We start from the raw sequence: 58,799 nt of genomic DNA, 5'->3' as shown, positions 1-58,799 counted from the left end.
CAAGAAGGTTTGAATGTCCGACCATAGTTGGTAAAAAGTGGGTATGAAAAGGTTCGAATGCCCAAGTTCGGCTGAAAATAACTGTGTTCGGCTGCAAAAAGGTGTGAATGTTTGACTAAAGTTTGTAAGACAAGGTTCGAATGCCTGACAATGTATGATCAAAAGCGGGAGCGGAGGTGTTCAGCTGCAAGAAGGTCTAAATGTCCATCATTAATTGCTAGAAAACATGAAAGAAAATTTTCGAAAATCAATCTGCACATGATCATAAGTGGGAGAGGAGGTGTTCAGCTGCAAGAAGGTGTGAATGTCCTACCATAATTGCTGAAAAATGTGTTAGAAACGGTAAGAATGCCGGACCATACATCATCAAAAGCTAGAGAGGTGGTGTTCGGCTGCAAGTAGGTGTGAATGTCTGACTAAAGTTCAAATATATTAACAAAAGCGGGAGGAGAGGTCTTCGGATGAGTGGTTGAGAATTTCAACCATAATCTATAAAATGCGGTGAAAAAAAAGGTGTGATAGAAACCTAAAAGGTGGAGCGGAAGTGTTCGGCTGCAAGAAGGTGTGAATGTCCGTCTATAGTTGGTGAAAAGCAGGAAAAGCAAGGTCTGAATGCCCAATCTTACATCATCAAAAGCGAGATCAGAGGTGTTTGGCGGCAAGAAAACGGGTAAGGTGTGAACGACCGACTAAATATCAACAAAAGTGGGGGCGGAGGTCTTCGGATGCAAGTGGGTGTGAATATCCCACCATACAAGTATGGTGGAGAGGAAGCTGTGAATGTCCGACCATGGTTTGTAAAACGCGGGTAAGACAAGGTGCGAATGTCCGACAATGTATGATCAAAAGAGGGAGCGGAGGTGTTCGGCTGCAAGGTCTGAATTTTCAACCATAATTTGTAAACACCGTTGAAGAAAAGCCTCGAAAGCCCGACTATACACCATCAAAAGCGGGAGCAGAGGTGTTCAGCTGCAAGAAGGTCTGAATGTCCACCAATAATTACTGAAAAATGGGTAAGAAGAGGTGTGAATGCCCAACTATACATCATCAAAAGCAGAAGTGGATGTGTTCGGCCACAAGAAGGTTTGAATGTCCGACCATAGTTTGTAAAAGGCGGGTAAGAAAAGGTTTGAATGCCCGAACATACACAATCAAAAGAGGGAGCTGAGGTGTTTCGCTGCAAGAAGGTGTGAATGTCCGAGCATAGTTTGTAAAAAGCGGGTAAGAAAAGGTTCGAATGCCCGAACATACACCATCAAAAGAGGGAGCGGAGGTGTTCCGCTGTAAGAAGGTGTGAATGTCCAACCATAGTTGGTAAAAAGCGGGTAAGAAAAGGTTAAAATACCCGACTCTACACAATCAATAGCGGGAGCGGAGTTGTTCGGCTAAAAGAAGGTGTGAAAGTCCGACCATGGTTTGTAAAAAGCGGGTAAGAAAAGGTTCGAATGCAAAAATATACACCATCAAAAGCGGAAGCCGAGGTGTTCGGCTGCAAGTAGGTCTGAATGTCCACCCATAATTAATGAAAAGCGGGCAACAAGTAGGTTCGAATGCCCAACCATACATCATCAAAAGAAGAAGTGGATGTGTTCTGCTACAAGAAGGTTTGAATGTCCGACCATAGCTTGTAAAAAGTGGGTAAGAAAAAGTTCGAATGCTCGAACATACACCATCAAAATTGGGAGCGGAGGTGTTCCGCTGTAAGACGGTGTGAATGTCCGACCATAATTGGTAAAAAGCGGGTAAGAAAAGGTTAAAATACCCGACTGTACACAATCAATAGCGGGAGCGGAGTTGTTCGGCTACAAGAAGGTGTGAAAGTCCGACCATGGTTTGTAAAACGCGGGTAAGACAAGGTGCGAATGCCCGACAATGTATGATCAAAACAGGGAGCGGAGGTGTTCGGCTGCAAGGTCTGAATTTCCAACCATAATTTGTAAACACCGTTGAAGAAAAGCCTCGAAAGCCCGACTATACACCATCAAAAGCGGGAGCAGAGGTGTTCAGCTGCAAGAAGGTCTGAATGTCCACCAATAATTACTGAGAAATGGGTAAGAAAAGGTGTGAATGCCCAACTATACATCATCACAAGCAGAAGTGGATGTGTGCGGCCACAAGAAGGTTTGAATGTCCGACCATAGTTTGTAAAAGGCGGGTAAGAAAAGGTTTAAATGCTCGAACATACACAATCAAAAGAGGGAGCGGAGGTTTTCCGCTGTAAGAAGGTGTGAATGTCCGACCATAGTTGGTAAAAAGCGGGTAAGAAAAGGTTCGAATGCCCGAATATATACCATCAAAAGCGGAAACGGCGGTGTTCGGCTGCAAGAAGGTGTGAACGTCCGACCAAAGTTTGTAAAAAGCAGTTAAGAAAAGATTTGAATATCCAACCAAACATAATCAAAAGTGGGAGCAGAGCTGTTCGACTGCAAGTAGGTGTGAATGTCCACCCATAATTCCTGAAAAATGGGTAAGAAAAGGTGCGAATGCCCAACCATACATCATCAAAAGAAGAAGTGGATGTGTTCTGCTACAAGAAGGTTTGAAGGTCCGACCATAGTTTGTAAAAAGTGGGTAAGAAAAAGTTTGAATGCCCGAACATACACCATCAAAAGAGGGAGCGGAGGTGTTCCGCTGTAAGACGGTGTGAAAGTCCGACCATAATTGGTAAAAAGCGGGTAAGAAAAGGTTAAAATACCCGACTCTACACAATCAATAGCGGGAGCGGAGTTGTTCGGCTACAAGAAGGTGTGAAAGTCCGACCATGGTTTGTAAAACGCGGGTAAGACAAGGTGCGAATGCCCGACAATGTATGATCAAAAGAGGGAGCGGAGGTGTTCGGCTGCAAGGTCTGAATTTCCAACCAATAATTACTGAAAAATGGGTAATAAAAGGTGTGAATGCCCAACTATACATCATAAAAAGCAGAAGTGGATGTGTTCGGCCACAAGAAGGTTTGAATGTCCGACCATAGTTTGTAAAAAGCGGGTAAGAAAAGGTTCGAATGCCCAAACATACACAATCAAAAGAGGGAGCGGAGGGGTTTCGCTGCAAGAAGGTGTGAATGTCCGAGCATAGTTTGTAAAAAGTGGGTAAGAAAAGGTTCGAATGCCAAAATATACACCATCAAAAACGGAAGCCGAGGTGTTCGGCTGCAAGTAGGTGTGAATGTCAGATCATAATTTGCAAAAAGCTGATGAGAAAGGTGTGAATGACCGACAATAATTACTGAAAAATGTGTTAGAAAAGGTAAGAATGCCGGACTATTCATCATCAAAAGCAGAGAAGAGGTGTTCGGATGCAAGAAGCTGTGAATGTCCAGCCATAATTACTCAAAAACGGGTAAGAAAAGGTAGTATTGCCAGACCACAAATGATCAAAACAGGGAGCGGAGGTGTTCCGCTGTAAGAAGGTGTGAATGTCCGACCATAATTGGTAAAAAGCGGGTAAGAAAAGGTTAAAATACCCGACTGTACACAATCAATAGCGGGAGCGGAGTTGTTTGGCTACTAAAAGGTGTGAAAGTCCGACCATACATCCTCAAAAGCAGAACTGGATGTGTTCGGCTACAAGAAGGTTTGAATGTCCGACCATAGTTTGTAAAAAGCGGGTAAGAAAAGGTTCGAATGCCCAAACATACACCATCAAAAGAGGGAGTGGAGGTGTTCCGCCATAAGAAGGTGTGAATGTCCGACCGTAGTTGGTAAAAAGTTGGTAAGAAAAGGTTAAAATACCCGACTGCACACAATCAATAGCGGGAGCGAATGTGTTCGGCTACAAGAAGGTGTGAAAGTCCGACCATGTTTTGTAAAAAGCGGGTAAGAAAAGGTGCGAATGCCCGACAATGTATGATCAAAAGAGGGAGCGGAAGTTTTCGGCTAAAAGAAGGTCTGAATGTCCAACCATAATTTGTAAAAACCGGGGAAGAAAAGGCTTGAAAGCCCGACTATACACCATCAAAAGCGGGAGCAGAGGTGTTCAGCTGCAAGAAGGTCTGAATGTCCATCAATAATTGCTAGAAAACATGAAAGAAAATTTTCGAATATCAAACCGCACATGATCATAAGTGGGAGCGGAGGTGTTTAGCTGCAAGAAGGTGTGAATGTCCACCCATAATTCCTCAAAAATGGGTAAAAAAAAAAGGTGCGAATGCCCAACCATACATCATCAAAAGCAGGTGTGAATGTCAGATCATAATTTGCAAAAACCTGATGAGAAATGGTGAGAATGCCCGACTATACACCATCAAATGCGGGAGCGGAGGTTTTCGGCTGTGAGTAGGTGTGAATGTCCGACCATACTTGCTGAAAAATATGACAAAGCAGTTTTCACTTGGTTTGAGTGAAGGATTTCATTTTATATCAAAATCCGAAATTGTGTAGAACTCGTGGAAATAAGTTTATTCTCGGATTCCTAAAGGTTTAGTGTTGTTCTTTGGTATACTGCAAAGTAATACTTTTTATTTTGTTGAAACCGATTCAGACATGGATAAATATCAAGGACAAAGCAGTTTTAACTTGGTTTCAGTGAAGGAATTCATTTTATATCAAAATCCGAAATTGTGTAGAACTCGTGGAAATAAGTTTATTCTCGGATTCCTAAAGGTTTAGTGTTGTTCTTTAGTATACTGCAAAGTAATACTTTCTATTTTGTTGAAACCGATTAAGTTAAAACTGCTTTGTCCTTCATATTTATCCATGTCATAATAGCTTTAAACAAAAAAGAACGTTGTACTTTGCAGGATAGGAAAGAACAACTCTAAACCTTTTCAGGAATCCGAGAATAAGCTTCTTATCACCAGTTCTACACAATTTCGGATTTTGATATAAAATGAATTCCTTCACTCAAACCAAGTTAAAACTGCTTTGTCCTTCATATTTATCCATGTCTGAATGGGTTTCAACAAAATAGAAAGTATTACTTTGCAGTATACCAAAGAACAACACTAAACCTTTAGGAATCCGAGAATAAACTTATTTCCACGAGTTCTACACAATTTCGGATTTTGATATAAAATGAATTCCTTCACTCAAACCAAGTGAAAACTGCTTTGTCATATTTTTCAGCAAGTATGGTCGGACATTCACACCTACTCACAGCCGAACACCTCCGCTCCCGCATTTGATGGTGTATAGTCGGGCATTCTCACCATTTCTCATCAGGTTTTTGCAAATTATGATGACATTCACACCTGCTTTTGATGTTGTATGGTTGGGCATTCGCACCTTTTTTTACCCATTTTTCAGGAATTATGGGTGGACATTCACACCATCTTACAGCTGAACACCTCCTCTCCCGCATATGATCATGTGCGGTTTGATATTCGAAAAATTTTCTTTCATGTTTTCTAGCAATTATTGATGGACATTGAGACCTTCTTGCAGCTGAACACCTCTGCTCCCGCTTTTGATGGTGTATAGTTGGGCTTTCGAGCCTTTTCTTCCCCGGTTTTTACAAATTATGGTTGGACATTCAGACCTTCTTGCAGCCGAAAACCTCCGCTCCCTCTTTTGATCATACATTGTCGGGCATTCGCACCTTTTCTTAACCACTTTTTACAAAACATGGTTGGACTTTCACACTTTCTTGTAGCCGAACACATCCCTTCCCGCTATTGATTGTGTACAGTCGGGTATTTTAACCTTTTCTTACCCGCTTTTTACCAACTACGGTCGGACATTCACACTTTCTTATGGCGGAACACCTCCGCTCCCTCTTTTGATGGTGTATGTTCGGGCATTCGAACCTTTTCTTACCCGCTTTTTACAAACTATGCTCGGACATTCAAACCTTCTTGTAGCCGAACACATCCAGTCCTGCTTTTGATGATGTATGGTTGGGCATTCGCACCTTTTTTTTTTACCCATTTTTGAGGAATTATGGGTGGACAATCACACCTTCTTGCAGCTGAACACCTCCTCTCCCACTTATGATCATGTGCGGTTGGATATTCGAACATTTTTTTTCATGTTTTCTAGCAATTATTGATGGACATTCAGACCTTCTTGCAGCTGAACACCTCCGCTCCCGCTTTTGATGGTGTATAGTCGGGCTTCCGAGCCTTTTCTTCCCCGGTTTTTACAAATTATGGTTGGACATTTAGACCTTCTTGCAGCTGAAAACCTCCGTTCCCTCTTTTGATCATACATTGTCGGGCATTCGCACCTTTTCCTACCCGCTTTTTACAAACCATGGTCGGACTTTCACACCTTCTTGCAGCCGAACACCTCCGCTTCCGCTTTTGATGGTATATATTCGGGCATTCGAACCTTTTCTTACCCACTTTTTACCAACTATGGTCGGACATTCACACCGTCTTTCAAGTGTAACACCTCCGCTCCCTCTTTTGATGGTGTATGTTCGGGCATTCGCACCTTTTCTTACCCGCTTTTTACAAACTATGCTCGGACATTCAAACCTTCTTGTAGCCAAACACATCCACTCCTGCTATTGATTGTGTACAGTCTGGTATTTTAACCTTTTCTTACCCGCTTTTTACCAATTATGGTGGGACATTCACACCTTCTTACAGCGGAACACCTCCGCTCCCTGTTTTGATCATTTATGGTCTGGCAATACTACCTTTTCTTACCCGTTTTTGAGTTATTATGGCTGGACATTCACAGCTTCTTGCAGCCGAACACCTCTTCTCCGGCTTTTGATGATGAATGGTCCGGCATTCGAACCTTTTCTAACACATTTTTCAGCAATTATTGTCGGTCATTCACACCTTTCTCATCAGCTTTTTACAAATTATGATCTGACATTCACAACTACTTGCAGCCGAACACCTCGGCTTCCGCTTTTGATGGTGTATATTTTGGCATTCGAACCTTTTCTTACCCGCTTTTTACAAACCATGGTCGGACTTTCATACCTTCTTTTAGCCGAACAACTCCGCTCCCGCTATTGATTGTGTAGAGTTGGGTATTTTAGCCTTTTCTTACCCGCTTTTTACCAACTATGGTCGGACATTCACACCTTCTTACAGCGGAACACCTCCGCTCCCTCTTTTGATGGTGTATGTTCTGGCATTCGAACCTTTTCTTACCCACTTTTTACAAACTATGCTCGGACATTCACACCTTCTTGCAGTGAAACACCTCCGCTCCCTCTTTTGATTGTGTATGTTCGGGCATTCGAACCTTTTCTTACCCGCCTTTTACAAACTATGGTCGGACATTTAAACCTTCTTGTGGCCGAACACATCCACTTCTGCTTGTGATGATGTATAGTTGGGCATTCACACCTTTTCTTACCCATTTTTCAGTAATTATTGGTGGACATTCAGACCTTCTTGCAGCTGAACACCTCCGCTCCCGCTTTTGATGGTGTATAGTCGGGCTTTCGAGCCTTTTCTTCGACGGTGTTTACAAATTATGGTTGGAAATTCAGACCTTGCAGCCGAACAACTCCGCTCCCTCTTTTGATCATACATTGTCGGGCATTCGCACCTTGTCTTACCCGCTTTTTACAAACCATGGTCGGACTTTCACACCTTCTTGTAGCCGAACAACTCCGCTCCCGCTATTGATTGTGTACAGTCCGGTTTTTTAACCTTTTCTTACCCGCTTTATACCAACTATGGTCGGACATTCGCAGCATCTTACAGCGGAACACCTCCGCTCCCTCTTTTGATGGTGTATGTTCGGGCATTCGAACTTTTTCTTACCCGCTTTTTACAAACTATGGTTGGACATTCAAACCTTCTTGTAGCAGAACACATCCACTTCTTCTTTTGATGATGTATGGTTGGGCATTCGCACCTTTTCTTACCCATTTTTCAGGAATTATGGGTGGATATTCACACCTACTTGCAGTCGAACAGCTCTGCTCCCACTTTTGATTATGTTTGGTTGGATATTCGAACCTTTTCTTAACTGCTTTTTACAAACTTTGGTCGGACGATCACACCTTCTTGCAGCCGAACACCTCCGCTTCCGCTTTTGATGGTATATATTCGGGCATTCGAACCTTTTCTTACCCACTTTTTACCAACTATGGTCGGACATTCACACCGTCTTTCAAGTGTAACACCTCCGCTCCCTCTTTTGATGGTGTATGTTCGGGCATTCGCACCTTTTCTTACCCGCTTTTTACAAACTATGGTCGTACATTCAAACCTTCTTGTAGCCGAAAACCTCTGTTCCCGCTTTTGATGGTGTATAGTCGGGCTTCCGAGCCTTTTCTTCCCCGGTTTTTACAAATTATGGTTGGACATTTAGACCTTCTTGCAGCCGAAAACCTCCGTTCCCTCTTTTGATCATACATTGTCGGGCATTCGCACCTTTTCTTACCCGCTTTTTACAAACCATGGTCGGACTTTCACACCTTCTTGCAGCCGAACACCTCCGCTTCCGCTTTTGATGGTATATATTCGGGCATTCGAACCTTTTCTTACCCACTTTTTACCAACTATGGTCGGACATTCACACCGTCTTTCAAGTGTAACACCTCCGCTCCCTCTTTTGATGGTGTATGTTCGGGCATTCGCACCTTTTCTTACCCGCTTTTTACAAACTATGCTCGGACATTCAAACCTTCTTGTAGCCAAACACATCCACTCCTGCTTTTGTTGATGTATGGTTGGGCATTCGAACCTACTTGTTGCCCGCTTTTCATTAATTATGGGTGGACATTCACACCTTGTCACAGCCAAACACCTCCGCTCCCTGTTTTGATCATGTATGGTTGGACATTCGCACCTTTTCTCACCCGCTTTTTGCAAACTATGGTCGGCCATTCACAGCTTCCTCTCCACCATACTTGTATGGTGGGATATTCACACCCACTTGCATCCGAAGACCTCCGCCCCCACTTTTGTTGATATTTAGTCGGTCATTCGCACCTTACCCGCTTTTGGCAAACTATGGCCTTCTTGCAGCCAAAAACCTCTGATCTCGCTTTTGATGATGTAAGGTTGGGCATTCAGACCTTGCTTCACCTGCTTTTCACCAAATATAGTCGGACATTCACACCTTCTTGCAGCCGAACACTTCCGCTCCACCTTTTAGTTTTCTATGGGGCATTCACACCTTTATTTTCACCGCATTTTATAAAAACACCACAGGAACACCGTATTGAGGCTTTGTTCTGACCGCTCATTCGGTGTCGCGTTTCTTTCAAGCATTTCTCCTGGTTAGCCCGCACTCGGCTCGCTCCCAGAGCCGTGTTAAAGTCTACTTCGCATTCACTCTCTTTTCTCAGCAGACTAAAAGAAACTTCCATCCTGCACCGCTGTTAGCTTTTTCACAAGAGCAGAGGAGAGCGCACCGTTCCCAGCGGCACTGCAGTACCGGGTCGATGCTTGGAGTGAACGGAGCAAGCTCCTTTTTCAACTCCTATTGATAAAAATCCATTTAATATGTAGTCCTTGCATAGACATATCACATATTAAACTGATAAGTACAGATGGATTATGTGCAATTAGTAAAGAGAGTAGAGGACGATCTCTCTCGTTGGAAGTCCTTACCTATATAACTTATGGGGAGAGTTACAACCATTAAAATGATGATACTACCAAAAGTTAACTATTTGTTCTCAATGATCCTCATAAAACCATCTGCTACTTGGTTTAAGTCACTAGATTCATGCATCTCCAAATTTCTGTGGAAAAACAAACCACCACGTATTAGTTTAAAAACCCTACAGAAGACCAAGGACAGTGGTGGATTAGATTTACCTCATTTTCAGCACTATTCCTTAGCCAATAGGTTACAATATATATCAAAATGGTTTAAACCTTGTTGTTGTCACAGTTCCCAGAGACGTTGTAATCGTTGAGGATTCTATATTCACCCCCTCATTAGAGGCACGTGTTGCAGATTGATGACACTGAATCTTCTTCTCTGTTCATTGCTGGCATCATTCCCAGCATCGTAAGTGTTCGTGGCATTGTTAGCCTCTTCTTCTGGATCTTGATATCGAGCATCCTTTTGTATTTCTGGTTTGTAAGTCCTCTCTCTTCGTTCACCGGAGTCTTCGTCTCTTTGTCCTTGAGTTTGGTGATTTTTTCTTCTTTTGATGCCTTGACACAGTGTGACAGGTGATACCACATGGGAGATCCTTTAACTTGGACTGCTGTCCCTGTGCTGCGAAATGGCTGTGCTGCTCAAATGGTCTCTCCTTCATCATATACACAGTTATTTATACATCACCTTCCACCATGAAGCGTTGTCCCTTTTTGTTTCTCTCTTTGTTCTTAAAATGCTGTTATGCATGTCTAAACCAATCCATTAAACTAGATCATTTTGGCAGTAAAGCGATCTACAATGTGCTTGGTCGCAAAGCTGCTCATCTGTGGTAAACAGCTCTTCAGAAAGGCATTCTTCAATTGATTTCACTCATTTTATGTAATAATTTTGTGATTTCCTACAAAACTACACTTCTTCTCCCATCTGTCTGAGTATTTAATATTGTCTGGGTCCCGTTAAAACATGTATTTTTCCCATCTAATTCCTTGTTTGCTTTAAAACAAGTATTCCCCATTTTCTATCCCTTCAGTAGCCAACCAGTTTGTATGGAGTACACTGGAGCAACTTGACTGATCAGTAAAACACTGCTTTTGTTGTCACCGCAAGGCTTCCCCCGTCGGTTGTTTCACTGAGACACTACTGAGTAACTACAACTCAACACAGTTTATACACATAACATTCATATACATACTAACAAACAAACAAACAATAATTTATCGCAATTTTCTCATCTCTGTTTGAACGTACACCCAGGTAAATATTCCTGTAGTCTTCTCATACCGACTATGGACCCATTCATTGTTTAACTTCACTGTTTTGCAAATCCTAATTGAATATTACACATTGACATTGAACTTTACTGGATAAGCAGGTCTTCATTGCATTCAGCAGCCTATATGTGAGCATTTATGCGTAAGCTGTTCTTCTTTGCATTTATCAGCAGCAAGCAATTCTTCACTGCACATGCATATGTAAATAGTAAAACAATTCCAATGTGTTAGCGAAACCTTCTATATCACAGTGGTTTCTAAGGTCTATGTTAAGTTCTTTGCCATCAGTGAGATGACATTGTTTACAAAGTGTGTCAAATTATCACTGAAGATCTTTTCAGGAATTTCAAATCTAGAAATGAGTTATTTTACGCGTGATTTTGCTACTGAGAGTGCATCTGCTTGTGCACATGGAAATATTTCAGACCATTTGGTAAAAACCTCTGTTGTCACTGAGCAGAATTGTTTCCCTTAACATTAATTTAGTTCAATGAAATCTACAAAATAATGAAATAATGAAATCCAAACAAATATGTTGAAAAAGATACACTGGCTTAGGGAATTATCTTCGTTTTGGTCTTAGATTGCCCTGTGGAATGTATTTTGCACATATTTGACCTGCTAGACAAAACTTTATTCATTTATTTATTCTAAAAAAATGTTTTTAATAATTAGTAAAACCATATGCTGTAAAAACCTGGTTCATTATTGCTTCCATCCCTCCTGTTGAGACATGACATGGTCCGTGGCTCAATACTGCAGCATATTTAAACAAATTCTTTGGCAGTATGGTTTTCCTTCCGGTCATTCATACGAGTCTATTGTAGATGGCAATTGAATAACATCTAATAATGCTAAAATATTTGTAGTTTATACATTTAGCTGTGGATGTCAACATACCTGTTTTTCCAATGCTGTGTTAACACATGTACAGTTGAGAAGGCATACTGACTGTCAGTGTAAACGTTAACAACCTTTTTGTTATTTAATTTACAAGCTTCAGTTAAAGCTACCAATTCGACTGCTTGAACAGAGTAATTTTTTGGTAGTGGTTGTTTTAAGAAAACTTCAGTTTCTGTTACTACTGCAAATCCTGTAGCATTTGTGCCATCAGGGTTTTTTTCCTTGATCTGTTGAATAAATATAGTTATTTCTGCATTTTCATAACGTATATCAGTTAAGTCTGGCCTGGGTAAAACACTGATGGTTATTTCTGGCTTTCCATCTGTGGGGTAGGTAGCAGTGTGGATGGATTAAGTGTAGCACATCTCTCGACAACAAGGTGTGGCTGTGAAGAACTGTTATGTAGGAGAGATGTCTGGTAAAGATATTTTGTTAAGTAACCATATCACAGCCACTGCATGAGGTACCTTAAGTGTTAATGGGTGAAATAACACCATTATTGTTGATGCCTGCACTGCCAATGGCTTCTGGCCATTGATTCAAAAGTACGATCTCGTCCCTTTTTCCCCCTTTCAGTGGACACTGGCCCCTAATTACCGCAATTCAGCAGGGGGTCTTTCATTAGGAGTACTGGACTCCCCCGTGCACGGTTTCAGCTCCGACCCTGGACAGCGGAAAAAACGTTGAGATCTGGTTTGAGGACCCAATTGTTGAGAAAAGTCTCTCAATGAGACTCAGAGTTGCTGGAGTCAGTTAATGCAAAGGTTTAATCTTGCAGCAAGTTCAAGAATGTGTGTGTGTGTGTATGGGTGTATGTGTGCGAACGTGTGTGAGTTTGTGTGTGTGAGAGTTTAAAGAACCTGTTATCCACAGGCAGGCCTTAACTAGTATGGCACGGGTCCAGCCTGTCTCATCTTTTTTGGAAGGTCCAGCGCTCGGCCGTAACCCTTCTGTCTGTTTGGACTCTCACATACATTCGGTTAATCATAGAAAAACGAGAACAAAACTTTTTAGCCCCTTAAATTCATAAAACAGACATGGTGCAGTTATTTCCATTCTAGAAAATAAGAGTAATCACCACCATTCCTATAAATTCTGGATATTCTAACAATCTGAATCTTTTTTAAATGTTCGATGAAGCCCTTTGCTGTTCTGTTTAGAGACTCAGCTGATCATAAACCAAGTTTTGCTCTTGAACCAAGCTTCTAAACTCTTCACCTTTTTCATTTCTCAGTTAGTATTCACTTTAAAACTGATTAAAAGAAAAATTAAATGAATGCCTATCAACAAATGTGGGATCTAAACTCTAGTGCTTCCTCTAAAATAATTTCCTTTCTCAATTCAGAAATGTGTGTGTGTAAGTCACAACACCCGTGACACCAAAACGGCTTTCTTTTCTCTCTTTTCTCTACACTCTGCACTGTGAGCACACACAACAAATCAGAAAGGCTTTTTTTCTCTCTTTTCTACATTATGGACTGTGGGGACACAAAACCGCTCTCTCTTTTTTTTTTTTTTGATTGTGTGCCAGGGCGTTGTCTCACGTAGTAGATTATGCTTAAGATACGAATGAGTTTATCAGTCACATCAGAATCCATACATACTGATCCTCCCGTAATAAAATGGTCGGATCTTATCAAACACACTTTGTTTCTTGTGACAAGTCAGCGAAACAGCGTATACACGTCAAGACACTGAATCAAGTTTGCCACAAGAACTCATAAGTTTGGCAGTATTGCTCTGCCGTCAGCAATCATACACCCATTTTATTTTCATGAGACATGTGCAGGCACCTGTTCATCTACTGTTCTATCACTATGAATTAGTTTATCTATTATCAATAAGGATACTTCTACAACTACTATCAAAGTATGTCCGGACTTCTTATGTTGTCAGTTGCTATATATCAATAAGTGGGTTGCTACTGAAAAGCATTAAGCATGTCACACAGCCCAAACATATAACATTTCAGGACACACCACACAGTTAACAACCACAGTGAAGCGTGTCAAAGCCCAAACATGTAACATTCAACAGGACACTTACACAACACATTCAAATCAAACAGTCAGACAACATACAAGAACCTATACCCCAGCCGGCATTGCTCCCTGCCTATTTTCCTACAACTCACTATGTGTGCGCACACCTTTATTCACAAACTCTTCAACTTATACTCTTTTACCGAAGCTGCTACAGCTCGATTGGCCAAATACCCTTAGATCCTATTTCGGTGAATTTGACATCTGCCTTGCATGTAACAGATTAGCGGTTTAGCAGTTTTAATTTAGTTTGAGTGAAGGAATTCATTTTATAGCAAAATCCGAAATCGTGAAGAACTCATGGAAGTAAGCTTATTCTCGGATTCCTGAATCTTTAGATTTGCTCTTTGTTTTACTGCAAAGTACAACGTTGAGCAGCACTAATGAGTTGTTTCTATTTTTGGCAGGCTTTACCTTTGCGGATGAAGCCCTTTCTGTCTGTGCAAAAGAAATCTTGTTACTGTGCAGAGTGACTTCTCTGAGTAGAGTCGCCTTACTTGTTGCGACTGTGCCAATGTTCGAAGCTGGAGTGCAAAGTTGTTGCTTGAATGGTGCTCGCTGGAGCGTGCGGTAGTGTAAAGTTATACCATTTAAAAGGGCTGAAGAGTGCTCAGTGCAGCGGGTGGGCCGAGGTGCAAAGTGACACTATGGCCATAAAAAGAACACCGCTACAAGTGCGCATTGTGCCAGGAAGGGCCCTCGGACGTGAACCAGTGGACAGTTATCGCTTCTCGGCCTTTTGGCTAAGATCAAGTGTAGTATCTGTTCTTATTAGTTTAATGTCTGATGTGTCCTCTATGCGAGGACTACATATTAAATGGATTTGTATCAATAGGAGTTGAAAAAGGAGCTTGCTCCGTTCACTCCAAGCATCGACCCGGTACTGTAGTGCCCCTGGGAACGGTGCGCTCTCCTCTGCTCTTGTGAAAAAGCAAACAGCGGTGCAGGATGGAAGTTTCAGGGAGCCCAAGATGAAACTTTCTTTTAGTCTGCTGAGAAAAGAGAGTGAATGCGAAGTAGACTTTAACACGGTTCTGGGAGCGAGCCGAGTGCGGGCTAACCAGGAGAATTGCTTGAAAGAAACGCGACACCGAATGAGCGGTCAGAACAAAGCCTCAATACGGTGTTCCTGTGGTGTTTTTATAAAATGCGGTGAAAAAAAAGGTGTGAATGCCCCATAGAAAACTAAAAGGTGGAGCGGAAGTGTTCGGCTGCAAGAAGGTGTGAATGTCCGACTATATTTGGTGAAAAGCAGGTGAAGCAAGGTCTGAATGCCCAACCTTACATCATCAAAAGCGAGATCAGAGGTTTTTGGCTGCAAGAAGGCCATAGTTTGCCAAAAGTGGGTAAGGTGCGAATGACCGACTAAATATCAACAAAAGTGGGGGCGGAGGTCTTCGGATGCAAGTGGGTGTGAATATCCTACCATAGAAGTATGGTGGAGAGGAAGCTGTGAATGGCCGACCATAGTTTGCAAAAAGCGGGTGAGAAAAGGTGCGAATGTCCAACCATACATGATCAAAACAGGGAGCGGAGGTGTTTGGCTGCGACAAGGTGTGAATGTCCACCCATAATTAATGAAAAGCGGGCAACAAGTAGGTTCGAATGCCCAACCATACATCATCAAAAGCAGGAGTGGATGTGTTCGGCTACAAGAAGGTTTGAATGTCCGAGCATAGTTTGTAAAAAGCTGGTAAGAAAAGGTTCGAATGCCTGAACATACATCATCAAAAGCAGGACTGGATGTGTTCGGCTACAAGAAGGTTTGAATGTCCGACCATAGTTGGTAAAAAGTGGGTATGAAAAGGTTCGAATGCCCAAGTTCGGCTGAAAAAAACTGTGTTCGGCTGCAAAAAGGTGTGAATGTTTGACTAAAGTTTGTAAGACAAGGTTCGAATGCCTGACAATGTATGATCAAAAGCGGGAGCGGAGGTGTTCAGCTGCAAGAAGGTCTAAATGTCCATCATTAATTGCTAGAAAACATGAAAGAAAATTTTCGAAAATCAATCTGCACATGATCATAAGTGGGAGAGGAGGTGTTCAGCTGCAAGAAGGTGTGAATGTCCTACCATAATTGCTGAAAAATGTGTTAGAAACGGTAAGAATGCCGGACCATACATCATCAAAAGCTAGAGAGGTGGTGTTCGGCTGCAAGTAGGTGTGAATGTCTGACTAAAGTTCAAATATATTAACAAAAGCGGGAGGAGAGGTCTTCGGATGAGTGGTTGAGAATTTCAACCATAATCTATAAAATGCGGTGAAAAAAAAGGTGTGATAGAAACCTAAAAGGTGGAGCGGAAGTGTTCGGCTGCAAGAAGGTGTGAATGTCCGTCTATAGTTGGTGAAAAGCAGGAAAAGCAAGGTCTGAATGCCCAATCTTACATCATCAAAAGCGAGATCAGAGGTGTTTGGCGGCAAGAAAACGGGTAAGGTGTGAACGACCGACTAAATATCAACAAAAGTGGGGGCGGAGGTCTTCGGATGCAAGTGGGTGTGAATATCCCACCATACAAGTATGGTGGAGAGGAAGCTGTGAATGTCCGACCATGGTTTGTAAAACGCGGGTAAGACAAGGTGCGAATGTCCGACAATGTATGATCAAAAGAGGGAGCGGAGGTGTTCGGCTGCAAGGTCTGAATTTTCAACCATAATTTGTAAACACCGTTGAAGAAAAGCCTCGAAAGCCCGACTATACACCATCAAAAGCGGGAGCAGAGGTGTTCAGCTGCAAGAAGGTCTGAATGTCCACCAATAATTACTGAAAAATGGGTAAGAAGAGGTGTGAATGCCCAACTATACATCATCAAAAGCAGAAGTGGATGTGTTCGGCCACAAGAAGGTTTGAATGTCCGACCATAGTTTGTAAAAGGCGGGTAAGAAAAGGTTTGAATGCCCGAACATACACAATCAAAAGAGGGAGCTGAGGTGTTTCGCTGCAAGAAGGTGTGAATGTCCGAGCATAGTTTGTAAAAAGCGGGTAAGAAAAGGTTCGAATGCCCGAACATACACCATCAAAAGAGGGAGCGGAGGTGTTCCGCTGTAAGAAGGTGTGAATGTCCAACCATAGTTGGTAAAAAGCGGGTAAGAAAAGGTTAAAATACCCGACTCTACACAATCAATAGCGGGAGCGGAGTTGTTCGGCTAAAAGAAGGTGTGAAAGTCCGACCATGGTTTGTAAAAAGCGGGTAAGAAAAGGTTCGAATGCAAAAATATACACCATCAAAAGCGGAAGCCGAGGTGTTCGGCTGCAAGTAGGTCTGAATGTCCACCCATAATTAATGAAAAGCGGGCAACAAGTAGGTTCGAATGCCCAACCATACATCATCAAAAGAAGAAGTGGATGTGTTCTGCTACAAGAAGGTTTGAATGTCCGACCATAGCTTGTAAAAAGTGGGTAAGAAAAAGTTCGAATGCTCGAACATACACCATCAAAATTGGGAGCGGAGGTGTTCCGCTGTAAGACGGTGTGAATGTCCGACCATAATTGGTAAAAAGCGGGTAAGAAAAGGTTAAAATACCAGACTGTACACAATCAATAGCGGGAGCGGAGTTGTTCGGCTACAAGAAGGTGTGAAAGTCCGACCATGGTTTGTAAAACGCGGGTAAGACAAGGTGCGAATGCCCGACAATGTATGATCAAAACAGGGAGCGGAGGTGTTCGGCTGCAAGGTCTGAATTTCCAACCATAATTTGTAAACACCGTTGAAGAAAAGCCTCGAAAGCCCGACTATACACCATCAAAAGCGGGAGCAGAGGTGTTCAGCTGCAAGAAGGTCTGAATGTCCACCAATAATTACTGAGAAATGGGTAAGAAAAGGTGTGAATGCCCAACTATACATCATCACAAGCAGAAGTGGATGTGTGCGGCCACAAGAAGGTTTGAATGTCCGACCATAGTTTGTAAAAGGCGGGTAAGAAAAGGTTTAAATGCTCGAACATACACAATCAAAAGAGGGAGCGGAGGTTTTCCGCTGTAAGAAGGTGTGAATGTCCGACCATAGTTGGTAAAAAGCGGGTAAGAAAAGGTTCGAATGCCCGAATATATACCATCAAAAGCGGAAACGGCGGTGTTCGGCTGCAAGAAGGTGTGAACGTCCGACCAAAGTTTGTAAAAAGCAGTTAAGAAAAGGTTTGAATATCCAACCAAACATAATCAAAAGTGGGAGCAGAGCTGTTCGACTGCAAGTAGGTGTGAATGTCCACCCATAATTCCTGAAAAATGGGTAAGAAAAGGTGCGAATGCCCAACCATACATCATCAAAAGAAGAAGTGGATGTGTTCTGCTACAAGAAGGTTTGAAGGTCCGACCATAGTTTGTAAAAAGTGGGTAAGAAAAAGTTTGAATGCCCGAACATACACCATCAAAAGAGGGAGCGGAGGTGTTCCGCTGTAAGACGGTGTGAAAGTCCGACCATAATTGGTAAAAAGCGGGTAAGAAAAGGTTAAAATACCCGACTCTACACAATCAATAGCGGGAGCGGAGTTGTTCGGCTACAAGAAGGTGTGAAAGTCCGACCATGGTTTGTAAAACGCGGGTAAGACAAGGTGCGAATGCCCGACAATGTATGATCAAAAGAGGGAGCGGAGGTGTTCGGCTGCAAGGTCTGAATTTCCAACCAATAATTACTGAAAAATGGGTAATAAAAGGTGTGAATGCCCAACTATACATCATAAAAAGCAGAAGTGGATGTGTTCGGCCACAAGAAGGTTTGAATGTCCGACCATAGTTTGTAAAAAGCGGGTAAGAAAAGGTTCGAATGCCCAAACATACACAATCAAAAGAGGGAGCGGAGGGGTTTCGCTGCAAGAAGGTGTGAATGTCCGAGCATAGTTTGTAAAAAGTGGGTAAGAAAAGGTTCGAATGCCAAAATATACACCATCAAAAACGGAAGCCGAGGTGTTCGGCTGCAAGTAGGTGTGAATGTCAGATCATAATTTGCAAAAAGCTGATGAGAAAGGTGTGAATGACCGACAATAATTACTGAAAAATGTGTTAGAAAAGGTAAGAATGCCGGACTATTCATCATCAAAAGCAGAGAAGAGGTGTTCGGATGCAAGAAGCTGTGAATGTCCAGCCATAATTACTCAAAAACGGGTAAGAAAAGGTAGTATTGCCAGACCACAAATGATCAAAACAGGGAGCGGAGGTGTTCCGCTGTAAGAAGGTGTGAATGTCCGACCATAATTGGTAAAAAGCGGGTAAGAAAAGGTTAAAATACCCGACTGTACACAATCAATAGCGGGAGCGGAGTTGTTTGGCTACTAAAAGGTGTGAAAGTCCGACCATACATCCTCAAAAGCAGAACTGGATGTGTTCGGCTACAAGAAGGTTTGAATGTCCGACCATAGTTTGTAAAAAGCGGGTAAGAAAAGGTTCGAATGCCCAAACATACACCATCAAAAGAGGGAGTGGAGGTGTTCCGCCATAAGAAGGTGTGAATGTCCGACCGTAGTTGGTAAAAAGTTGGTAAGAAAAGGTTAAAATACCCGACTGCACACAATCAATAGCGGGAGCGAATGTGTTCGGCTACAAGAAGGTGTGAAAGTCCGACCATGTTTTGTAAAAAGCGGGTAAGAAAAGGTGCGAATGCCCGACAATGTATGATCAAAAGAGGGAGCGGAAGTTTTCGGCTAAAAGAAGGTCTGAATGTCCAACCATAATTTGTAAAAACCGGGGAAGAAAAGGCTTGAAAGCCCGACTATACACCATCAAAAGCGGGAGCAGAGGTGTTCAGCTGCAAGAAGGTCTGAATGTCCATCAATAATTGCTAGAAAACATGAAAGAAAATTTTCGAATATCAAACCGCACATGATCATAAGTGGGAGCGGAGGTGTTTAGCTGCAAGAAGGTGTGAATGTCCACCCATAATTCCTCAAAAATGGGTAAAAAAAAAAGGTGCGAATGCCCAACCATACATCATCAAAAGCAGGTGTGAATGTCAGATCATAATTTGCAAAAACCTGATGAGAAATGGTGAGAATGCCCGACTATACACCATCAAATGCGGGAGCGGAGGTGTTCGGCTGTGAGTAGGTGTGAATGTCCGACCATACTTGCTGAAAAATATGACAAAGCAGTTTTCACTTGGTTTGAGTGAAGGATTTCATTTTATATCAAAATCCGAAATTGTGTAGAACTCGTGGAAATAAGTTTATTCTCGGATTCCTAAAGGTTTAGTGTTGTTCTTTGGTATACTGCAAAGTAATACTTTTTATTTTGTTGAAACCGATTCAGACATGGATAAATATCAAGGACAAAGCAGTTTTAACTTGGTTTGAGTGAAGGAATTCATTTTATATCAAAATCCGAAATTGTGTAGAACTCGTAGAAATAAGTTTATTCTCGGATTCCTAAAGGTTTAGTGTTGTTCTTTAGTATACTGCAAAGTAATACTTTCTATTTTGTTGAAACCGATTAAGTTAAAACTGCTTTGTCCTTCATATTTATCCATGTCATAATAGCTTTAAACAAAAAAGAACGTTGTACTTTGCAGGATAGGAAAGAACAACTCTAAACCTTTTCAGGAATCCGAGAATAAGCTTCTTATCACCAGTTCTACACAATTTCGGATTTTGATATAAAATGAATTCCTTCACTCAAACCAAGTTAAAACTGCTTTGTCCTTCATATTTATCCATGTCTGAATAGGTTTCAACAAAAAAGAAAGTATTAATTTGCAGTATACCAAAGAACAACACTAAACCTTTAGGAATCCGAGAATAAGCTTCTTATCACCAGTTCTACGCAATTTCGGATTTTGATATCAAATCAATTCCTTCACTCAAACCAAGTTAAAACTGCTTTGTCCTTAATATTTATCCATGTCTGAATAGGTTTCAACAAAAAAGAAAGTATTACTTTGCAGTATACCAAAGAACAACACTAAACCTTTAGGAATCCGAGAATAAGCTTCTTATCGCCAGTTCTACACAATTTCGGATTTTGATATAAAATGAATTCCTTCACTCAAACCAAGTTAAAACTGCTTTGTCCTTAATATTTATCCGTGTCTGAATAGGTTTCAACAAAAAAGAAAGTATTACTTTACAGTATACCAAAGAACAACACTAAACCTTTAGGAATCCGAGAATAAGCTTCTTATCACCAGTTCTACACAATTTCGGATTTTGATATAAAATGAATTCCTTCACTCAAACCAAGTTAAAACTGCTTTGTCCTTCATATTTATCCATGTCTGAATGGGTTTCAACAAAATAGAAAGTATTACTTTGCAGTATACCAAAGAACAACACTAAACCTTTAGGAATCCGAGAATAAACTTATTTCCACGAGTTCTACACAATTTCGGATTTTGATATAAAATGAATTCCTTCACTCAAACCAAGTGAAAACTGCTTTGTCATATTTTTCAGCAAGTATGGTCGGACATTCACACCTACTCACAGCCGAACACCTCCGCTCCCGCATTTGATGGTGTATAGTCGGGCATTCTCACCATTTCTCATCAGGTTTTTGCAAATTATGATGACATTCACACCTGCTTTTGATGTTGTATGGTTGGGCATTCGCACCTTTTTTTACCCATTTTTCAGGAATTATGGGTGGACATTCACACCATCTTACAGCTGAACACCTCCTCTCCCGCATATGATCATGTGCGGTTTGATATTCGAAAAATTTTCTTTCATGTTTTCTAGCAATTATTGATGGACATTGAGACCTTCTTGCAGCTGAACACCTCTGCTCCCGCTTTTGATGGTGTATAGTTGGGCTTTCGAGCCTTTTCTTCCCCGGTTTTTACAAATTATGGTTGGACATTCAGACCTTCTTGCAGCCGAAAACCTCCGCTCCCTCTTTTGATCATACATTGTCGGGCATTCGCACCTTTTCTTAACCACTTTTTACAAAACATGGTTGGACTTTCACACTTTCTTGTAGCCGAACACATCCCTTCCCGCTATTGATTGTGTACAGTCGGGTATTTTAACCTTTTCTTACCCGCTTTTTACCAACTACGGTCGGACATTCACACTTTCTTATGGCGGAACACCTCCGCTCCCTCTTTTGATGGTGTATGTTCGGGCATTCGAACCTTTTCTTACCCGCTTTTTACAAACTATGCTCGGACATTCAAACCTTCTTGTAGCCGAACACATCCAGTCCTGCTTTTGATGATGTATGGTTGGGCATTCGCACCTTTTTTTTTTACCCATTTTTGAGGAATTATGGGTGGACAATCACACCTTCTTGCAGCTGAACACCTCCTCTCCCACTTATGATCATGTGCGGTTGGATATTCGAACATTTTTTTTCATGTTTTCTAGCAATTATTGATGGACATTCAGACCTTCTTGCAGCTGAACACCTCCGCTCCCGCTTTTGATGGTGTATAGTCGGGCTTCCGAGCCTTTTCTTCCCCGGTTTTTACAAATTATGGTTGGACATTTAGACCTTCTTGCAGCCGAAAACCTCCGTTCCCTCTTTTGATCATACATTGTCGGGCATTCGCACCTTTTCTTACCCGCTTTTTACAAACCATGGTCGGACTTTCACACCTTCTTGCAGCCGAACACCTCCGCTTCCGCTTTTGATGGTATATATTCGGGCATTCGAACCTTTTCTTACCCACTTTTTACCAACTATGGTCGGACATTCACACCGTCTTTCAAGTGTAACACCTCCGCTCCCTCTTTTGATGGTGTATGTTCGGGCATTCGCACCTTTTCTTACCCGCTTTTTACAAACTATGCTCGGACATTCAAACCTTCTTGTAGCCAAACACATCCACTCCTGCTATTGATTGTGTACAGTCTGGTATTTTAACCTTTTCTTACCCGCTTTTTACCAATTATGGTGGGACATTCACACCTTCTTACAGCGGAACACCTCCGCTCCCTGTTTTGATCATTTATGGTCTGGCAATACTACCTTTTCTTACCCGTTTTTGAGTTATTATGGCTGGACATTCACAGCTTCTTGCAGCCGAACACCTCTTCTCCGGCTTTTGATGATGAATGGTCCGGCATTCGAACCTTTTCTAACACATTTTTCAGCAATTATTGTCGGTCATTCACACCTTTCTCATCAGCTTTTTACAAATTATGATCTGACATTCACAACTACTTGCAGCCGAACACCTCGGCTTCCGCTTTTGATGGTGTATATTTTGGCATTCGAACCTTTTCTTACCCGCTTTTTACAAACCATGGTCGGACTTTCATACCTTCTTTTAGCCGAACAACTCCGCTCCCGCTATTGATTGTGTAGAGTTGGGTATTTTAGCCTTTTCTTACCCGCTTTTTACCAACTATGGTCGGACATTCACACCTTCTTACAGCGGAACACCTCCGCTCCCTCTTTTGATGGTGTATGTTCTGGCATTCGAACCTTTTCTTACCCACTTTTTACAAACTATGCTCGGACATTCACACCTTCTTGCAGTGAAACACCTCCGCTCCCTCTTTTGATTGTGTATGTTCGGGCATTCGAACCTTTTCTTACCCGCCTTTTACAAACTATGGTCGGACATTTAAACCTTCTTGTGGCCGAACACATCCACTTCTGCTTGTGATGATGTATAGTTGGGCATTCACACCTTTTCTTACCCATTTTTCAGTAATTATTGGTGGACATTCAGACCTTCTTGCAGCTGAACACCTCCGCTCCCGCTTTTGATGGTGTATAGTCGGGCTTTCGAGCCTTTTCTTCAACGGTGTTTACAAATTATGGTTGGAAATTCAGACCTTGCAGCCGAACAACTCCGCTCCCTCTTTTGATCATACATTGTCGGGCATTCGCACCTTGTCTTACCCGCTTTTTACAAACCATGGTCGGACTTTCACACCTTCTTGTAGCCGAACAACTCCGCTCCCGCTATTGATTGTGTACAGTCCGGTTTTTTAACCTTTTCTTACCCGCTTTATACCAACTATGGTCGGACATTCGCAGCATCTTACAGCGGAACACCTCCGCTCCCTCTTTTGATGGTGTATGTTCGGGCATTCGAACTTTTTCTTACCCGCTTTTTACAAACTATGGTTGGACATTCAAACCTTCTTGTAGCAGAACACATCCACTTCTTCTTTTGATGATGTATGGTTGGGCATTCGCACCTTTTCTTACCCATTTTTCAGGAATTATGGGTGGATATTCACACCTACTTGCAGTCGAACAGCTCTGCTCCCACTTTTGATTATGTTTGGTTGGATATTCGAACCTTTTCTTAACTGCTTTTTACAAACTTTGGTCGGACGATCACACCTTCTTGCAGCCGAACACCTCCGCTTCCGCTTTTGATGGTATATATTCGGGCATTCGAACCTTTTCTTACCCACTTTTTACCAACTATGGTCGGACATTCACACCGTCTTTCAAGTGTAACACCTCCGCTCCCTCTTTTGATGGTGTATGTTCGGGCATTCGCACCTTTTCTTACCCGCTTTTTACAAACTATGGTCGTACATTCAAACCTTCTTGTAGCCGAAAACCTCCGTTCCCGCTTTTGATGGTGTATAGTCGGGCTTCCGAGCCTTTTCTTCCCCGGTTTTTACAAATTATGGTTGGACATTTAGACCTTCTTGCAGCCGAAAACCTCCGTTCCCTCTTTTGATCATACATTGTCGGGCATTCGCACCTTTTCTTACCCGCTTTTTACAAACCATGGTCGGACTTTCACACCTTCTTGCAGCCGAACACCTCCGCTTCCGCTTTTGATGGTATATATTCGGGCATTCGAACCTTTTCTTACCCACTTTTTACCAACTATGGTCGGACATTCACACCGTCTTTCAAGTGTAACACCTCCGCTCCCTCTTTTGATGGTGTATGTTCGGGCATTCGCACCTTTTCTTACCCGCTTTTTACAAACTATGCTCGGACATTCAAACCTTCTTGTAGCCAAACACATCCACTCCTGCTTTTGTTGATGTATGGTTGGGCATTCGAACCTACTTGTTGCCCGCTTTTCATTAATTATGGGTGGACATTCACACCTTGTCACAGCCAAACACCTCCGCTCCCTGTTTTGATCATGTATGGTTGGACATTCGCACCTTTTCTCACCCGCTTTTTGCAAACTATGGTCGGCCATTCACAGCTTCCTCTCCACCATACTTGTATGGTGGGATATTCACACCCACTTGCATCCGAAGACCTCCGCCCCCACTTTTGTTGATATTTAGTCGGTCATTCGCACCTTACCCGCTTTTGGCAAACTATGGCCTTCTTGCAGCCAAAAACCTCTGATCTCGCTTTTGATGATGTAAGGTTGGGCATTCAGACCTTGCTTCACCTGCTTTTCACCAAATATAGTCGGACATTCACACCTTCTTGCAGCCGAACACTTCCGCTCCACCTTTTAGTTTTCTATGGGGCATTCACACCTTTATTTTCACCGCATTTTATAAAAACACCACAGGAACACCGTATTGAGGCTTTGTTCTGACCGCTCATTCGGTGTCGCGTTTCTTTCAAGCATTTCTCCTGGTTAGCCCGCACTCGGCTCGCTCCCAGAGCCGTGTTAAAGTCTACTTCGCATTCACTCTCTTTTCTCAGCAGACTAAAAGAAACTTCCATCCTGCACCACTGTTAGCTTTTTCACAAGAGCAGAGGAGAGCGCACCGTTCCCAGCGGCACTGCAGTACCGGGTCGATGCTTGGAGTGAACGGAGCAAGCTCCTTTTTCAACTCCTATTGATAAAAATCCATTTAATATGTAGTCCTTGCATAGACATATCACATATTAAACTGATAAGTACAGATGGATTATGTGCAATTAGTAAAGAGAGTAGAGGACGATCTCTCTCGTTGGAAGTCCTTACCTATATCACTTATGGGGAGAGTTACAACCATTAAAATGATGATACTACCAAAAGTTAACTATTTGTTCTCAATGATCCTCATAAAACCATCTGCTACTTGGTTTAAGTCACTAGATTCATGCATCTCCAAATTTCTGTGGAAAAACAAACCACCACGTATTAGTTTAAAAACCCTACAGAAGACCAAGGACAGTGGTGGATTAGATTTACCTCATTTTCAGCACTATTCCTTAGCCAATAGGTTACAATATATATCAAAATGGTTTAAACCTTGTTGTTGTCACAGTTCCCAGAGACGTTGTAATCGTTGAGGATTCTATATTCACCCCCTCATTAGAGGCACGTGTTGCAGATTGATGACACTGAATCTTCTTCTCTGTTCATTGCTGGCATCATTCCCAGCATCGTAAGTGTTCGTGGCATTGTTAGCCTCTTCTTCTGGATCTTGATATCGAGCATCCTTTTGTATTTCTGGTTTGTAAGTCCTCTCTCTTCGTTCACCGGAGTCTTCGTCTCTTTGTCCTTGAGTTTGGTGATTTTTTCTTCTTTTGATGCCTTGACACAGTGTGACAGGTGATACCACATGGGAGATCCTTTAACTTGGACTGCTGTCCCTGTGCTGCGAAATGGCTGTGCTGCTCAAATGGTCTCTCCTTCATCATATACACAGTTATTTATACATCACCTTCCACCATGAAGCGTTGTCCCTTTTTGTTTCTCTCTTTGTTCTTAAAATGCTGTTATGCATGTCTAAACCAATCCATTAAACTAGATCATTTTGGCAGTAAAGCGATCTACAATGTGCTTGGTCGCAAAGCTGCTCATCTGTGGTAAACAGCTCTTCAGAAAGGCATTCTTCAATTGATTTCACTAATTTTATGTAATAATTTTGTGATTTCCTACAAAACTACACTTCTTCTCCCATCTGTCTGAGTATTTAATATTGTCTGGGTCCCGTTAAAACATGTATTTTTCCCATCTAATTCCTTGTTTGCTTTAAAACAAGTATTCCCCATTTTCTATCCCTTCAGTAGCCAACCAGTTTGTATGGAGTACACTGGAGCAACTTGACTGATCAGTAAAACACTGCTTTTGTTGTCACCGCAAGGCTTCCCCCGTCGGTTGTTTCACTGAGACACTACTGAGTAACTACAACTCAACACAGTTTATACACATAACATTCATATACATACTAACAAACAAACAAACAATAATTTATCGCAATTTTCTCATCTCTGTTTGAACGTACACCCAGGTAAATATTCCTGTAGTCTTCTCATACCGACTATGGACCCATTCATTGTTTAACTTCACTGTTTTGCAAATCCTAATTGAATATTACACATTGACATTGAACTTTACTGGATAAGCAGGTCTTCATTGCATTCAGCAGCCTATATGTGAGCATTTATGCGTAAGCTGTTCTTCTTTGCATTTATCAGCAGCAAGCAATTCTTCACTGCACATGCATATGTAAATAGTAAAACAATTCCAATGTGTTAGCGAAACCTTCTATATCACAGTGGTTTCTAAGGTCTATTTTAAGTTCTTTGCCATCAGTGAGATGACATTGTTTACAAAGTGTGTCAAATTATCACTGAAGATCTTTTCAGGAATTTCAAATCTAGAAATGAGTTATTTTACGCGTGATTTTGCTACTGAGAGTGCATCTGCTTGTGCACATGGAAATATTTCAGACCATTTGGTAAAAACCTCTGTTGTCACTGAGCAGAATCGTTTCCCTTAACATTAATTTAGTTCAATGAAATCTACAAAATAATGAAATAATGAAATCCAAACAAATATGTTGAAAAAGATACACTGGCTTAGGGAATTATCTTCGTTTTGGTCTTAGATTGCCCTGTGGAATGTATTTTGCACATATTTGACCTGCTAGACAAAACTTTATTCATTTATTTATTCTAAAAAAATGTTTTTAATAATTAGTAAAACCATATGCTGTAAAAACCTGGTTCATTATTGCTTCCATCCCTCCTGTTGAGACATGACATGGTCCGTGGCTCAATACTGCAGCATATTTAAACAAATTCTTTGGCAGTATGGTTTTCCTTCCGGTCATTCATACGAGTCTATTGTAGATGGCAATTGAATAACATCTAATAATGCTAAAATATTTGTAGTTTATACATTTAGCTGTGGATGTCAACATACCTGTTTTTCCAATGCTGTGTTAACACATGTACAGTTGAGAAGGCATACTGACTGTCAGTGTAAACGTTAACAACCTTTTTGTTATTTAATTTACAAGCTTCAGTTAAAGCTACCAATTCGACTGCTTGAACAGAGTAATTTTTTGGTAGTGGTTGTTTTAAGAAAACTTCAGTTTCTGTTACTACTGCAAATCCTGTAGCATTTGTGCCATCAGGGTTTTTTTCCTTGATCTGTTGAATAAATATAGTTATTTCTGCATTTTCATAACGTATATCAGTTAAGTCTGGCCTGGGTAAAACACTGATGGTTATTTCTGGCTTTCCATCTGTGGGGTAGGTAGCAGTGTGGATGGATTAAGTGTAGCACATCTCTCGACAACAAGGTGTGGCTGTGAAAGAAGAACTGTTATGTAGGAGAGATGTCTGGTAAAGATATTTTGTTAAGTAACCATATCACAGCCACTGCATGAGGTACCTTAAGTGTTAATGGGTGAAATAACACCATTATTGTTGATGCCTGCACTGCCAATGGCTTCTGGCCATTGATTCAAAAGTACGATCTCGTCCCTTTTTCCCCCTTTCAGTGGACACTGGCCCCTAATTACCGCAATTCAGCAGGGGGTCTTTCATTAGGAGTACTGGACTCCCCCGTGCACGGTTTCAGCTCCGACCCTGGACAGCGGAAAAAACGTTGAGATCTGGTTTGAGGACCCAATTGTTGAGAAAAGTCTCTCAATGAGACTCAGAGTTGCTGGAGTCAGTTAATGCAAAGGTTTAATCTTGCAGCAAGTTCAAGAATGTGTGTGTGTATGGGTGTATGTGTGCGAACGTGTGTGAGTTTGTGTGTGTGAGAGTTTAAAGAACCTGTTATCCACAGGCAGGCCTTAACTAGTATGGCACGGGTCCAGCCTGTCTCATCTTTTTTGGAAGGTCCAGCGCTCGGCCGTAACCCTTCTGTCTGTTTGGACTCTCACATACATTCGGTTAATCATAGAAAAACGAGAACAAAACTTTTTAGCCCCTTAAATTCATAAAACAGACATGGTGCAGTTATTTCCATTCTAGAAAATAAGAGTAATCACCACCATTCCTATAAATTCTGGATATTCTAACAATCTGAATCTTTTTTAAATGTTCGATGAAGCCCTTTGCTGTTCTGTTTAGAGACTCAGCTGATCATAAACCAAGTTTTGCTCTTGAACCAAGCTTCTAAACTCTTCACCTTTTTCATTTCTCAGTTAGTATTCACTTTAAAACTGATTAAAAGAAAAATTAAATGAATGCCTATCAACAAATGTGGGATCTAAACTCTAGTGCTTCCTCTAAAATAATTTCCTTTCTCAATTCAGAAATGTGTGTGTGTAAGTCACAACACCCGTGACACCAAAACGGCTTTCTTTTCTCTCTTTTCTCTACACTCTGCACTGTGAGCACACACAACAAATCAGAAAGGCTTTTTTTCTCTCTTTTCTACATTATGGACTGTGGGGACACAAAACCGCTCTCTCTTTTTTTTTTTTTTGATTGTGTGCCAGGGCGTTGTCTCACGTAGTAGATTATGCTTAAGATACGAATGAGTTTATCAGTCACATCAGAATCCATACATACTGATCCTCCCGTAATAAAATGGTCGGATCTTATCAAACACACTTTGTTTCTTGTGACAAGTCAGCGAAACAGCGTATACACGTCAAGACACTGAATCAAGTTTGCCACAAGAACTCATAAGTTTGGCAGTATTGCTCTGCCGTCAGCAATCATACACCCATTTTATTTTCATGAGACATGTGCAGGCACCTGTTCATCTACTGTTCTATCACTATGAATTAGTTTATCTATTATCAATAAGGATACTTCTACAACTACTATCAAAGTATGTCCGGACTTCTTATGTTGTCAGTTGCTATATATCAATAAGTGGGTTGCTACTGAAAAGCATTAAGCATGTCACACAGCCCAAACATATAACATTTCAGGACACACCACACAGTTAACAACCACAGTGAAGCGTGTCAAAGCCCAAACATGTAACATTCAACAGGACACTTACACAACACATTCAAATCAAACAGTCAGACAACATACAAGAACCTATACCCCAGCCGGCATTGCTCCCTGCCTATTTTCCTACAACTCACTATGTGTGCGCACACCTTTATTCACAAACTCTTCAACTTATACTCTTTTACCGAAGCTGCTACAGCTCGATTGGCCAAATACCCTTAGATCCTATTTCGGTGAATTTGACATCTGCCTTGCATGTAACAGATTAGCGGTTTAGCAGTTTTAATTTAGTTTGAGTGAAGGAATTCATTTTATAGCAAAATCCGAAATCGTGAAGAACTCATGGAAGTAAGCTTATTCTCGGATTCCTGAATCTTTAGATTTGCTCTTTGTTTTACTGCAAAGTACAACGTTGAGCAGCACTAATGAGTTGTTTCTATTTTTGGCAGGCTTTACCTTTGCGGATGAAGCCCTTTCTGTCTGTGCAAAAGAAATCTTGTTACTGTGCAGAGTGACTTCTCTGAGTAGAGTCGCCTTACTTGTTGCGACTGTGCCAATGTTCGAAGCTGGAGTGCAAAGTTGTTGCTTGAATGGTGCTCGCTGGAGCGTGCGGTAGTGTAAAGTTATACCATTTAAAAGGGCTGAAGAGTGCTCAGTGCAGCGGGTGGGCCGAGGTGCAAAGTGACACTATGGCCATAAAAAGAACACCGCTACAAGTGCGCATTGTGCCAGGAAGGGCCCTCGGACGTGAACCAGTGGACAGTTATCGCTTCTCGGCCTTTTGGCTAAGATCAAGTGTAGTATCTGTTCTTATTAGTTTAATGTCTGATGTGTCCTCTATGCGAGGACTACATATTAAATGGATTTGTATCAATAGGAGTTGAAAAAGGAGCTTGCTCCGTTCACTCCAAGCATCGACCCGGTACTGTAGTGCCCCTGGGAACGGTGCGCTCTCCTCTGCTCTTGTGAAAAAGCAAACAGCGGTGCAGGATGGAAGTTTCAGGGAGCCCAAGATGAAACTTTCTTTTAGTCTGCTGAGAAAAGAGAGTGAATGCGAAGTAGACTTTAACACGGTTCTGGGAGCGAGCCGAGTGCGGGCTAACCAGGAGAATTGCTTGAAAGAAACGCGACACCGAATGAGCGGTCAGAACAAAGCCTCAATACGGTGTTCCTGTGGTGTTTTTATAAAATGCGGTGAAAAAAAAGGTGTGAATGCCCCATAGAAAACTAAAAGGTGGAGCGGAAGTGTTCGGCTGCAAGAAGGTGTGAATGTCCGACTATATTTGGTGAAAAGCAGGTGAAGCAAGGTCTGAATGCCCAACCTTACATCATCAAAAGCGAGATCAGAGGTTTTTGGCTGCAAGAAGGCCATAGTTTGCCAAAAGTGGGTAAGGTGCGAATGACCGACTAAATATCAACAAAAGTGGGGGCGGAGGTCTTCGGATGCAAGTGGGTGTGAATATCCTACCATAGAAGTATGGTGGAGAGGAAGCTGTGAATGGCCGACCATAGTTTGCAAAAAGCGGGTGAGAAAAGGTGCGAATGTCCAACCATACATGATCAAAACAGGGAGCGGAGGTGTTTGGCTGCGACAAGGTGTGAATGTCCACCCATAATTAATGAAAAGCGGGCAACAAGTAGGTTCGAATGCCCGACCATACATCATCAAAAGCAGGAGTGGATGTGTTCGGCTACAAGAAGGTTTGAATGTCCGAGCATAGTTTGTAAAAAGCGGGTAAGAAAAGGTTCGAATGCCTGAACATACATCATCAAAAGCAGGACTGGATGTGTTCGGCTACAAGAAGGTTTGAATGTCCGACCATAGTTGGTAAAAAGTGGGTATGAAAAGGTTCGAATGCCCAAAATCGGCTGAAAAAAACTGTGTTCGGCTGCAAAAAGGTGTGAATGTTTGACTAAAGTTTGTAAGACAAGGTTCGAATGCCTGACCATGTATGATCAAAAGCGGGAGCGGAGGTATTCAGCTGCAAGAAGGTCTAAATGTCCATCATTAATTGCTAGAAAACATGAAAGAAAATTTTCGAAAATCAATCTGCATATGATCATAAGTGGGAGAGGAGGTGTTCAGCTGCAAGAAGGTGTGAATGTCCTACCATAATTGCTGAAAAATGTGTTAGAAACGGTAGGAATGCCGGACCATACATCATCAAAAGCTAGAGAGGTGGTGTTCGGCTGCAAGTAGGTGTGAATGTCTGACTAAAGTTCAAATATATTAACAAAAGCGGGAGGAGAGCTCTTCGGATGAGTGGTTGAGAATTTCCAACCGTAATCTATAAAATGCGGTGAAAAAAAAGGTGTGATAGAAACCTAAAAGGTGGAGCGGAAGTGTTCGGCTGCAAGAAGGTGTGAATGTCCGTCTATAGTTGGTGAAAAGCAGGAAAAGCAAGGTCTGAATGCCCAATCTTACATCATCAAAAGCGAGATCAGAGGTGTTTGGCTGCAAGAAAACGGGTTAAGTGTGAATGACCGACTAAATATCAACAAAAGTGGGGGCGGAGGTCTTCGGATGCAAGTGGGTGTGAATATCCCACCATACAAGTATGGTGGAGAGGAAGCTGTGAATGTCCGACCATGGTTTGTAAAACGCGGGTAAGACAAGGTGCGAATGTCCGACAATGTATGATCAAAAGAGGGAGCGGAGGTGTTCGGCTGCAAGGTCTGAATTTCCAACCATAATTTGTAAACACCGTTGAAGAAAAGCCTCGAAAGCCCGACTATACACCATCAAAAGCGGGAGCAGAGGTGTTCAGCTGCAAGAAGGTCTGAATGTCCACCAATAATTACTGAAAAATGGGTAAGAAAAGGTGTGAATGCCCAACTATACATCATCAAAAGCAGAAGTGGATGTGTTCGGCCACAAGAAGGTTTGAATGTCCGACCATAGTTTGTAAAAGGCGGGTAAGAAAAGGTTTGAATGCCCGAACATACACAATCAAAAGAGGGAGCGGAGGTGTTTCGCTGCAAGAAGGTGTGAATGTCCGAGCATAGTTTGTAAAAAGTGGGTAAGAAAAGGTTCGAATGCCCGAACATACACCATCAAAAGAGGGAGCGGAGGTGTTCCGCTGCAAGAAGGTGTGAATGTCCGAGCATAGTTTATAAAAAGCGGGTAAGAAAAGGTTCCAATGCCCGAACATACACCATCAAAAGAGGGAGCGGAGGTGTTCCGCTGTAAGAAGGTGTGAATGTCCAACCATAGTTGGTAAAAAGCGGGTAAGAAAAGGTTAAAATAACCGACTCTACACAATCAATAGCGGGAGCGGAGTTGTTCGGCTAAAAGAAGGTGTGAAAGTCCGACCATGGTTTGTAAAAAGCGGGTAAGAAAAGGTTCGAATGCAAAAATATACACCATCAAAAGCGGAAGCCGAGGTGTTCGGCTGCAAGTAGGTCTGAATGTCCACCCATAATTAATGAAAAGCGGGCAACAAGTAGGTTCGAATGCCCAACCATACATCAACAAAAGCAGGAGTGGATGTGTTTGGCTACAAGAAGGTTTGAATGTCCGAGCATAGTTTGCAAAAAGCGGGTAAGAAAAGGTGCAAATGCCCGACAATGTATGATCAAAAGAGGGAGTTGAGGTTTTCGGCTACAAGAAGGTTTGAATGTCCAACCATAGTTTGTAAAAAGCGGGTAAGAAAAGGTGCGAATGCCCGAACATACACCATCAAAAGAGGGAGCGGAGGTGTTCCGCTGTAAGATGGTGCGAATGTCCGACCATAGTTGGTAAAAAGCGGGTAAGAAAAGGTTCGAATGCCCGAATATATACCATCATAAGCGGAAGCGGAGGTGTTCGGCTGCAAGAAGGTGTGAACGTCCGACCAAAGTTTGTAAAAAGCAGTTAAGAAAAGGTTCGAATATCCAACCAAACATAATCAAAAGTGGGAGCAGAGCTGTTCGACTGCAAGTAGGTGTGAATTTCCACCCATAATTCCTGAAAAATGGGTAAGAAAAGGTGCGAATGCCCAACCATACATCATCAAAAGAAGAAGTGGATGTGTTCTGCTACAAGAAGGTTTGAATGTCCGACCATAGCTTGTAAAAAGTGGGTAAGAAAAAGTTCGAGTGCTCGAACATACACCATCAAATTTGGGAGCGGAGGTGTTCCGCTGTAAGACGGTGTGAATGTCCGACCATAATTGGTAAAAAGCGGGTAAGAAAAGGTTAAAATACCCGACTGTACACAATCAATAGCGGGAGCGGAGTTGTTCGGCTACAAGAAGGTGTGAAAGTCCGACCATGGTTTGTAAAACGCGGGTAAGACAAGGTGCGAATGCCCGACAATGTATGATCAAAAGAGGGAGCGGAGGTGTTCGGCTGCAAGGTCTGAATTTCCAACCATAATTTGTAAACACCGTTGAAGAAAAGCCTCGAAAGCCCGACTATACACCATCAAAAGCGGGAGCAGAGGTGTTCAGCTGCAAGAAGGTCTGAATGTCCACCAATAATTACTGAGAAATGGGTAAGAAAAGGTGTGAATGCCCAACTATACATCATCACAAGCAGAAGTGGATGTGTTCGGCCACAAGAAGGTTTGAATGTCCGACCATAGTTTGTAAAAGGCGGGTAAGAAAAGGTTTGAATGCCCGAACATACACAATCAAAAGAGGGAGCGGAGGTGTTTCGCTGCAAGAAGGTGTGAATGTCCGAGCATAGTTTGTAAAAGGCGGGTAAGAAAAGGTTCGAATGCCAGAACATACACCATCAAAAGAGGGAGCGGAGGTTTTCCGCTGTAAGAAGGTGTGAATGTCCGACCATAGTTGGTAAAAAGCGGGTAAGAAAAGGTTAAAATACCCGACTCTACACAATCAATAGCGGGAGCGGAGTTGTTCGGCTAAAAGAAGGTGTGAAAGTCCGACCATGGTTTGTAAAAAGCGGGTAAGAAAAGGTTCGAATGCAAAAATACACACCATCAAAAGCGGAAGCCGAGGTGTTCGGCTGCAAGTAGGTGTGAATGTCCAACCATAATTAATGAAAAGCGGGCAACAAGTAGGTTCGAATGCCCAACCATACATCAACAAAAGCAGGAGTGGATGTGTTTGGCTACAAGAAGGTTTGAATGTCCGAGCATAGTTTGTAAAAAGCGGGTAAGAAAAGGTGCGAATGCCCGACAATGTATGATCAAAAGAGGGAGCGGAGGTGTTCCGCTGTAAGATGGTGCGAATGTCCGACCATAGTTGGTATAAAGCGGGTAAGAAAAGGTTCGAATGCCCGAATATATACCATCATAAGCGGAAGCGGAGGTGTTTGGCTGCAAGAAGGTGTGAACATCCGACCAAAGTTTGTAAAAAGCAGTTAAGAAAAGGTTCGAATATCCAACCAAACATAATCAAAAGTGGGAGCAGAGCTGTTCGACTGCAAGTAGGTGTGAATTTCCACCCATAATTCCTGAAAAATGGGTAAGAAAAGGTGCGAATGCCCAACCATACATCATCAAAAGAAGAAGTGGATGTGTTCTGCTACAAGAAGGTTTGAATGTCCGACCATAGCTTGTAAAAAGTGGGTAAGAAAAAGTTCGAATGCTCGAACATACACCATCAAATTTGGGAGCGGAGGTGTTCCGCTGTAAGACGTTGTGAATGTCCGACCATAATTGGTAAAAAGCGGGTAAGAAAAGGTTAAAATACCCGACTGTACACAATCAATAGCGGGAGCGGAGTTGTTCGGCTACAAGAAGGTGTGAAAGTCCGACCATGGTTTGTAAAACGCGGGTAAGACAAGGTGCGAATGCCCGACAATGTATGATCAAAAGAGGGAGCGGAGGTGTTCGGCTGCAAGGTCTGAATTTCCAACCATAATTTGTAAACACCGTTGAAGAAAAGCCTCGAAAGCCCGACTATACACCATCAAAAGCGGGAGCAGAGGTGTTCAGCTGCAAGAAGGTCTGAATGTCCACCAATAATTACTGAGAAATAGGTAAGAAAAGGTGTGAATGCCCAACTATACATCATCACAAGCAGAAGTGGATGTGTTCGGCCACAAGAAGGTTTGAATGTCCGACCATAGTTTGTAAAAGGCGGGTAAGAAAAGGTTTGAATGCCCGAACATACACAATCAAAAGAGGGAGCGGAGGTGTTCCGCCATAAGAAGGTGTGAATGTCCGACCGTAGTTGCTAAAAAGTGGGTAAGAAAAGGTTAAAATACCCGACTGTACACAATCAATAGCGGGAGCGAATGTGTTCGGCTACAAGAAGGTGTGAAAGTCCGACCATGTTTTGTAAATAGCGGGTAAGAAAAGGTGCGAATGCCCGACAATGTATGATCAAAAGAGGGAGCGGAGGTTTTCGGCTAAAAGAAGGTCTGAATGTCCAACCATAATTTGTAAAAACCGGGGAAGAAAAGGCTCGAAAGCCCGACTATACACCATCAAAAGCGGGAGCAGAGGGGTTCAGCTGCAAGAAGGTCTCAATGTCCATCAATAATTGCTAAAAAACATGAAAGAAAATTTTCGAATATCAAACCGCACATGATCATATGCGGGAGAGGAGGTGTTCAGCTGCAAGAAGGTGTGAATGTCCACCCATGATTCCTGAAAAATGGGTAAAAAAAGGTGCGAATGCCCAACCATACATCATCAAAAGCAGGTGTGAATATCAGATCATAATTTGCAAAAACCTGATGAGAAATGGTGAGAATGCCCGACTATACACCATCAAATGCGGGAGCGGAGGTGTTCGGCTGTGAGTAGGTGTGAATGTCCGACCATACTTGCTGAAAAATATGACAAAGCAGTTTTCACTTGGTTTCAGTGAAGGATTTCATTTTATATAGAAATCCGAAATTGTGTAGAACTCGTGGAAATAAGTTTATTCTCGGATTCTTAAAGGTTTAGTGTTGTTCTTTGGTATACTGCAAAGTAATACTTTTTATTTTGTTGAAACCGATTCAGACATGGATAAATATCAAGGAAAAAGCAGTTTTAACTTGGTTTGAGTGAAGGAATTCATTTTATATCAAAATCCGAAATTGTGTAGAACTCGTGGAAATAAGTTTATTCTCGGATTCCTAAAGGTTTAGTGTTGTTCTTTGGTATACTGCAAAGTAATACTTTCTATTTTGTTGAAACCGATTAAGTTAAAACTGCTTTGTCCTTCATATTTATCCATGTCATAATAGCTTTAAACAAAAAAGAACGTTGTACTTTGCAGGATAGGAAAGAACAACACTAAACCTTTAGGAATCCGAGAATAATCTTCTTTTCACGAGTTCTACACAATTTCGGATTTTGATATAAAATGAATGCCTTCACTCAAACCAAGTTAAAACTGCTTTGTCCTTCATATTTATTCATGTCTAAATAGCTTTAAACAAAAAAGAACGTTGTACTTTGCAGGATAGGAAAGAACAACTCTAAACCTTTTCAGGAATCCGAGAATAAGCGTCGATTGACGAGTTCTACACAATTTCGGATTTTGATATAAAATGAATTCGTTCACTCAAACCAAGTTAAAACTGCTTTTGTCCTTCATATTTATCCATGTCTGAATAGGTTTCAACAAAAAAGAAAGTATTACTTTGCAGTATACCAAAGAACAACACTAAACCTTTAGAAATCCGAAAATAAGCTTCTTATCACCAGTTCTACACAATTTCGGATTTTGATATAAAATGAATTCCTTCACTCAAACCAAGTTAAAACTGCTTTGTCCTTAATATTTATCCATGTCTGAATAGGTTTCAACAAAAAAGAAAGTATTACTTTGAAGTATACCAACGAACAACACTAAACCTTTAGGAATCCGAGAATAAGCTTCTTTTCACCAGTTCTACACAATTTTGGATTTTGATATAAAATGGATTCCTTCACTCAAACCAAGTTAAAACTGCTTTGTCCTTGATATTTATCCATGTCTGAATGGGTTTCAACAAAATAGAAAGTATTACTTTGCAGTATACCAAAGAACAACACTAAACCTTTAGCAATCCGAGAATAAGCTTCTTTTCACCAGTTCTACACAATTTTGGATTTTGATATAAAATGAATTCCTTCACTCAAACCAAGTTAAAACTGCTTTGTCCTTCATATTTATCCATGTCTGAATCGGTTTCAACAAAATAGAAAGTATTACTTTGCAGTATACCAAAGAACAACACTAAACCTTTAGGAATCCGAGAATAAACTTATTTCCACGAGTTCTACACAATTTCGGATTTTGATAGAAAATGAATTCCTTCACTCAAACCAAATGAAAACTGCTTTGTCATATTTTTCAGCAAGTATGGTCGGACATTCACACCTACTCACAGCCGAACACCTCCGCTCCCGCATTTGATGGTGTATAGTCGGGCATTCTCACCATTTCTCATCAGGTTTTTGCAAATTATGATCTGACATTCACACCTGCTTTTGATGTTGTATGGTTGGGCATTCGCACCTTTTTTTTACCCATTTTTCAGGAATTATGGGTGGACATTCACACCATCTTGCAGCTGAACACCTCCTCTCCCGCATATGATCATGTGCAGTTTGATATTCGAAAATTTTCTTTCATGTTTTCTAGCAATTATTGATGGACATTGAGACCTTCTTGCAGCTGAACACCTCCGCTCCCGCTTTTGATGATGTATAGTCGGGCTTTCGAGCCTTTTCTTCCCCGGTTTTTACAAATTATGGTTGGACATTCAGACCTTCTTGCAGCCGAAAACCTCCGCTCCCTCTTTTGATCATACATTGTCGGGCATTCGCACCTTTTCTTAACCACTTTTTACAAAACATGGTTGGACTTTCACACTTTCTTGTAGCCGAACACATCCCTTCCCGCTATTGATTGTGTACAGTCGGGTATTTTAACCTTTTCTTACCCGCTTTTTACCAACTACGGTCGGACATTCACACCTTCTTATGGCGGAACACCTCCGCTCCCTCTTTTGATGGTGTAGGTTCGGGCATTCGAACCTTTTCTTACCCGCTTTTTACAAACTATGCTCGGACATTCAAACCTTCTTGTAGCCGAACACATCCAGTCCTGCTTTTGATGATGTATGGTTGGGCATTCGCACCTTTTTTTTTACCCATTTTTGAGGAATTATGGGTGGACATTCACACCTTCTTGCAGCTGAACACCTCCTTTCCCACTTATGATCATGTGCGGTTGGATATTCGAACATTTTTTTTCATGTTTTCTAGCAATTATTGATGGACATTCAGACCTTCTTGCAGCTGAACACCTCCGCTCCCGCTTTTGATGGTGTATAGTCGGGCTTCCGAGCCTTTTCTTCCCCGGTTTTTACAAATTATGGTTGGAAATTCAGACCTTGCAGCCGAAAACCTCCGTTCCCTCTTTTGATCATACATTGTCCGGCATTCGCAACTTTTCTTACCCGCTTTTTACAAACCATGGTCGGACTTTCACACCTTTTAGTAGCCAAACAACTCCGCTCCCGCTATTGATTGTGTACAGTCGGGTATTTTAACCTTTTCTTACCCGCTTTTTACCAATTATGGTGGGACATTCACACCTTCTTACAGCGGAACACCTCCGCTCCCTGTTTTGATCATTTATGGTCTGGCAATACTACCTTTTCTTACCCGTTTTTGAGTTATTATGGCTGGACATTCACAGCTTCTTGCAGCCGAACACCTCTTCTCCCGCTTTTGATGATGAATGGTCCGGCATTCTTACCTTTTCTAACACATTTTTCAGCAATTATTGTTGGTCATTCACACCTTTCTCATCAGCTTTTTACAAATTATGATCTGACATTCACACCTACTTGGACATTCAGACCTACTTGCAGCCGAACACCTCGGCTTCCGCTTTTGATGGTGTATATTTTGGCATTCGAACCTTTTCTTACCCGCTTTTTACAAACCATGGTCGGACTTTCATACCTTCTTTTAGCCGAACAACTCCGCTCCCGCTATTGATTGTGTAGAGTTGGGTATTTTAGCCTTTTCTTACCCGCTTTTTACCAACTATGGTCGGACATTCACACCTTCTTACAGCGGAACACCTCCGCTCCCTCTTTTGATGGTGTATGTTCTGGCATTCGAACCTTTTCTTACCCACTTTTTACAAACTATGCTCGGACATTCACACCTTCTTGCAGTGAAACACCTCCGCTCCCTCTTTTGATGGTGTATGTTCGGGCATTCGCACCTTTACTTACCCGCTTTTTACAAACTATGGTCGTACATTCAAACCTTGTAGCCGAAAACCTCCACTCCCTCTTTTGATCATACTTTGTCGGGCATTCGCACCTTTTCTTACCCGCTTTTTACAAACTATGCTCGGACATTCAAACCTTCTTGTATCCAAACACATCCACTCCTGCTTTTGTTGATGTATGGTTGGGCATTCGAACCTACTTGTTGCCCGCTTTTCATTAATTATGGGTGGACATTCACACCTTGTCACAGCCAAACACCTCCGCTCCCTCTTTTGATCATGTATGGTTGGACATTCGCACCTTTTCTCACCCGCTTTTTGCAAACTATGGTCGGCCATTCACAGCTTCCTCTCCACCATACTTGTATGGTGGGATATTCACACCCACTTGCATCCGAAGATCTCCGCCCCCACTTTTGTTGATATTTAGTCGGTCATTCACACCTTACCTGTTTTCTTGCCGCCAAACACCTCTGATCTCGCTTTTGATGATGTAAGATTGGGCATTCAGACCTTGCTTTTCCTGCTTTTCACCAACTATAGATGGACATTCACACCTTCTTGCAGCCGAACACTTCCGCTCCACCTTTTAGGTTTCTATCACACCTTTTTTTTCACCGCATTTTATAGATTATGGTTGGAAATTCTCAACCACTCATCCGAAGACCTCTCCTCCCGCTTTTGTTAATATATTTGAACTTTAGTCAGACATTCACACCTACTTGTAGCCGAACACCACCTCTCTAGCTTTTGATGAGGTATGGTCCGGGATTCTTACCGTTTCTAACACATTTTTCAGCAATTATGGTAGGATATTCACACCTTCTTGCAGCTGAACACCTCCTCTCCCACTTATGATCATGTGCGGATTGATTTTCGAAAATTTTCTTTCATGTTTTCTAGCAATTAATTATGGACATTTAGACCTTCTTGCAGCTGAACACCTCCGCTCCCGCTTTTGATCATACATTGTCAGGCATTCGCACCTTGTCTTACCCGCTTTTTACAAACTTTAGTCAAACATTCACACCTTTTTGCAGCCGAACACAGTTTTTTGCAGCCGAATTTGGGCATTCGCACCTTTTCATACCCACTTTTTACCAACTATGGTCGGACATTCACACCGTCTTACAGCGGAACACCTCCGCTCCCTCTTTTGATGGTGTATGTTCGGGCATTCGAACCTTTTCTTACCCGCTTTTTACAAACTATGCTCGGACATTCAAACCTTCTTGTAGCCGAACACATCCACTCCTGCTTTTGATGATGTATGGTATGGCATTCGAACCTACTTGTTGCCCGCTTTTCATTAATTAAGGGTGGACATTCACACCTTGTCGCAGCCAAACACCCTGTTTCGATCATGTATGGTTGGACATTCGCACCTTTTCTCACCCGCTTTTTGCAAACTATGGTCGGCCATTCACAGCTTCCTCTCCACCATACTTGTATGGTGGGATATTCACACCCACTTGCATCCGAAGACCTCCGCCCCCACTTTTGTTGATATTTAGTCGGTCATTCGCACCTTACCCGCTTTTGGCAAACTATGGCCTTCTTGCAGCCAAAAACCTCTGATCTCGCTTTTGATGATGTAAGGTTGGGCATTCAGACCTTGCTTCACCTGCTTTTCACCAAATATAGTCGGACATTCACACCTTCTTGCAGCCGAACACTTCCGCTCCACCTTTTAGTTTTCTATGGGGCATTCACACCTTTATTTTCACCGCATTTTATAAAAACACCACAGGAACACCGTATTGAGGCTTTGTTCTGACCGCTCATTCGGTGTCGCGTTTCTTTCAAGCATTTCTCCTGGTTAGCCCGCACTCGGCTCGCTCCCAGAGCCGTGTTAAAGTCTACTTCGCATTCACTCTCTTTTCTCAGCAGACTAAAAGAAACTTCCATCCTGCACCGCTGTTAGCTTTTTCACAAGAGCAGAGGAGAGCGCACCGTTCCCAGCGGCACTGCAGTACCGGGTCGATGCTTGGAGTGAACGGAGCAAGCTCCTTTTTCAACTCCTATTGATAAAAATCCATTTAATATGTAGTCCTTGCATAGACATATCACATATTAAACTGATAAGTACAGATGGATTATGTGCAATTAGTAAAGAGAGTAGAGGACGATCTCTCTCGTTGGAAGTCCTTACCTATATCACTTATTCAATTCAATTCAATTCAATTTTATTTATATAGCGCCAGATTACAACAATTGTCATCTCAAGGCACTTAAGTAATATAGTCCAATTCAAGCCAATTGGAATTCAATTCATTGTAATCATAATCCAATTAATTCATATAGAGCTAATTCAAAAAATTAATATCCTAGCTAAGGAAACCAACAGATTGCACCGAAATGTGTCTTCAGTCCAATCTCCCGTCCTGAGCGTGCCTGTGGCAACTGTGGAAAGGAACGACTCCCTTTTAACAGGAAGAAACCTCTGGCAGAACCAGACTCAGGAAGGGTGGCCATCCGCCTCGACCAGCTGGGGTTTGAGAAGACAGAAAAGAGGGAAAAGAGGGGGGAAAAACACCATAACGCCATTCAAAGGATATCTGTTGGAACAGGGAAACATAGGTTAATAACCACAATAATGTCACATGTACATAAAATCAATTTTGAAATTAAACAGGGGGAAAAAGAGAGCAAAGTGAGGAAAGGTGTGACAGATGAGGTCCCCCAGCAGTCTAAGCCTATAGCAGCTTAACTATGGGATGTTTCAGGATTACCTGAGCCATCCCTAACTGTAAGCTTTATCGAAAAGAAAAGTTTTAAGCCTAATCTTAAAAGTGGAAAGGGTGTCTGCTTCCCGGACATTTACTGGCAGCTTATTCCACAAGAGAGGGGCCTGATAACTGAAGGCTCTACCTCCCATTCTACTTTTAGAAACTCTGGGAACAACAAGTAAACCTGCAGTTTGGGAGCGAAGTGCTCTGTTAGGAAAATATCTTACATTTAAATCTTTAAGATATGATGGAGCTCGGTCATTAAGAACTTTATATGTCAGAAGAAGAATCATAAATTCTATTCTGAATTTAACAGGGAGCCAATGAAGAGAAGCTAAAACTGGAGAAACATGATCTCTCCTGTTAGTTCTCATCAGAACTCTGGCTGCAGCATTTTGGATCAGCTGGAGGCTTTTCAGAGAATATGTGGGACAGCCCAATAATAAGGAATTACAGTAGTCCAATCTTGAAGTAACAAATGCATGAACTAGTTTCTCTGCATCACCCTGAGACAGGATGTTCCTGATTTTAGCAATATTACGAAGGTGAAAGAAGGCAGTCCTAGAAACCAGTTTTATATGTGCGTCAAATGATAAATTCTGGTAAAAAATAACTCCAAGGTTCCTCACTGTAGAACTAGAAGCCAAGGAAATACCATCTAGAGTAACTATATAACTAGACAATTTCTCCCTGAAGCGCTCAGGTCCAAAGAGAACAACTTCAGTTTTGTCTGAATTTAAAAGCAGACAGTTCTGAGTCATCCAGGTCTTTATGTCTTTAAGACAGGCTTGTAGCCTGACCAACCTGTAGGTTTCATCTGGTTTCATAGATAAGTACAGCTGAGTATCATCAGCATAACAATGGAAATTTATGCCATGCTGTCTGATAATGTTACCTAATGGAAGCATGTATAAAGTAAAAAGAATCGGTCCAAGCACAGAACCCTGAGGAACTCCATGACTTACTCCAACGTGTGAGGAAGATTCTTCATTTACAAGAACAAACTGGAATCTATCAGATAAATATGACTTAAACCAGCCTAATGCAGTTCCTTTAATCCCAATAACATGTTCAAGTCTCTGTAACAGAATGCTGTGATCGATCGTATCAAATGCAGCACTGAGATCCAACAGGACAAGCACAGAAACAAGTCCGCTATCAGAGGCTAACAGGAGATCATTGGTAACTTTCACCAGTGCTGTTTCTGTGCTATGATGCACTCTGAATCCTGACTGAAACTCTTCAAACAGATTATTTCTATGTAAATGATCACAAAGTTGAACTGCAACTATTTTTTCAAGAACTTTGGACAAAAAAGGGAGATTGGATATAGGTCGATAATTAGCCAACACTTCTGAATCAAGAGTAGGTTTTTTAAGTAAAGGTTTAATTACAGCAACCTTAAAAGTCTGAGGTACATATCCTGTCAACAAAGACCGATTGATCAAATCCAATATGGAAGTGTCAATTAAGGGGAAAACCTCCTTGAACAGTCTGGTTGGGATTGGGTCTAACATACAAGTTGATGGTTTAGAAGAGACTATTGCTGTTGTTAGCTCAGAAAGATCAACTGGACAGAAGCTGTCTAAATACAATTCAGGTTCGAAAGATACTTCTAAAGCTGCTCTACTTGATGATACATCAGTGATAATAATGGGAAGGATTCCATTAATCTTCTCTCTGATAGAAACAATTTTATTGATGAAGAATCTCATGAAATCATCACTGCTGAGAGTTAAAGGAATACATGGCTCAACAGAGCTCGGACTCTTTGTCAGCCTGGCAACAGTGCTGAAAAGAAACCTGGGATTATTCTTATTCTCTTCTATCAATAATGAATAATACGCAGTTCTAGCTTTACGAAGTGCTTTCTTATACGTTATTAAACTATCTTTCCAGACTAATTGAGACTCTTCTAAATTAGAGGAACGCCACTGTCTCTCCAGCTTTCTTGCAGTCTGGGGAGAGTTACAACCATTAAAATGATGATACTACCAAAAGTTAACTATTTGTTCTCAATGATCCCCATAAAACCATCTGCTACTTGGTTTAAGTCACTAGATTCATGCATCTCCAAATTTCTGTGGAAAAACAAACCACCACGTTTTAGTTTAAAAACCCTACAGAAGACCAAGGACAGTGGTGGATTAGATTTACCTCATTTTCAGCACTATTCCTTAGCCAATAGGTTACAATATATATCAAAATGGTTTAAACCTTGTTGTTGTCACAGTTCCCAGAGACGTTGTAATCGTTGAGGATTCTATATTCACCCCCTCATTAGAGGCACGTGTTGCAGATTGATGACACTGAATCTTCTTCTCTGTTCATTGCTGGCATCATTCCCAGCATCGTAAGTGTTCGTGGCATTGTTAGCCTCTTCTTCTGGATCTTGATATCGAGCATCCTTTTGTATTTCTGGTTTGTAAGTCCTCTCTCTTCGTTCACCGGAGTCTTCGTGTCTTTGTCCTTGAGTTTGGTGATTTTTTCTTCTTTTGATGCCTTGACACAGTGTGACAGGTGATACCACATGGGAGATCCTTTAACTTGGACTGCTGTTCCTGTGCTGCGAAATGGCTGTGCTGCTCAAATGGTCTCTCCTTCATCATATACACAGTTATTTATACATCACCTTCCACCATGAAGCGTTGTCCCTTTTTGTTTCTCTCTTTGTTCTTAAAATGCTGTTATAAATGTCTAAACCAATCCATTAAACTAGATCATTTTGGCAGTAAAGCGATCTACAATGTGCTTGGTCGCAAAGCTGCTCATCTGTGGTAAACAGCTCTTCAGAAAGGCATTCTTCAATTGATTTCACTCATTTTATGTAATAATTTTGTGATTTCCTACAAAACTACACTTCTTCTCCCATCTGTCTGAGTATTTAATATTGTCTGGGTCCCGTTAAAACATGTATTTTTCCCATCTAATTCCTTGTTTGCTTTAAAACAAGTATTCCCCATTTTCTATCCCTTCAGTAGCCAACCAGTTTGTATGGAGTACACTGGAGCAACTTGACTGATCAGTAAAACACTGCTTTTGTTGTCACCGCAAGGCTTCCCCCGTCGGTTGTTTCACTGAGACACTACTGAGTAACTACAACTCAACACAGTTTATACACATAACATTCATATACATACTAACAAACAAACAAACAATAATTTATTGCAATTTTCTCATCTCTGTTTGAACGTACACCCAGGTAAATATTCCTGTAGTCTTCTCATACCGACTATGGACCCATTCATTGTTTAACTTCACTGTTTTGCAAATCCTAATTGAATATTACACATTGACATTGAACTTTACTGGATAAGCAGGTCTTCATTGCATTCAGCAGCCTATATGTGAGCATTTATGTGTAAGCTGTTCTTCTTTGCATTTATCAGCAGCAAGCAATTCTTCACTGCACATGCATATGTAAATAGTAAAACAATTCCAATGTGTTAGCGAAACCTTCTATATCACAGTGGTTTCTAAGGTCTATTTTAAGTTCTTTGCCATCAGTGAGATGACATTGTTTACAAAGTGTGTCAAATTATCACTGAAGATCTTTTCAGGAATTTCAAATCTAGAAATGAGTTATTTTACGCGTGATTTTGCTACTGAGAGTGCATCTGCTTGTGCACATGGAAATATTTCAGACCATTTGGTAAAAACCTCTGTTGTCACTGAGCAGAATCGTTTCCCTTAACATTAATTTAGTTCAATGAAATCTACAAAATAATGAAATAATGAAATCCAAACAAATATGTTGAAAAAGATACACTGGCTTAGGGAATTATCTTCGTTTTGGTCTTAGATTGCCCTGTGGAATGTATTTTGCACATATTTGACCTGCTAGACAAAACTTTATTCATTTATTTATTCTAAAAAAATGTTTTTAATAATTAGTAAAACCATATGCTGTAAAAACCTGGTTCATTATTGCTTCCATCCCTCCTGTTGAGACATGACATGGTCCGTGGCTCAATACTGCAGCATATTTAAACAAATTCTTTGGCAGTATGGTTTTCCTTCCGGTCATTCATACGAGTCTATTGTAGATGGCAATTGAATAACATCTAATAATGCTAAAATATTTGTAGTTTATACATTTAGCTGTGGATGTCAACATACCTGTTTTTCCAATGCTGTGTTAACACATGTACAGTTGAGAAGGCATACTGACTGTCAGTGTAAACGTTAACAACCTTTTTGTTATTTAATTTACAAGCTTCAGTTAAAGCTACCAATTCGACTGCTTGAACAGAGTAATTTTTTGGTAGTGGTTGTTTTAAGAAAACTTCAGTTTCTGTTACTACTGCAAATCCTGTAGCATTTGTGCCATCAGGGTTTTTTTCCTTGATCTGTTGAATAAATATAGTTATTTCTGCATTTTCATAACGTATATCAGTTAAGTCTGGCCTGGGTAAAACACTGATGGTTATTTCTGGCTTTCCATCTGTGGGGTAGGTAGCAGTGTGGATGGATTAAGTGTAGCACATCTCTCGACAACAAGGTGTGGCTGTGAAAGAAGAACTGTTATGTAGGAGAGATGTCTGGTAAAGATATTTTGTTAAGTAACCATATCACAGCCACTGCATGAGGTACCTTAAGTGTTAATGGGTGAAATAACACCATTATTGTTGATGCCTGCACTGCCAATGGCTTCTGGCCATTGATTCAAAAGTACGATCTCGTCCCTTTTTCCCCCTTTCAGTGGACACTGGCCCCTAATTACCGCAATTCAGCAGGGGGTCTTTCATTAGGAGTACTGGACTCCCCCGTGCACGGTTTCAGCTCCGACCCTGGACAGCGGAAAAAACGTTGAGATCTGGTTTGAGGACCCAATTGTTGAGAAAAGTCTCTCAATGAGACTCAGAGTTGCTGGAGTCAGTTAATGCAAAGGTTTAATCTTGCAGCAAGTTCAAGAATGTGTGTGTGTGTGTATGGGTGTATGTGTGCGAACGTGTGTGAGTTTGTGTGTGTGAGAGTTTAAAGAACCTGTTATCCACAGGCAGGCCTTAACTAGTATGGCACGGGTCCAGCCTGTCTCATCTTTTTTGGAAGGTCCAGCGCTCGGCCGTAACCCTTCTGTCTGTTTGGACTCTCACATACATTCGGTTAATCATAGAAAAACGAGAACAAAACTTTTTAGCCCCTTAAATTCATAAAACAGACATGGTGCAGTTATTTCCATTCTAGAAAATAAGAGTAATCACCACCATTCCTATAAATTCTGGATATTCTAACAATCTGAATCTTTTTTAAATGTTCGATGAAGCCCTTTGCTGTTCTGTTTAGAGACTCAGCTGATCATAAACCAAGTTTTGCTCTTGAACCAAGCTTCTAAACTCTTCACCTTTTTCATTTCTCAGTTAGTATTCACTTTAAAACTGATTAAAAGAAAAATTAAATGAATGCCTATCAACAAATGTGGGATCTAAACTCTAGTGCTTCCTCTAAAATAATTTCCTTTCTCAATTCAGAAATGTGTGTGTGTAAGTCACAACACCCGTGACACCAAAACGGCTTTCTTTTCTCTCTTTTCTCTACACTCTGCACTGTGAGCACACACAACAAATCAGAAAGGCTTTTTTTCTCTCTTTTCTACATTATGGACTGTGGGGACACAAAACCGCTCTCTCTTTTTTTTTTTTTTGATTGTGTGCCAGGGCGTTGTCTCACGTAGTAGATTATGCTTAAGATACGAATGAGTTTATCAGTCACATCAGAATCCATACATACTGATCCTCCCGTAATAAAATGGTCGGATCTTATCAAACACACTTTGTTTCTTGTGACAAGTCAGCGAAACAGCGTATACACGTCAAGACACTGAATCAAGTTTGCCACAAGAACTCATAAGTTTGGCAGTATTGCTCTGCCGTCAGCAATCATACACCCATTTTATTTTCATGAGACATGTGCAGGCACCTGTTCATCTACTGTTCTATCACTATGAATTAGTTTATCTATTATCAATAAGGATACTTCTACAACTACTATCAAAGTATGTCCGGACTTCTTATGTTGTCAGTTGCTATATATCAATAAGTGGGTTGCTACTGAAAAGCATTAAGCATGTCACACAGCCCAAACATATAACATTTCAGGACACACCACACAGTTAACAACCACAGTGAAGCGTGTCAAAGCCCAAACATGTAACATTCAACAGGACACTTACACAACACATTCAAATCAAACAGTCAGACAACATACAAGAACCTATACCCCAGCCGGCATTGCTCCCTGCCTATTTTCCTACAACTCACTATGTGTGCGCACACCTTTATTCACAAACTCTTCAACTTATACTCTTTTACCGAAGCTGCTACAGCTCGATTGGCCAAATACCCTTAGATCCTATTTCGGTGAATTTGACATCTGCCTTGCATGTAACAGATTAGCGGTTTAGCAGTTTTAATTTAGTTTGAGTGAAGGAATTCATTTTATAGCAAAATCCGAAATCGTGAAGAACTCATGGAAGTAAGCTTATTCTCGGATTCCTGAATCTTTAGATTTGCTCTTTGTTTTACTGCAAAGTACAACGTTGAGCAGCACTAATGAGTTGTTTCTATTTTTGGCAGGCTTTACCTTTGCGGATGAAGCCCTTTCTGTCTGTGCAAAAGAAATCTTGTTACTGTGCAGAGTGACTTCTCTGAGTAGAGTCGCCTTACTTGTTGCGACTGTGCCAATGTTCGAAGCTGGAGTGCAAAGTTGTTGCTTGAATGGTGCTCGCTGGAGCGTGCGGTAGTGTAAAGTTATACCATTTAAAAGGGCTGAAGAGTGCTCAGTGCAGCGGGTGGGCCGAGGTGCAAAGTGACACTATGGCCATAAAAAGAACACCGCTACAAGTGCGCATTGTGCCAGGAAGGGCCCTCGGACGTGAACCAGTGGACAGTTATCGCTTCTCGGCCTTTTGGCTAAGATCAAGTGTAGTATCTGTTCTTATTAGTTTAATGTCTGATGTGTCCTCTATGCGAGGACTACATATTAAATGGATTTGTATCAATAGGAGTTGAAAAAGGAGCTTGCTCCGTTCACTCCAAGCATCGACCCGGTACTGTAGTGCCCCTGGGAACGGTGCGCTCTCCTCTGCTCTTGTGAAAAAGCAAACAGCGGTGCAGGATGGAAGTTTCAGGGAGCCCAAGATGAAACTTTCTTTTAGTCTGCTGAGAAAAGAGAGTGAATGCGAAGTAGACTTTAACACGGTTCTGGGAGCGAGCCGAGTGCGGGCTAACCAGGAGAATTGCTTGAAAGAAACGCGACACCGAATGAGCGGTCAGAACAAAGCCTCAATACGGTGTTCCTGTGGTGTTTTTATAAAATGCGGTGAAAAAAAAGGTGTGAATGCCCCATAGAAAACTAAAAGGTGGAGCGGAAGTGTTCGGCTGCAAGAAGGTGTGAATGTCCGACTATATTTGGTGAAAAGCAGGTGAAGCAAGGTCTGAATGCCCAACCTTACATCATCAAAAGCGAGATCAGAGGTTTTTGGCTGCAAGAAGGCCATAGTTTGCCAAAAGTGGGTAAGGTGCGAATGACCGACTAAATATCAACAAAAGTGGGGGCGGAGGTCTTCGGATGCAAGTGGGTGTGAATATCCTACCATAGAAGTATGGTGGAGAGGAAGCTGTGAATGGCCGACCATAGTTTGCAAAAAGCGGGTGAGAAAAGGTGCGAATGTCCAACCATACATGATCAAAACAGGGAGCGGAGGTGTTTGGCTGCGACAAGGTGTGAATGTCCACCCATAATTAATGAAAAGCGGGCAACAAGTAGGTTCGAATGCCCGACCATACATCATCAAAAGCAGGAGTGGATGTGTTCGGCTACAAGAAGGTTTGAATGTCCGAGCATAGTTTGTAAAAAGCGGGTAAGAAAAGGTTCGAATGCCTGAACATACATCATCAAAAGCAGGACTGGATGTGTTCGGCTACAAGAAGGTTTGAATGTCCGACCATAGTTGGTAAAAAGTGGGTATGAAAAGGTTCGAATGCCCAAAATCGGCTGAAAAAAACTGTGTTCGGCTGCAAAAAGGTGTGAATGTTTGACTAAAGTTTGTAAGACAAGGTTCGAATGCCTGACCATGTATGATCAAAAGCGGGAGCGGAGGTATTCAGCTGCAAGAAGGTCTAAATGTCCATCATTAATTGCTAGAAAACATGAAAGAAAATTTTCGAAAATCAATCTGCATATGATCATAAGTGGGAGAGGAGGTGTTCAGCTGCAAGAAGGTGTGAATGTCCTACCATAATTGCTGAAAAATGTGTTAGAAACGGTAGGAATGCCGGACCATACATCATCAAAAGCTAGAGAGGTGGTGTTCGGCTGCAAGTAGGTGTGAATGTCTGACTAAAGTTCAAATATATTAACAAAAGCGGGAGGAGAGCTCTTCGGATGAGTGGTTGAGAATTTCCAACCGTAATCTATAAAATGCGGTGAAAAAAAAGGTGTGATAGAAACCTAAAAGGTGGAGCGGAAGTGTTCGGCTGCAAGAAGGTGTGAATGTCCGTCTATAGTTGGTGAAAAGCAGGAAAAGCAAGGTCTGAATGCCCAATCTTACATCATCAAAAGCGAGATCAGAGGTGTTTGGCTGCAAGAAAACGGGTTAAGTGTGAATGACCGACTAAATATCAACAAAAGTGGGGGCGGAGGTCTTCGGATGCAAGTGGGTGTGAATATCCCACCATACAAGTATGGTGGAGAGGAAGCTGTGAATATCCGACCATGGTTTGTAAAACGCGGGTAAGACAAGGTGCGAATGTCCGACAATGTATGATCAAAAGAGGGAGCGGAGGTGTTCGGCTGCAAGGTCTGAATTTCCAACCATAATTTGTAAACACCGTTGAAGAAAAGCCTCGAAAGCCCGACTATACACCATCAAAAGCGGGAGCAGAGGTGTTCAGCTGCAAGAAGGTCTGAATGTCCACCAATAATTACTGAAAAATGGATAAGAAAAGGTGTGAATGCCCAACTATACATCATCAAAAGCAGAAGTGGATGTGTTCGGCCACAAGAAGGTTTGAATGTCCGACCATAGTTTGTAAAAGGCGGGTAAGAAAAGGTTTGAATGCCCGAACATACACAATCAAAAGAGGGAGCGGAGGTGTTTCGCTGCAAGAAGGTGTGAATGTCCGAGCATAGTTTGTAAAAAGTGGGTAAGAAAAGGTTCGAATGCCCGAACATACACCATCAAAAGAGGGAGCGGAGGTGTTCCGCTGCAAGAAGGTGTGAATGTCCGAGCATAGTTTGTAAAAAGCGGGTAAGAAAAGGTTCCAATGCCCGAACATACACCATCAAAAGAGGGAGCGGAGGTGTTCCGCTGTAAGAAGGTGTGAATGTCCAACCATAGTTGGTAAAAAGCGGGTAAGAAAAGGTTAAAATAACCGACTCTACACAATCAATAGCGGGAGCGGAGTTGTTCGGCTAAAAGAAGGTGTGAAAGTCCGACCATGGTTTGTAAAAAGCGGGTAAGAAAAGGTTCGAATGCAAAAATATACACCATCAAAAGCGGAAGCCGAGGTGTTCGGCTGCAAGTAGGTCTGAATGTCCACCCATAATTAATGAAAAGCGGGCAACAAGTAGGTTCGAATGCCCAACCATACATCAACAAAAGCAGGAGTGGATGTGTTTGGCTACAAGAAGGTTTGAATGTCCGAGCATAGTTTGCAAAAAGCGGGTAAGAAAAGGTGCAAATGCCCGACAATGTATGATCAAAAGAGGGAGTGGAGGTTTTCGGCTACAAGAAGGTTTGAATGTCCAACCATAGTTTGTAAAAAGCGGGTAAGAAAAGGTGCGAATGCCCGAACATACACCATCAAAAGAGGGAGCGGAGGTGTTCCGCTGTAAGATGGTGCGAATGTCCGACCATAGTTGGTAAAAAGCGGGTAAGAAAAGGTTCGAATGCCCGAATATATACCATCATAAGCGGAAGCGGAGGTGTTCGGCTGCAAGAAGGTGTGAACGTCCGACCAAAGTTTGTAAAAAGCAGTTAAGAAAAGGTTCGAATATCCAACCAAACATAATCAAAAGTGGGAGCAGAGCTGTTCGACTGCAAGTAGGTGTGAATTTCCACCCATAATTCCTGAAAAATGGGTAAGAAAAGGTGCGAATGCCCAACCATACATCATCAAAAGAAGAAGTGGATGTGTTCTGCTACAAGAAGGTTTGAATGTCCAACCATAGCTTGTAAAAAGTGGGTAAGAAAAAGTTCGAATGCTCGAACATACACCATCAAAATTGGAAGCGGAGGTGTTCCGCTGTAAGAAGGTGTGAATGTCCGACCATAATTGGTAAAAAGCGGGTAAGAAAAGGTTAAAATACCCGACTGTACACAATCAATAGCGGGAGCGGAGTTGTTCGGCTACAAGAAGGTGTGAAAGTCCGACCATGGTTTGTAAAACGCGGGTAAGACAAGGTGCGAATGCCCGACAATGTATGTTCAAAAGAGGGAGCGGAGGTGTTCGGCTGCAAGGTCTGAATTTCCAACCATAATTTGTAAACACCGTTGAAGAAAAGCCTCGAAAGCCCGACTATACACCATCAAAAGCGGGAGCAGAGGTGTTCAGCTGCAAGAAGGTCTGAATGTCCACCAATAATTACTGAGAAATGGATAAGAAAAGGTGTGAATGCCCAACTATACATCATCACAAGCAGAAGTGGATGTGTTCGGCCACAAGAAGGTTTGAATGTCCGACCATAGTTTGTAAAAGGCGGGTAAGAAAAGGTTTGAATGCCCGAACATACACAATCAAAAGAGGGAGCGGAGGTGTTTCGCTGCAAGAAGGTGTGAATGTCCGACCATAGTTTGTAAAAAGTGGGTAAGAAAAGGTTCGAATGCCAGAACATACACCATCAAAAGAGGGAGCGGAGGTTTTCCGCTGTAAGAAGGTGTGAATGTCCAACCATAGTTGGTAAAAAGCGGGTAAGAAAAGGTTAAAATACCCGACTCTACACAATCAATAGCGGGAGCGGAGTTGTTCGGCTATAAGAAGGTGTGAAAGTCCGACCATGGTTTGTAAAAAGCGGGTAAGAAAAGGTTCGAATGCAAAAATATACACCATCAAAAGCGGAAGCCGAGGTGTTCGGCTGCAAGTAGGTCTGAATGTCCACCCATAATTAATGAAAAGCGGGCAACAAGTAGGTTCGAATGCCCAACCATACATCAACAAAAGCAGGAGTGGATGTGTTTGGCTACAAGAAGGTTTGAATGTCCGAGCATAGTTTGTAAAAAGCGGGTAAGAAAAGGTGCGAATGCCCGACAATGTATGATCAAAAGAGGGAGTGGAGGTTTTCGGCTACAAGAAGGTTTGAATGTCCAACCATAGTTTGTAAAAAGCGGGTAAGAAAAGGTGCGAATGCCCGAAAATACACCATCAAAAGAGGGAGCGGAGGTGTTCCGCTGTAAGATGGTGCGAATGTCCGACCAAAGTTTGTAAAAACCAGTTAAGAAAAGGTTCGAATATCCAACCAAACATAATCAAAAGTGGGAGCAGAGCTGTTCGACTGCAAGTAGGTGTGAATTTCCACCCATAATTCCTGAAAAATGGGTAAGAAAAGGTGCGAATGCCTAACCATACATCATCAAAAGAAGAAGTGGATGTGTTCTGCTACAAGAAGGTTTGAATGTCCGACCATAGCTTGTAAAAAGTGGGTAAGAAAAAGTTCGAATGCTCGAACATACACCATCAAAATTGGGAGCGGAGGTGTTCCGCTGTAAGACGGTGTGAATGTCCGACCATAATTGGTAAAAAGCGGGTAAGAAAAGGTTAAAATACCCGACTGTACACAATCAATAGCGGGAGCGGAGTTGTTCGGCTACAAGAAGGTGTGAAAGTCCGACCATGGTTTGTAAAACGCGGGTAAGACAAGGTGCGAATGCCCGACAATGTATGATCAAAAGAGGGAGCGGAGGTGTTCGGCTGCAAGGTCTGAATTTCCAACCATAATTTGTAAACACCGTTGAAGAAAAGCCTCGAAAGCCCGACTATACACCATCAAAAGCGGGAGCAGAGGTGTTCAGCTGCAAGAAGGTCTGAATGTCCACCAATAATTACTGAGAAATGGGTAAGAAAAGGTGTGAATGCCCAACTATACATCATCACAAGCAGAAGTGGATGTGTGCGGCCACAAGAAGGTTTGAATGTCCGACCATAGTTTGTAAAAGGCGGGTAAGAAAAGGTTTAAAAATGCCCGAACATACACCATCAAAAGAGGGAGCGGAGGTTTTCCGCTGTAAGAAGGTGTGAATGTCCGACCATAGTTGGTAAAAAGCGGGTAAGAAAAGGTTCGAATGCCCGAATATATACCATCAAAAGCGGAAACGGAGGTGTTCGGCTGCAAGAAGGTGTGAACGTCCGACCAAAGTTTGTAAAAAGCAGTTAAGAAAAGGTTCGAATATCCAACCAAACATAATCAAAAGTGGGAGCAGAGCTGTTCGACTGCAAGTAGGTGTGAATGTCCACCCATAATTCCTGAAAAATGGGTAAGAAAAGGTGCGAATGCCCAACCATACATCATCAAAAGAAGAAGTGGATGTGTTCTGCTACAAGAAGGTTTGAAGGTCCGACCATAGTTTGTAAAAAGTGGGTAAGAAAAAGTTTGAATGCCCGAACATACACCATCAAAAGAGGGAGCGGAGGTGTTCCGCTGTAAGACGGTGTGAAAGTCCGACCATAATTGGTAAAAAGCGGGTAAGAAAAGGTTAAAATACCCGACTCTACACAATCAATAGCGGGAGCGGAGTTGTTCGGCTACAAGAAGGTGTGAAAGTCCGACCATGGTTTGTAAAACGCGGGTAAGACAAGGTGCGAATGCCCGACAATGTATGATCAAAAGAGGGAGCGGAGGTGTTCGGCTGCAAGGTCTGAATTTCCAACCAATAATTACTGAAAAATGGGTAAGAAAAGGTGTGAATGCCCAACTATACATCATAAAAAGCAGAAGTGGATTTGTTCGGCCACAAGAAGGTTTGAATGTCCGACCATAGTTTGTAAAAAGCGGGTAAGAAAAGGTTCGAATGCCCGAACATACACAATCAAAAGAGGGAGCGGAGGGGTTTCGCTGCAAGAAGGTGTGAATGTCCGAGCATAGTTTGTAAAAAGTGGGTAAGAAAAGGTTCGAATGCCAAAATATACACCATCAAAAACGGAAGCCGAGGTGTTCGGCTGCAAGTAGGTGTGAATGTCAGATCATAATTTGCAAAAAGCTGATGAGAAAGGTGTGAATGACCGACAATAATTACTGAAAAATGTGTTAGAAAAGGTAACAATGCCGGACTATTCATCATCAAAAGCAGAGAAGAGGTGTTCGGATGCAAGAAGCTGTGAATGTCCAGCCATAATTACTCAAAAACGGTTAAGAAAAGGTAGTATTGCCAGACCATAAATGATCAAAACAGGGAGCGGAGGTGTTCCGCTGTAAGAAGGTGTGAATGTCCGACCATAATTGGTAAAAAGCGGGAAAGAAAAGGTTAAAATACCCGACTGTACACAATCAATAGCGGGAGCGGAGTTGTTTGGCTACTAAAAGGTGTGAAAGTCCAACCATACATCCTCAAAAGCAGAACTGGATGTGTTCGGCTACAAGAAGGTTTGAATGTCCGACCATAGTTTGTAAAAAGCGGGTAAGAAAAGGTTCGAATGCCCAAACATACACCATCAAAAGAGGGAGCGGATGTGTTCCGCCATAAGAAGGTGTGAATGTCCGACCGTAGTTGCTAAAAAGCGGGTAAGAAAAGGTTAAAATACCCGACTGTACACAATCAATAGCGGGAGCGAATGTGTTCGGCTACAAGAAGGTGTGAAAGTCCGACCATGTTTTGTAAATAGCGGGTAAGAAAAGGTGCGAATGCCCGACAATGTATGATCAAATGAGGGAGCGGAGGTTTTCGGCTAAAAGAAGGTCTGAATGTCCAACCATAATTTGTAAAAACCGGGGAAGAAAAGGCTCGAAAGCCCGACTATACACCATCAAAAGCGGGAGCAGAGGGGTTCAGCTGCAAGAAGGTCTGAATGTCCATCAATAATTGCTAGAAAACATGAAAGAAAATTTTCGAATATCAAACCGCACATGATCATAAGTGGGAGCGGAGGTGTTTAGCTGCAAGAAGGTGTGAATGTCCACCCATAATTCCTCAAAAATGGGTAAAAAAAAAAGGTGCGAATGCCCAACCATACATCATCAAAAGCAGGACTGGATGTGTTCGGCTACAAGGTTTGAATGTCCGAGCATAGTTTGTTAAAAGCGGGTAAGAAAAGGTTCGAATGCCCGAACATACACCATCAAAAGAGGGAGCGGAGGTGTTCAGCTGCAAGAAGGTCTGAATGTCCATCAATAATTGCTAGAAAACATGAAAAAAAATGTTCGAATATCCAACCGCACATGATCATAAGTGGGAGAGGAGGTGTTCAGCTGCAAGACGTTGTGAATGTCCACCCATAATTCCTCAAAAATGGGTAAAAAAAAAGGTGCGAATGCCCAACCATACATCATCAAAAGCAGGACTGGATGTGTTCGGCTACAAGGTTTGAATGTCCGAGCATAGTTTGTTAAAAGCGGGTAAGAAAAGGTTCGAATGCCCGAACATACACCATCAAAAGAGGGAGCGGAGGTGTTCCGCCATAAGAAGGTGTGAATGTCCGACCGTAGTTGGTAAAAAGCGGGTAAGAAAAGGTTAAAATGGCCGTCTGTACACAATCAATAGCGGGAAGGGATGTGTTCGGCTACAAGAAGGTGTGAAAGTCCGACCATGTTTTGTAAAAAGCGGTTAAGAAAAGGTGTGAATGCCCGACAATGTATGATCAAAAGAGGGAGCGGAGGTTTTCTGCTGCAAGAAGGTCTGAATGTCCAACCATAATTTGTAAAAACCGGGGAAGAAAAGGCTCGGAAGCCCGACTATACACCGTCAAAAGCGGGAGCAGAGGTGTTCAGCTGCAAGAAGGTCTCAATGTCCATCAATAATTGCTAAAAAACATGAAAGAAAATTTTCGAATATCAAACCGCACATGATCATATGTGGGAGAGGAGGTGTTCAGCTGCAAGAAGGTGTGAATGTCCACCCACAATTCCTGAAAAATGGGTAAAAAAAGGTGCGAATGCCCAACCATACATCATCAAAAGCAGGTGTGAATGTCAGATCATAATTTGCAAAAACCTGATGAGAAATGGTGAGAATGCCCGCCTATACACCATCAAATGCGGGAGCGGAGGTGTTCGGCTGTGAGTAGGTGTGAATGTCCGACCATACTTGCTGAAAAATATGACAAAGCAGTTTTCACTTGGTTTGAGTGAAGGATTTCATTTTATATAGAAATCCGAAATTGTGTAGAACTCGTGGAAATAAGTTTATTCTCGGATTCCTAAAGGTTTAGTGTTGTTCTTTGGTATACTGCAAAGTAATACTTTCTATTTTGTTGAAACCGATTAAGTTAAAACTGCTTTGTCCTTCATATTTATCCATGTCATAATAGCTTTAAACAAAAAAGAACGTTGTACTTTGCAAGATAGGAAAGAACAACACTAAACGTTTAGGAATCCGAGAATAATCTTCTTTTCACGAGTTCTACACAATTTCGGATTTTGATATAAAATGAATTCCTTCACTCAAACCAAGTTAAAACTGCTTTGTCCTTCATATTTATTCATGTCTAAATAGCTTTAAACAAAAAAGAACGTTGTACTTTGCAGGATAGGAAAGAACAACTCTAAACCTTTTCAGGAATCCGAGAATAAGCGTCGATTGACGAGTTCTACACAATTTCGGATTTTGATATAAAATGAATTCGTTCACTCAAACCAAGTTAAAACTGCTTTTGTCCTTCATATTTATCCATGTCTGAATAGGTTGCAACAAAAAAGAAAGTATTACTTTGCAGTATACCAAAGAACAACACTAAACCTTTAGGAATCCGAAAATAAGCTTCTTATCACCAGTTCTACACAATTTCGGATTTTGATATAAAATGAATTCCTTCACTCAAACCAAGTTAAAACTGCTTTGTCCTTAATATTTATCCATGTCTGAATAGGTTTCAACAAAAAAGAAAGTATTACTTTGCAGTATACCAAAGAACAACACTAAACCTTTAGGAATCCGAGAATAAGCTTCTTTTCACCAGTTCTACACAATTTTGGATTTTGATATAAAATGAATTCCTTCACTCAAACCAAGTTAAAACTGCTTTGTCCTTCATATTTATCCATGTCTGAATGGGTTTCAACAAAATAGAAAGTATTACTTTGCAGTATACCAAAGAACAACACTAAACCTTTAGGAATCCGAGAATAAGCTTCTTTTCACCAGTTCTACACAATTTTGGA

At 41.7% G+C, this 58,799-nt stretch overlaps 3 non-coding genes and 3 pseudogenes across 3 annotated transcripts; 3 read left to right on the top strand and 3 right to left on the bottom strand.

Moving 5' to 3' along the window:
• Nucleotides 1-9,259: 9,259 nt before the first annotated feature.
• On the bottom strand, nucleotides 9,260-9,436 carry LOC140308058 (U2 spliceosomal RNA; annotated as a pseudogene).
• Nucleotides 9,437-14,409: 4,973 nt separating this feature from the next.
• Nucleotides 14,410-14,600, top strand: LOC140308016 (U2 spliceosomal RNA). Its single transcript, XR_011916029.1, has one exon. It is a non-coding gene; the product is annotated as a U2 spliceosomal RNA (small nuclear RNA).
• A 10,656-nt stretch (nucleotides 14,601-25,256) lies between these two features.
• On the bottom strand, nucleotides 25,257-25,433 carry LOC140308057 (U2 spliceosomal RNA; annotated as a pseudogene).
• Nucleotides 25,434-30,406: 4,973 nt separating this feature from the next.
• Nucleotides 30,407-30,597, top strand: LOC140308015 (U2 spliceosomal RNA). The gene has a single exon (XR_011916028.1). It is a non-coding gene; the product is annotated as a U2 spliceosomal RNA (small nuclear RNA).
• Nucleotides 30,598-41,704: 11,107 nt separating this feature from the next.
• LOC140308054 (U2 spliceosomal RNA) lies at nucleotides 41,705-41,881 on the bottom strand (annotated as a pseudogene).
• Nucleotides 41,882-49,382: 7,501 nt separating this feature from the next.
• Nucleotides 49,383-49,573, top strand: LOC140308014 (U2 spliceosomal RNA). The gene has a single exon (XR_011916027.1). It is a non-coding gene; the product is annotated as a U2 spliceosomal RNA (small nuclear RNA).
• The last annotated feature ends 9,226 nt before the right edge of the window (nucleotides 49,574-58,799 follow it).

This window comes from Leuresthes tenuis, unplaced genomic scaffold, assembly GCF_036924035.1.
Source record: "Leuresthes tenuis unplaced genomic scaffold, fLeuTen1.0.hap1 SCAF_5, whole genome shotgun sequence".
Lineage (NCBI taxonomy): Eukaryota > Metazoa > Chordata > Actinopteri > Atheriniformes > Atherinopsidae > Leuresthes > Leuresthes tenuis.
Note: the sequence above shows the minus strand (reverse complement) of the source record. Positions and strands in the feature narration are given on the sequence as shown.